We start from the raw sequence: 58,334 nt of genomic DNA on the forward strand, positions 1-58,334 counted from the left end.
GTAAAACACTGGTCGCACGAACATATTTTATTAACTACAAATTACAATTATAACTTTAACTAAAATAGTTATTTTATATTGAAATATATCTACTTTCGTTAAAATTTGTACTTGAAATGTCTTTAAAAATTATTGTAAATCTTCAGTAAACTTTAATTCCAGTATTAAAAACTTGCGAGGAAACTTATATTAAATTGTTAAGGTTACATAGAAATCAATAAAACAATGACATTTAAATAATATTTGGATTAGTTTTAAGCTAATTATAACACGAACCTTATTACACCATTTTACGACACGTCGGTATTGACCTATAAATAAATAACAGCCAGTAATATTATACAAAAAATAACTACCTAATAATTCTATAATATTACCTTATTATTATTACCTATATAAAAAATATATATACTTTTACAAAAAAAAATATATTGTTACAGAGCAGTATCTAACTATAAAACGTTATCAATGTCTGATGCAAAATACTATATGATGAATCCCTAGCACAAAACTCAATCCATGTAATACCTATAGTAGATTCGAGTATTTTGAATATAATTACAAATTAAAGAATTTTTTCATTTTATTATAATTTTATCCCGCATAAACTTAATGTATTATTTAATTATCGACTTAATCCTTAGTATTTTCATCAATTATCAAAGAATAAAAAACAGGTACTTAGTGGTTATGTTATATTATATTGATAAATATCATTTTTAAGTGTCCCTCTGTAAAGTTACATTTTTGTGGATTAGTAGGGTAAGTAATCAATTGGCTTTTTAATCATTGGTGTTTTAGATAACTAATATAGATATCTTTCTTACTGCCACAATTGATGAGCTATTTGCATAGTGATTAGTGAAGTATATTTATATTTATATATGTATATAGAGATAAGTGAATACCACATAGGTACTAATACACGATTACATTATAATATTTTTAAGTATTAATAGATTTATTAGTGAAATTGAAAAAATATTAATCTTTTTGGTGCATTCGAATTTTTGCAAAAATATGGGTATTTAAAAACTGTAATTTTAAATTTTACTATTACTTGGATTTACATTTAGTATAATAATAATACGACCAAAGCATGTTGTGAAAAATATAGTATGTACATTTTTGGGTGACATTGAAAATGTTTATTTTGATGATTTATTAGTGTTCGTTATTCGATGAGACAGTCACGAAGGTGGAACATATTATGATGAACGATGAGCATTATGTCAGGTTTTAGATTTAGAGCTTAAAAATAATATCAAATATACAGGGGAAAAGATTCAGTTTCAAGTGGAAACATAAAAATAACAACCAGGATGGTGACATATTTTATTTTTATCAATAAGAAATGTATATTAATAACATTTAAAGTACCTATTAAAAGTTGACATAACAAAAAAAAAATGATTATGTAACACCAATAAATTTATATATGTTTTTATAATCTACAAAATAAATCTATACAAAAAAACTTTAAAATTATTATATCCAAACAATTTATTCTTGAACGTTTTGGTTATAAAATAAAAGTTATCATTCAAACCGAGTTTGACCATTTGTGTGTGTTTCATTAGGTACAAGAAGGTCAACTTGCAGTCTATTTTAGTAAGTGAAATCAATAATATTGTCAAGTTAATGAAAAAATATCTTTCCAATACTCGTTATACTGCTATCATATAAAGTGTTTTATCGTTATATATTTGTCAGAACATGCAATTTATGAACGAACTAACCATTTAGGTACTTACTTATTTTAAATCTATTTAATGAAATATATAAATGACCTAAATAAATGATATTTTCATCGAAAAACTTTATTGGTATTAAAATAACACGGATAAAAAACTAGACAGTAAAATTTTGGATGCAAATTTTTTTGCTTGAATATTGTTATTTCTTGGTAATGCAAAATAATATATTTTAGAAACACTTAAAAAATTTTTAATGTTACTATATAGTATATACATAAAAAAAAATACATAATATACATCAATTACCTACGTTAACTGAAAATGTGCGATAAAATTATATTAATCAAAATCATACAAATTATTAGCTATTTACTCGCTCAAACTTTTTCTTTTTTCTGGGAAAAATGAAAATATGAATAATTTGGAGCACTGTAATTTTAGAGTTGCATAGTTGTAACGCATTACACTTTTTAATATAAGCAGTAACGTAAATTGGGAGGTGAAAATGTAGCAATTGCACCACCAGAAAATTATAAAAATTTGTATACCTACCTATAATTTCTAATTTCAAAAGTGTACATTTGTTTTACAAATTACGATTAGGTAAAAAAAATTAATTATCGTGCAACTGTCGATTTGTATCTATATCTTAAATCCTATTTCAAATAGTAATTGATGAATTTGAATAATTTGATGCTATATGTTTTAAAAGAAGACATCGACTATGGTTTCCATCTCAACCAAAAAATTATTTAAATTTAATCTGTAAAAGTTGATGAGTGTGACGAACTCCCTAATTATATGTAACTACAAATAAATCTATTTAATAATAACTCTATTCATTATTAATAACTGTATAATAATTGGACTAAAATTAAAATTATATAAATACTCTGATGATAATCAGTGAAAATACAAAGAAATAATTGGATTGTAGATAGTAAAATTGTAGAGCAAAATGAAAAACTATAAACGCTTATAACAAAAAATTGTGACTAACGATTCTTGATTTTTTTTTTAACTGCAATAAGAACAACTCAAAAGGAACCTTGAATTAAATTTTTAAGTTTTTTTGAACACCCAAAATTTTTTTAACAACACTTTAGAAAAATCGAAAATTTTAGTTGTCTATAAATAGTTCTAAAATGTCAAAATATTTTGAAAATTTAGCCATGTATTAATAATGTAATATAAACATGTGGTAAAAATGACATGTATTTACAGTTACAATTTTGAAGTACCAATTATGTAAAAAAAATCGATTTAGTCGAAAACTGGCTTTGCGTAAAAATTCTCGTTTTTTCGTCACTTTTTTTTTTTGTTTTCACGATTTTTTTTTTAAACTGTTAGAAAATGTTTACTTTTGACTTCTATAATGCACCAAGGTATTTACTTTGCCATCAGAAACCACCACCGAAGTTTGAAATTGAAGCACTATTTCGACAAGTTATAATGTACACAGACACAAAAAAATAACACACACATCATTGTAAAATCAATACATTCATTACTTTCAGAATCTAAAATAACAAATTTTTATGAAAAAACAATACTCACTATTATTTAGTACGTTATTATTAGTAACATAGTACTTATTTAGCAGTTATAGGTAGTACTTACTTACTTTACTTTACTTTACTTACTTCGTATACTAGCTATTTAGGTACATTATAATATAGGTACAGTTATTGGTTTGCATTGAAGAACAGGGAAACATCAATTTCGTGGTGTAGTTTTGGCTTTGTATATTTTGAATTATCCACTCATAAAAATTAATATTTTAAGTGTTTTTCACTCCTAAAAAAAATATTTGGATTTTATAGTTTAATTTAAGAATTTATACACTCAAAAATAAACAGTTAGGCAATATGATTACCTAAAACTGAAATGTACTAAGACATGAAATAATAATAAATGCTAATCTATTATTAAATATTGTATTCGTATTATAATTTATAATCAATAACTTCTTAAAAAAGCTTACAATTAAATAATCAATAGTGTTGGCACGTATTATGCATGACGTAATATAGAATGGATGACAATAAATATTCATTATACATTGTCACGAAAAATTGAGAAAAACGATATAGGATTAATTGGCAAGCATAAAACATAATATATAATATAATTATAGTTATTATTTCTTATTTTCTTAAATCATAATACAAGATTATTTTTATGGATCTCTTTTTATTATACAGTTATTTAAATCAACTCAAAGTATTATCATATATGTATCTACCTATAAATATTAAAATATCTTACGAAAAATAGAATATTTACACTTTTTTAATTAATCATTAATATTGGATATTTTTAAATATTTTAGGGGTTCAGAAAATACCTCTGCAAATTATTAATACAATTTATGTAAAATAAATCTTTATAATAATTGTTTTATTATTCAGCGAATTATTGAATTCACAGAATATTATGCTAAAATACTAAACGGATGTTCATAAATTTACATATATTACAAATAATATCAAAATAATAGCTATATGAATTATAAGTAGTATACGAGTACCTATATACCTATTTTACCTACTATAATATATTTTCTTGTTTCCTACTCATTAATGTTGTTATTATAATTAATAAACTATTATATTTCGAGATGCCACGTTACTGTAAATGTTGTGAAAAAAAATAAGTGTAATATGCAAGCAAACTGACTGACTAAATATTATTATGATTTTAAGAGGACAATATATATTAGAATTATCCAATATTTCTGAGTCAATTATATAGGAACAATGAAACGAAAATTTTTCATCGATGTGAGCTGAGTAATAATTAGTTAATATCAATAGATAAAATAGATTAAAATATAAGATTGAAAATGAAAACAACGGGTGGATACTGCTGACAATAATAGTGTCTAATAAATATTTTGATCACGAATACGGAATAACAATAACACCTATGGTATTAATATTTCTTTGAATGTAATCGCATGGTAAAAACGTTATTAGAATAAATAAATAACTGGTATGCAAATGCTTAGTAGATTTAGGTTTTTGTATATCAGGAGTGACCAAACTTTTTTTGGTCACGATCTACTAAAAATATACTTCACCTATGAGGATCGACTTCCATAGACATTTTTTTTTATTATTGAATAATTATAATTATTAAGAAACATATAGGGCGCGTGGCTCTAAAAATAAATTCTAACATGATCGACTTTGAAATTGTTCGAGATCGACTGTTTGGCCACTCCTGTTGTATAGTTTTCTATAAGTACCTGATATTTTTAACAATGCTTGTTTTTGACGTTCAAACGTTTACAATTAATTAAAATAATTAAATTATTTTTTAAAATTCGAACGATTAATGTAATCATTGTACAATATTTAATTTATTTTTATGATTAATGATTATTGTATACTTATTTACTTATTGTAACTTCGGGGGTGGTTTCCAATAGCAAAGTGAATATCCTTATTGCATTATAGAAATCAAAAGAAAAAATTTTACAGTAGTTTAAAAAAAAAAATCAGGAAAAACAAAAAAAAGTGACGGAAAAACGAGAATTTTTACGCAAAACCAGTTTTTGACAAAATCGACTTTTTTTATATAATTGTATTTCAAAAACTGTAACTATTAATACATGGAATTTTCACCAAGTGTTTAGATTAGTGTTATCTATATACAGTTGAATTTTCAAAAAATTTTAGTTTTTTTGAGTAATTTATAGACAACTGAAGTATTTTTTTTTTTTTTTTGAAGTGTCGATAAAAATATTTTGGGTGCCCTAAAAACCTTGAAAATGTAATACAACGTTTCTAAGTTATTGTTGTTAAAAGATCAAAAATCGTTTTTTAGTAAGAATTTTAAGTATAACATAGGGCAACAAGTGGGTACCGCTCTGCTGTACAATTGATCACTATTATTTATGTGTTAAATTTGAATCCAATGATAGGTATCATGATGTACGAAAAATGATTCTGAACGGAGATGATTTGTTAGCCTAGGATATATTTTTTTGTGGGTGATGAAAAAAAGTGATTTATGGTTTAATGAATTTTAGGTTTTTTTGCAATACAATACCGCTATTCTTATTTTGACATTTTATTTTGGCGACATTTACAGCTTTTTCAATTTTAAAACATGATTTTTCTGATAATAGTGACGATGTGTATAACATTTGACGAATTCGTAAATTTAGTTATTTAGTAGCATAAAGTAATGGGAAAAATGTACTCGAAGCAATATTTGAGTAAAAAAAGTTGTTAAAAAATGCACATTTATTATGTGAATTCAAACAAATAGCTTAAGTCTTGTTACTGTTATACACAAACAATTCTGAAACCAAAGTAAAAAACAAAAAATAATAATATAGATAATTTATTTATAAAACGTGGAATATTGGTAAGTAAGTACTGCGTAATAATCACTGATTTTCTGGTTTGATTTTGATTTGAGTGTACTATTATAACATACAGTTACAATAAGGCTGTAACTGAAAATTTAAAAAAAATTATATTTCTACTTTTAAAATTTTCGGGGGGCCTTGGACCCCCCAGTTACAGCCTTTTACAGTTAGTTAGATAATTACTAAATATAATATTATAATTATTGTAGTAAAGATAATAATAATTATGGTTTAATTAATATTATTTATCAAATTTAACCAAACTGAAGATTTTAAAATCATTTATAAATTTTTTTTTCCTGTTACAATGATCAAAAAAATTTAGACTTAACATTAGATCAATACAATAATAAAATAAATAATTTTCAGTTTGAACAATATTATAACATATTTGATCATCTACTATTACCTACATGAATATAAGTATCTTCGCATCTTCCTATAAAAATATGTTATCTATATACAGTGTGACCGTCAGGAATCTGAAGTTTTTGAAATGAACAGTACTCAATTATTTTTTACTAATACCTAATTGAAATTTAATACCTAGGTAACTGTTTGTAACATAGGCGCCCGCAAGGAGGGGCAAGCTGGGACATTTGACCCCCCCTGGCTTTTCAAAAATATGTTTTAAATTGAATGTTTACAGATAAATTACTATTTATTATATAATAAATGCTAACATTGCCCCCTCCTAAAAAAATTTCTGCGGGCGCCTATGGTTTGTAACTACAAGCAAATGAAACGTCGATAGTGAAAGATGACGTCGGGTGGATGAAGTCAAAACGTGTAAAAAGTCAGATTCCCGTCGGTCACATACATGGGATAAGACTATAAGAGCAATAAATTAGAATTTAGAATTTTCCATTTGATAAATACAACTTACCTACACAATTATATTCGATTATATTACCTATATTTGATGATAAAACTTATATTACCTACTAGCAACTAGCTACCACTTACTAACATAATTACTGATATTTAAATAAATATAAGTAAAATAATTTATTTTAACTTTTAAGTCGATATTTTAGATTAATTATTCCGAATATTATACATGTATATTTTATAAAAATGTATTAAATTTGATTATAATGTATTTATTCGAATAAATAACAAATACATAATACGGATTTTTAATTAAAATAAGTAATTATTACCATACATATTCAATTATTTTTTTTAATTAAATATCATCTATAAGCATAATTACATAAGCTTACAACTCTAAAAACTTAAAAATTTTAAAAACTTTTTAAAAATAAATAAAGATTTCTAGTATTTGGAAAAAAATGTCTATACTTATAACTATAGGTAAATAATTAGTAATAATAATAAATATAGTAAGTATTAGGTATAAGTATATTGAAATTATAATTGTAATTACAAAACCATGATATAAATAAACTAACCAAAGTATTAATTATTAATTTATTATAATATAATCTACAATGATTTATACTTATTAAATGATATATATATCACCATCTGACGATATCTGTCATTAGGGCGTTTTTTGACTCAATTCAATAAAGATGAATTCATATTTTTAATAGATTTTGAGGGAAAAAATGAAAGCATAATTATCGATCGACCAGCCACGTGATGTATACTGTTGTACAGTTTGATTTATTTTAATTTAATTCAATAATAGTTTATACCGTGTAGATAAAATACCTATATTGTATAAACTACAACTGTATATAAAATTAAGACTACGACTAGTAGATAAGTATTAGCTATTAAAAAAAGCACATTATAATATCATATTATAGCACTCTTCCTATAAAATTAAAGAAATGTATTTATGTTTAAATTTTAAATAATAATAATATATATAAGGCGATACAATATATTATAGAATTTAGTTATCCATTTGTATTTTTTTTTTTTTATTATTAAATTTGAAAAAGCTTACTATAAGTTATGTTTTCTTCTTGTTAATTCAATAATACCTCTCAGTTTTTTCATTTTTTTCAATAAATATTTACCATAATATATATTACCATAAATATTTAATTTTTTTTAAATTAAATTAAATATAATCTGTAAGCATAACTACATAGGTAAGCTTACAAGTTACAACTCTAATGACTTAAAAATTTTAAAATCTAGTAGGTAAGTTATCTTAAATATTTTTAAAGACTGATAAGCGCGATTAGACATTTTTCAAATGCATAAAATTTCCAAGTATTATTTTTAAAACACCAAACTTTCAACGAAGCGAAACGCTAAAATTGAATTTTCTGTGAACCAGAACGCTATATTTAAACGAGTGACGAACCGGAAATGCGTTTCGTTGTGTTCCGGTCCATTCCGAGCTCTGACAAAATTACAAACAATTAGTTAAATTAACTTGTAATAAATGTGGGTCACATTACTTATTAGCTCCCCTGACGACAATACTGTTTGTTATTACACCAACTAATTAATTGACTACTGCAGGAGTGTCAAATAATAGAATGATCGGCTAAATTAAACAATAATAATAATATCATGTACATTATTTAAATGTTTAAAGTTATTTTACGTTTTTCTTTTAACTTTAAAAAAAAAATAGTACATATTGATTTGATTTGATTTAAATTATTTAATGTATCAAATGATCAAATATAAATATAATTTTTTATTTATGAACATATTATTTTTCATGTTACAAATTGTTACCCTTTATTCAATAGGTCACTATTACGCTAACCGCTAAACATATAAAATATTATGTAGGTAAGTATTTACCTAATAGATATTACCTACTACAGTTTAATTTTTAGAGAATATCCTCAAGAAAATAAAGCGATCGGTTAAATTAAATACCTAGGTAATAACTAAAATAGGTATTACCTACCTATATGTATAAATAGATCGATATTTAAATAGGTTTACCTGCATGAAAATGTATTATAAAGGAAATACATTAGATGTGCATAGGTAATTGTTATGCAATATTAATGCAATATGCCAGTATAAGTTTAACCAAGAAATATTAAAAATTGTGATCACAAAGTTTGACCTTAATTTTTTTTATCTGGTGACTCAAACACATTGATTGATTGACTTCAGAAAATATCAAAGCAATACAATGATGTCCTTTAAATAAATCTGTTTCCTGTGACAGAGTTCTGTACCTACATTAATTAGTAATAAATGGTGTATACCTATCTATAAATGATTTTTGCCATTTCAATAACTCCCTAAAATAAGAAGGGTCCTAGTAAAAAGAATTATTAATTGTAACTACCAACTATGATTTATTTTTGTGTATTTAATACATTTATTTAGCATATTTTATCAATTATAAGTTATAACTTCTGAAACTTCCTATCCTTGTTTATAATTTGTGAAGGTATTAATTGCGATACCATCATAAAAAAAATCAATTAAAACTTTATTTGAATAATTTGGATGACAGATTTTAGGCAACAATACTCTCATACAATATGAAAAAAAAATTAAAACTTCCAACTGCTGTTTTTGTATATTAAGATACATAAGGTACTGTAAGGTATATCAATATACATTATACATATTGTATAAGTATTAAAGCTATCAATAATTATTAATTATCCCTCAATCATTTCACACGTTTTTCTTGTGGTAAAACAAATTTTAAAAAGTAAAATATAAGTTAAGATATAGTAAAATGAATTCACGATAATACATAATACTATATAGCTTTTTATAAATGAGATATATTTATATATAAAAATTAAACAAAATAGATACTTATCTGATAAACATTTGTGTAGTTTATTTGTTTTATTTATTAGACTTTACAGTGCATTATAATACGCAAAAGTCACAAGCATTCAAACTTTTTCATTCTACAGCAGCCTCTATGTCTCTTCATATTTTGAGGCTACCTAATTATTTAAAATACAAAAATCAAATGTTTAATTATTTATTGAAATATATATTATAAATAAATCAATCGCATAAAAACAACTAATTAAAATATTATTTTGCAATGAAAACAGAAATTAAATATTTTAAACAATACCAAAGCATATATAATAGTTTTAACAACTCAACATATATCACAACATATTATCCTAACAATAATAAAATCAGATAGAATCAACCCCTGAATAATCTTTAAAACACTTGTACCCCTTTTAAGGGACTTCTATATGTCTTTATTCATATCATTTTAAACCAATTTGAAACTGCTTTTAAAATGTAATACATAACACAAAAAATTAGATAGGTGAATAAAAATGTGAAAAAATATTATTTAAAATAAAGCATTTGCATTATTAACATCAAGTATTCAAATTAATTGAATATATATGTATACTGTTATTGATGTATGGATACTTAAAATTTCATATTTTCATAAGAAAAAATAAGAATTACAGTTTATATTCTCACCTTACATATAAAAAATGCATTAAACTACATTAACATTTTATTACATATATAAATATAGTAATATATGAAAAATATTTATACATAAATAAACTTATATTATTTGTTTTATTCTTTTTTTAAATTCAAAAACCTATTTTTTTTTTCAATTATTTTACAATTAAAAGAATAAAACAGAATTATCTTTTAATTATGATTCATTTGTTTATTTATATCCCATTATAGAATATTTACATAATAGTATAGATATTTTTAAAAATATATATAAATACATTATTTATGTTCTATTCTGTATGTATTTTAAATCTAATGATGATTATCAAACATAATTTTATTTCAAGATAAATGTGTCGGTGTATTGTGTATATACTATCAAACAATTAATAGATTATGCTTTTGTAAGTAAATTGCAAATACTAAATATTATTATTTCATCGAGATTTAAAAAAAAAGTTATACATTGATTGATAAATTGTATTTATATGAATAACAAATACACGGAAATTAAATTTAGGTAATATTTCAAAATATTTCCTAAAAAAAAAAGTATGGGAAGGCGATGATATAATAATATTTTTTTAAGAATACCAGAAGAAATAATACTAAGTAATTAACAGCCAATATATTCAACATAATATTATAGCTTATTATAATTGAACATCTACTCCTTTGAAATGGAAAGTATATCTTTAGAGTCAAACAACCCTCAATATTGCATATCTACCTGTTCTCATGATGCATTTTTCAAATTAAAAATATAATATCAATTAGTATGTTGTAATCATGTATTTTTAAAAACATTTTAAATTATTTCTTATAATCAATTTACAAGAATTATATAATACTAAAAATGTATTTGTATTTTTAAAATATGTAAAACATTAACATTAACTTATTGCATACCAAATTTTTTTATTATTATCAAAATAAGCTCATTAATTTTTATAAAATAACATTTTTCGTACTGTAAAAATATATGAATAGTATTTTTATAATTAAGATTTTAAGTGTAATTAAGTAACTATGAATAATATAATAATGATAAGCTCGCTGAATTTTTGAATGTACTTTTTTTTTTAATGTTTACATAAAACTGTCTGAATCGTAGCCAGAATAATCAGTATTAGCTGTCATGTTTTCTGTCTTCATAAGAGATGAGTAAGACCTGAAAATGATTATATAAAAAATAAATATATATTTATTCATATTTTAATCAAGTAAGGGTAATAGTAAATAAGGGCAATTAAAACAAAATAATCATATCAAATAATATTATCATTTTTAGTGTTATAGTTTAAAAGTAAAAACATATATTGGTATTGTGCATTTATTTTCAACAAAAAAATTTGGGAATATGTAACAAAAATTCATCTGATGATACCTCATCTTTTCAAAATTATAGATAAAAAGTAGAATGTTTTGTAATCATTCTTATTTTGTACAACATATAATTCAATAATAATTATTTTTTAAAGAATCATGAATTTAATTTAAGCGCAGATGCAAAACGTAAAAAAAAAACATGGATAATATTAAATTTTCTTCATAAATATTACATTATATATTTACAATTGCCCCATTTCATCCAACTATAATACTTTATAATTACTTCAATTCAGCAGCTTCACGATTTCTACGTTCTTCTTCCTTTTTCTTTTCTAAATTAATTTTTCTTTCTGCTTTCTTCTTCTCAGCTTCTCTTCGATCCCTATCAGCTCTCTCACTCTCATAATCAATTACTATAGTTTTTTCGGTCTTTTGTAATCTATTAACTATAGTCTTCTCTTTTTTCACCTTAACCTTTTTTACCTATAGAATATAAAATTTAATGAATGTATTATTCTATTAATGTAAAACTACAAACATATTGTGTATGTATATTGTAATATATATAAATATATGTTACAGTCAAAGTGTACATAAAACATTCTCTTTTAAAAATAATTTTTAAGTTTTTTACTTTTTTTAAATGACAACATACGTTTTTAATTTAATTTTAAAGCTGAATATTTGTTAGGTTATAAAATAGTAGGAGTATTTTGATGAAAATTCAGATGAGTGGTTTATGAGTTATAAATATTTAAAGCTTAAGTGATCAGAGTAGTAGACCAACATTTTGTGGGATATCTCCATTATGTTAGGTTTATTCTTTTCACCAAAATTTTAAATACTTATCTTATGAACTACTCGTTGGAAAATTATATTTATACCTAATCTAATTATATTATTTATCTTTACAAAATATTTATACACTATACGAACAAATGGTCAAACTATGAAGAATAATGAATTATTATTAATTTTCTTAGAAATACTCTAGAATTATATAAAATAATTAATTCCATCTATTCTATCATATAAAATGACTAGAAATTGTTTATAATGACTAAATTATACATTTTGACTGTAGCATATATAAAAATAAATCCAAACATACACTACTAGAATTAACAAATGACACTTCGCCAGGTTTCATGCCTGGTAATTTTTTAAGATTTGACCACATTGTGTAGACAACTTGAACTTCAGCTAATTTGCATCCTTGAATACTGTTTGCTTTAACCAATTGGCATGCATCTTCTAATAACGGTTTAGGTATATCATCAATTGTTTGACCCTGTAAACAAAATGTATATAAATAAAACAAACTATAAATTATGCCAACAGTGTAAATCAGACATGATTATACTAAAGATGACATCACACCCACATGTATTATTTTTGTGAACTCTGTATTACATTCATACAACAAAGAAAATTTGCATTCAGTAGAAGCCATTATGTGTTATTAACTTAATATTTTCAATTGTCGAGATTAATTGTAAATTACAAAATTTCAATAAAAAAAAAAACTTAATATTTAAGAGAATTTACCTATTATCAATGTTAAAGATTAAAATGTTAATAGTGATAAGGTGTAGCATTCAATGTGTATCAATATTTTAATTTTTAAGCTAAATAAGAGCATTGTTATGTTTTAAACACTTATATTTTGCTTAAAAATAAAATCACACCTAAAACACTTCATTGTAAAAAAAAGCCATGTTAAAATAAAAATAAATTTAGTAATGATTAAATCTTTAAAAGGCGTGATATACCTAATATGGAAACGAAGTAAAATGCTATTTTATATTAAAAATACCAATGACTACAAATAAGATCAATTGTAATATTAAATACTTAGTCAACGTATTGTTTTTACATTATTAATTATGAAAAAAACTATAGTGGTTACTTATTTATATTTATTTAAGTATACTTCTACATCTACCAAATAGTTAAACAATATGTTGACTAAATATTTAACATTACAATTGATCTTATTTGTCGTCATAGGCATTTGAAATATTATAAAATGGCATTTTACTTCGTTTCCATATTATATCACGTCTTTTAAAGATTTAATCATAACTAAATTTATTTTTTTTTTAACTTAGCTTTTTTTTTACACGAAGTTATAATGAAGTGTTTTTGGTGATATCAGCTATTTTTTTTTTATAAAATAAGTCGCGATTTTATTTGACTGTATAGTACTATGGACTATGGTGTATATATTAGTAATAATGATCCAGCTAGCATTGTTGGCATTATAATATTATTATACTATATATTATATTATTATTATATTCACCGGCATCCGAGAGACCGCGCCGTCGGGTCGCCGCCGCCGTTACCGTTGCGATAAGAGTAGTGGAGATTGATAAGCGGCGGATCGGGGGACATACATATTTCGTTGCGTACGAAAAATCGGTCTTAAAAATACTTGAACTTTTTTGGTTTTAACATACAAACTATCTAACCAATCCGTTTACGAGTTCCTCTGTTCCCATCTGCACAATATTTCTGATCGATTGATACCTTATACGACTTTATATGTTTATATGTTTGCCCTGTAGGGCTGGACAATGAACTAACATAAATTAACACGGTTTTTCAATGGTAAAACTCTGGCTCCTATTATTATACGCTCGTGGATACTACGCTTTTTTTTTTTTTACTTAGCTTCGCGCCACTACTGTCGCGCTGGATATTGAAAAAAAATCTAACACTACATCACTAATAATGTTCTAATATTTGATGTTGATAACAGGTAAATTTACTCCAATATCAAAACTAACTTTTTTTATAATTGTAGTTATTATGTTCTAGTTTTCTGATTCACTGAATATAATTTTGAATAATTTCTACTGTATTTAAATAAGCAAAAAAATAGATTTGAATTAACACATTCAACTTGATCCAATTCTAAGTTATTGATAAAAAACAAACCTAGCTTTATAATTTGAATAAAATGTGGATTGAAAATTGAACATAACAACATACACAGACAAAAGATTTTAAAAATAATTCAAATATTATTAATACCTCTTTTAACCTTAGATACACATGTGCTGATGAGAGGCTATCTACATGGAACCACACATCTTCAGGTAACATATTTTCAATAAGTTCATCATCTGAAAAAAAACAAATATTAAATTAAAAATATATTGTATTTATTAAATTGTATTATTAAATAATAATTTAATTCAAATATATTTATTTCATAGGTTATACTTATATTATAACATATTTTTAATTTTAACTTTTATAATGATAATCTAAATTTAGAGGATAAAAAATACAAATGTTGATGTTAATATTAATGACAGTTAATTATCACTACAGACAAAAATTCAATATTAAAAAGAATTAATAAAATATTATTTACATTAATATAAAATACTCTAAACCAGGATGATTACTGGATGATAAAAAGGTTGGGAACACCTGCTCTAAACTGTAGTTTAGTTTTACACATTTTTAAATGGATCTTTATTCATTGCATACAAAAATTCATTATGAATACAAATGATCTGTTAGCCTTTATAACCAAGTATATATTTAACTGTTAAATAGCTAAAAGCTTAAATAAATTTAAATACTTTGAAAATATCATAGTGCATGGTATAAAGTGAAATATACTAATACACAATAGAAGCCGCTTATAAGATTTGCTGACATAAGATTCAGTTGCTTATTTGACTCAAAATTATTTAGAATGATTTAGACGTACTCAAGTATATTTTTTTTTTAAATCAGTTATAAGACTCAAATTTTGTAAAGAAAAAAGAATAAATAAACTTTTTTGATAAAATTTAAAAATAAATTGGTTTTGATAAACCAAAAATTTGTACTAATTTAAATATACTATATGAGTAATATCAGACATATTCCCAAAATACTAAAAATCATTTTAAAATTACCTAATGCATTTATTATTCAATTCAAAATCTAAAATAAAAATAAACCTCTTTAACACCTGTTGATCACAAATAAATTACCTTATATAACTTAATATGAAAATAAAATAAAATATTTATTATTTTGGTATATATTTGCGTTAAATAAGTTGTATCAATTTGCTTTGAAAAATATAATATTAAATATTTAATAAAAATGATTTTGACTTATACTAATGCAATACAATTAATTGTAAATTATAAAAAAATTCTTATTAATTGGTAATTTAAAAAGGTTATGAATTATAATCTGTTCACAAATAATATAGGTACCTACTAACATAAATACATTAATTATTAACATTACTATGTAATTTGCTTATTCAACTTATTTAAAATTCAATATAATTATTAATATATATGAAAACATTTTTATTTCATACTTAACTATTTTTTACATACATAATACAATTATGATTATAGAGCTATAAGTTCTGAATCTTACAGTTAGTTATTAAGTTGTAATAACAATGTTCATGTGTAGTATACTAGTTAGATTTAACAAATAGGTTTTTTTTCTTTTAGCACCTACCAAAATACATAAAACCTCCTATATTTAATATTTATAATTATAAATAGTTGTGATGACTAATATTTTTATTTTGCATTTTAATAACTTTAAGCTGAGGAGAGGCCACTTTCAAAACTTTTCCAATACATAACAATATACATAAAGTATATCTTATTTTAAACTATTTGATTTCTAATAAATTTAAATAGCATACATATAATGTTAAATAAATGCATTAATGCAATAATTTATGTATGAATTCAATAACATGCAATTGTTTATATTTTCTAACGTACTCGACAGAGGCCATCATTTTAAGTATCTGAATACTACGTGAATTTACCTAATTGCCTATTTACTTATTATACTCGTTGATAAAACAAACAAATGTTAATTTTTAAATTTTTTTTTAAGATTCAAACAATTGAAGGTAATCAAACTACTAAGTAGCTTCAGACTTACTTTCATAGCTGTCTACACCTCTCAGCAGCATTACAGGTGGATCAACCGCTGAAAAAAATAAAAAAAATTCATTAAGACCTGTTGAATTTATTTTACAATTGACGTACCTGTACTCGTGTACTGTAACACCATCGTATTCGGTGCAAATAAGCTGGCGGTGAAGACCTAATATGAAACTAACGAGAAACAACAAACACAATTCTTTTTCGCTGCAGATATGCGAAAGGTTTTGATCACGATGATAGTAAACGAAACACTACCGATCGACAATTAAATGTCGTGATAGATAATAAACCACAACTGGTCGTATTGAAATTTGAAGTGGAATGCAGTCGGTAATAGTAGTCCGTAATGTGACAAAATAAATTCGACAACGAAAACGTGCGACTACCGACTTGCGTGCGCCTAGTCCGCGGTTATCTACTATCAATGTGTATCAGTTATCTAACGGTTATCACAACAACTGTGGTCAGAGATAACAACTACGAAACGTTTCTGCTGGGCGAAAATTGAATTGCCTAAGTGCCATTTAACACGGCACTTTTTCATAAAATCAAAAATGTCTTAATTCCGTAAATAAATTATTGCAAAAAAAGTTTTGTGTGCATATAATATATTAACCTAGTATCAAACTTATGCGTATAAACAATAATAATATAATAGAATATGATGTGTACATTCACTTGTATTATTTAGGTACTATAATTTAATTAACATAGGTAAATCATAACTTGTTAAAAATGAAAATATCAAAAAACCTCACAAGAAAGTACTTGAGAAAAGTCTTCATGTCTTTAAATTTGACGATAAGTCAATTATTCGCTTTTAAAATTAAAACTTGTTATACAAAATAGATTCGTTACTCCCGTACCGTTCGATATGAAACAGTTTTGTGAATCTAAACATCGAGAACCACAATAACAGTTCATCGCAAATTACCATAGTAGGTAGGTATATCGGTAGAGATAATGTTACCGGAGGCAACGTAGATGAGTGAAAAAAATAATATGTAAATCTCGAGCGAGAATGCAATCTCAGACTTAATCGAATTGCGAAGGAATAACTTAATTTCCATTCGTCGGGCAATAAAGGCTTTTAATCGTCTGCTACAACGGTCAAAAAAAAAATTAATGTATCCACCATCCGGTATAATTTTTGTCAAATACATGAAATATTTCCTACTAACTAGTAGATGGCTAAGTAGGTAAGTATTCAAAAATGGCAAAAACATCTGCGTCACGTACCTCGAACCATGGCTAAATAATAAAGGTAGGTATATTTTAAGATATAAAATAAAATATTATGATCCATTTACACATGGCTGAATAGATAACCATATGAGTACGTATTTATAAGCTATGCCGCAAACATCGCGTGCGACGGCAATAGCTTACATCCCACATCTGCCACGCAATATAATAATAGATAATAATTAATTTTTAATGTTGTTCAAAATCAATAAACAGATAACTTAATATCAAATTAAAATGTTAATTTGTTATAAAAACAAAAGACTATTCTGTTCCAAAATGCCGAAAATTGTGATAGGGTGTAAAAATACATAACAAAATAAAATAAATAATCACATAGTAGTTTAAAAAATAGAAAAATAAAATTAGATTGTATTAAATTAATTTTAGAACGAGGAAGTTAAATATTAAGAAGAATATTATTCAAATTAAATGTTATTTAATACCTATACATTAAAAATCTAAAATTTATTGCAATACAGACTTGGACTTATAATATTTAATTTAATAGGTATAGGTATACATAGGTTAAAACCTAATACATTTATAATACATTTTAAACCATATAAAGTTGTATAGTAGGTAGTATTTTGTACCTACATAATATAGAACTAATAGTTCTTAACCCATTGTCTCACAATTTATTTTACTAACATGTATAAGATAATTTTCTAATTCTATTAACAATATTTATTTGTACCTAACTCTTATCTTGGATTAGTATAAAAAAATAGCGCCTAAATATTTAAATAAATTGACTTTTTCACTTTATCACTAACAATTAATGTAACTTTTATAACTTTTTTTTTATTTAAAGCATAAAGCATTAAAATGAATTTATTCCTTGAAACTAAGCATAATATTACTATTACTTGAATTAATAACTAAAATTAAATTGGGTTTATACAACATTATTGGTATTATTATAAATTAAAAAAAATACCTATATACTTTGATTTACTAATGATTAATGCCATATAATTTTAATCAAACCATATTTTTAGTTGGCGAAGTGCGAGGATAGCTTTATCTAATATCAACTTATATATTATTATTATTTATCACTTTCAATTAAGACAAGTGTATCATTAGAAAAATAAATTAATAAAACATCTAAATCCAAACCAAAAACAATATTAGTATAATTTAAAAATAACAAAGGACATAGTATGGTACCTTGTGAATTGTGGTACACTGCATTTAGTTTCAATATAATCTATCTATATCATAATAAAAAACTACAATACATTGTCAATTATATTTGTGGATCATACTAGTTTTATTATTGAGTTATACATCAATACATCATTATAGATTAAATATAATTGAATTAATATAGTAATATAGTTGTATTAATGGAAAAAATTATAAAAAATAGTTACTTTTATATTTAGTTAGATATAATTCTAACTATAAATTCAATTATACGAGTAATTGTCTAAATTTAAAATTGTGTGTGTGTGTGTGTAAAAATGATTGACATCTTACATCTGCACGTACATGTAGGTGTTATTTTATACTATACCGTTTGTTTGAGGTACTATTAATATCTTAATAGTACCACAGTATTAATTATTAATTAATATTAAGATATCAATCAAAGATGTTAAAAAGAACAATCAAAAATTATAGAAAAACTAATAATTCAACAACACTTGAGGAACTTAAGTTCGCTTATAATTATTAACAAAATTAGTTAATTAACTAGTTACTTTATATTCTTTTCATTTAACTGTTTTGAATAACATTAATTTAATTTTTATATTTTCACCATTTTTTTAGAAATTCTGTGTTCGAGTTACAATATAAAAATATGAATATATACATTAAATATAATATACTCAATGACAATAAAAAAGACAAAATTGAATAAAAAGTTATATTTGCAACACATAAAGGAGCAAAGGGCTTGTTAATTAATAATTTGTCAAACAAAATAAAATAATATTTAGTTTTTTATTCAATATTATTTAGAAAATCTATTTGGATAAGAAAAAAAATCAATTTTTTTCACTACTGTTCGTGATTTGAAGTTCTAAAAATATTGTTTTCATTTTTGTAATTTTTTACTTTTTAAACATTAAAAATTAATATTATTTAATTAAAATATTAAGGTGAAATACACAAACAATTTAAGGTGGTGATAAAGTATTTTAAAAGGTTATTTCATATTTGTTCGATGTTACTCATTAATTTCAATTGAAAATAGTTTTTTAAAATAATTTGTACACAATATAAGAAATAAAATGTTTGGAAGTATCATGCAAAACTAAATTAATAATTATTTTTTTTTAGAGCTGTTAGATTTTTGGCCATTAAAATTATTTCCTTCCATTGTTCCCTATTGTATGCTCTTTCTCCTCACTATTTATATCATTGCTTTTTTCAAAATACTTCCATCAGATCATTAAACGTGGCCTGCCCATTCTATCCTTAACCTTTTGATCAAAGCTGGGTATTAACAAATTACAAGTTAAAACGTTAAGTAAATTAACTCGTTACTATTTTTGAAATTAACTTTTAACTCAATGAGTTACTTTTTTTAAGATTAATATGTTAACTCCAAGTTAATTTTAGTCCAAAGAATAATACAAATTTTTGAACGATATTTTTTGATAAGTAGAATGTTTGATAGTTAGTTGATACTTTGATGTACCTATCATTTTAAATTTCCCCAGTAATTTTCTTGAGCATAAAGAAAAACTATCAAATAAACATTATTATGTGTCTGGAATTTTTTTTATTTTGAAAATTAGACAATGTTAACTTTAAACTAAGTTAAGTTACTTTTTTTTCAAAGTTAATGTTTAACTTAATGAGTTAACAAAAAAATATGAGTAACTTTTAGCTTAACTTAACTTTATTATTTTAAAATAACTTAACTTAACGAGTTAAATAAATAATTAACTTGCCCAGCCTTACTTTTGATGAATTGGACCATGTCTTCTCTTTTGTAGAGAAATTCAGAATAATTAAAGTATTTATATTTCTAGGATTATAAGAAAAAAGGTTGTTTTTGTCCATTTTCATTGATTTTATTGGTATTAGTAAGACTTATACTAAGATTTCACAACTATAAGTCTTAAAAAATATAAACTGCCATTGAAATAGAATTATAGAAAACTAAAGAATATAAATTTAATAATATAAATAATACCTTATATCAGAAATGGGCAACTCAAAGTAACTAGCGGGCCACTTTTAAGTACTTTAAAATCTAGCGGGCCGCAGAGCATAGGAGAAAGCAAAAAAAAAGTCCTTCAAATTTACTAACATTTATTTTTTATCTTTATTATTTATATTTACAATTATTATTTAATGTGATACTTGAGGATGAGGTTTTTCAATAGACAATTTAGTAAAATCCACTTCTATGTCTGTAGTTGAGAATTATATGAAGTAATTTTGGGCCAGTTGCCCATCCCTGCCTTATATCATTGATTTAATTAATGTTTTCAAAAGGTGATTAAATTAAAATATTGGATTTACTATATTATACTATAATATATATTCTAACTTTTTTACATTGTAACAATGATTCTAAATGTACATTAATTATTGAAGATTAGAATTTTATTTTTAATAAATAGATTACTATACATAGCAACTTTGAAACTTTATAAAATGCAGATTATTTTATAACTAATTGTCTGTAAAATAAGAATAAATATGATCATTTTGAAAAACAGATTATAGTTAGAAAAGCCTTTTAATATGTTTATGGATGTACTTAACTTAGATTAAAGTCAAAACTTATTATTATTACATAAATAAGCAAAGATATACTTAATATAAAATAATTAAACATTAAAAATTTTTATATATATATTAATATATAATTATTATAATTGTACTAGGAGTACAAATGTACAATCTTAAATTCAATGAATTCTCAAAAAATACATGAATAGTAGTTAAAATCTTAATAATTTTTATGAATATTTGTATGTATACATAAAAAAAAATTTTCTAAGTAAAACTAAGTTTGCTAAATTATTTAACAAGTACTAATTTATAACTAATTAATCACTGAATAAGGTATATTTAATTACATTTATAAATACTTAAAAATGTCCTGAGAATTTTAATAGAACATAGCATTTTTAAAACTTTTTTTTGTAGATACACATCAAAAACTAGATATAAACTCAATTAATTCAACTTAAAGTGAATAGTAACAGTATCCATATATCTATGATTAAAGCATAATAATTAAATGAATATAATATAATTAATATTATATATTATATTGCTTCAAAATTAATTGAGCAAATTTAAAACAAGTCAATTAAATCTTAAAGTTAAGTACCATAATGAAAATATTATTTTTTAAATATAAAAATTGATTAAGTAAAAATGTCTTTAATTATAATAGTAATATTTAATCGGATTCGAGTAAATCATATTTTCGATGCATTTCTGCTACAGTTACTCCTTCTAAAATAGCTAATCTTCCCAAAACTTCTTGAGTAGCATCTTTAATGTCATTGTACTTGTGTAATGCTTTCATAATGTCATCTTTTTCTTTTTTTTTCTTTTTCAGCTTTTCCAATTCTATATCTAATGATTTGTTCAGTTCATGCAAGTCCTTCTATATTAATATTAAATTTATAATCAATCATTATGTATAAAATGTTTTAAAATATTATTTAACTACATTCAATTATTATTAATGAAAAATATAATTGTTAATACATACTATTTTTTTTAAAAATTAAACAATAGCATTTGTATGATAAAAAGATAAATATAAAAAAGGAATTAAAAGATATACTTTTCCTACAGTATCTATATACAGTAAATAGTAGCATGGCTATCATCTCATTATGTCTAGACTAGAGATGGGCAACTCAAAGCTACTAGAGAGCCAGTTTTTAGAAAATTAAAATTTTACGGGCCAAAGCATAAAAAGCAAAAAATTAGTCATTCAAAATATTCATTTTAATTAGCATTTATTTTGTTTGTAATGTTAATTAACGATAAAAAAAAAAAAAAAAAAAAAAAAAAATGGTTTTTAAAATTAAATATACTATTGTCCATTACGACTTGTTTAATATGTGAGTTTTGAGGATGTGTGAACGCAGCAAGATCAACTTCTATTTCATAACATCTTATTATATGTAATTTGAAAATGTAAAATGGACCAGTTGCCTTTCTCTGGTTTAGACTATGACCAGATTGTGAAAATTGCAGGAAAAAGTAAGTAGTAAAGTTAATTGATATAATAAAATGTAAAAAAAAAAAAATAAAAATCTAGAGAAGGAATTGAAAATGGAAAATATACTGAATAGAGCATAATAAGGAATACTATACCTGTTAATGGGGAGATAAGCTGTTGTAATTTTTTTAAAAAAGCTATTAAATGGTGATTTATAAATTTATCTACACTCTAGGTAAGAGTTTGTTGCACAAAATAGTAGTTTTAACAAAAAGTGCATGTGCACAATTCAAATAATATTATAACATAATAATATTTAGTTTTTTATACAGTCTACTTAGTTAATTATACAAACATAAAAATTCTTTGTGTATCATTAATTATAGAGGATTTATCAATTAATCTTTCTTTATTTTTTTGGGGGGTTATAAGATAGAATATTTTAAAAAGGACGTAAAATCTGCATGTGTCATCTCTATCTTACACAACGTAGCCAATTCAAATACAAAATTGCTAACATTTGAAAATGTTTAGTAATCTCTTCTTAATTATTTTTTTTTATAATAATCAGGTTGTATTTATTATATTATACACTTTTGTAGTTTAAAAACATATGCAGATAAAAAAAGGTTTTCTTGATTTATCATTCATTATAAATTATATAAATTTTTATAAATTATCTTATTCAAACAATAAGTCAATAAAAATAAATTAAAAATATCATACTTTTTCTGCCAGATTGTTCATTGCTATCTTTTTATCGTTATTCATTATTCTACTTTGAATTTTCTGTATCCGTGAGTGGAGTTTTTTCTTTGTTCGTTCCCAAGTGTGAAGCAGTTGTTTGTTCGTATTGCAATCCGTATTCTTTCATACCACGCTATTTAAAATAATGATAATTATTAATTTCTTGAAATAATAATTCATTAGTTTGTTTATTTAAACATACTTTCACACAGTCTGTATACAACTCAAACACTTTATTACATCCTTCATTATTATAATGTCCATTCATATAATGTTCAGTGAACCATACATTAAAACATTCATCATATTGTTGTTTTAATTCATCGCAGTCGGGATGGAAACTATTAAGCCGATCAACTTTTGTAGGAGCAGGGCTAGAATTATTATCATCCATCTCTATTACACAAATGATAACTACATATAAGTTTCATTATTAAAAATTAATAATTTAAGAAGTGATAAAGAAAAAATTAACTATCAATGCTTAATAATAAATTTTTAGTACACATTTTCATGAATTTACAGTTTGAGCAATCAACTATTATTAAATCATAAGGTATTGTGTTAATTCTATATTTTAAAACAGTGATATACCTACATCCTTTTCTCGGGTCACATTCAACAATATTTAACTACCGAAAATGAAAATGTTAACGATTCAAAAAAATGTTTACAGACCAAAAATGTGTTAATTAAGTAGTAAGTACCTATATCAATATGAGGCTATAAAAGTTGTACATTATACTTCAAAAGATTAACTACGCGACTAAATATTAGAAAGAAAGAATTTTTTTTTTTAGGAGTGTGCCGTGTGAAATAAATGGTTGAAAATCACTACTGTAGAATACATAATATTTAAAATTGAAAATTTGAACCTGTACTTCAAAAATCCCAAGAATAGAGATGGGTATTGAAACTTAACTTAAAATACGCAGCACTGGATAATATATTAAACTGTTACATACCTAATATTTTTCTGAATGTACGTAGTAAATGGAAAACAAACTAGTGAATAATTGTGTAATGGTACTACGCGTACGAAATCGATTTTAATAATCGAGAGCCGGTGGAAATAATAATTATTAGATTGTTTTAATTATCAAAGGTTATACACTTATACTTGAGTCAAATCTATAGCGTGACATTTACTATCAATTATCATGAAAATATAATAATATGAATTAAATTATTATCTCGGTTTGTTTATAATGTTCATACTGCCGTGAAACGTCGAGATAAAAGATTTTCTTCATTTCGATGGCGCGAAACTAAAAATGATAATACGGAAATTACTACTGATAGTGTAGTGGGACAATAAGTACTATTAATTAATGAACGTCTGTCGACTGGTTTCTAGTTTTTATCGAGACACGTCCTAGTCACTTGTCAGTTATCACTATTTGTCTATTTGTCTTGGTATTTATTAGTTTAAAACTTATACATACATTCTTACGCGGCACATATTAGTACTAAAATAATACATTTATTATTTTTAAATTGTTGTGATAAAAATGTTAGCTGATGAAATAAGAAATGGTTTGTAATAAATTAAAAAGCTTATTTTGTTAATGATATTTTACGTACCTAGGTATAATACAAATATTGTTTGTACTTTGTACGTGCACAACCAAGTTACCACCTTGGCACCAAAAAAACTTTTATAAAATTGATATTCATGATAAATTATGTATACAGTTTTAAACATAATTACATAAACACATTTGTAAATAATATATACTGTAATTTAGTTCGGTATCAAGCATTTAAAACTGAAATCCTTTCCATATCTCATTGGATGACAATCGTTCGTTAGAATTCATAGCAATACAAATTTACAAAGTTTATCTTGACGTACAACATTATGGACTATAGTATTTTAATATTTACAAAATGTATAATGTATAATATAATGAAAAATAAATTATTATAATAATACTACTTAGTTAATAATTATGATGCTTTGGTACAGTATAGGTCGTTGGTGTAGGTACCTACTCTTTATAGACAACAACTTTGTATAGTTCCTAAAAATATTTCTGGACAATCTATATAATTATACAACATTTTATTGCATAATTCGCAATTTTAGTATTCAAATATAAAATAAGGTAGACTACGAGGTATCGTTTTACTGTACATAAACATAAACTGTTAAGTTGATCATTTTTATGAGTAGAGCATTAGAGTCATAGCGAAATCGATCAATTATTCTCCTTGCCACTCAATATATTTTTGTCCTTGTAAATTCTTGAATAGCCTGAAATTGTCATAAATCTATGATTTATAAATACCTAGTATAACTACTGTGCACATATTCTAAATAAAATGTATATATTATGAATATTAATAATATTTATATTTTATTTTGGCGACCCTGACCTGGGCCTATTTTAGTGTCTTGACTGCAAGCTCTGGATATATTTTATAAAAAATATGAGAGTGTCAAATTTTAATTTTTAATTTTTAAATTTTTAGTTGTCTAGACTCTACTAGATCACTGATGGCGTTAATAATCATTAATTAACTATTAAAATAACTTACCAAATAATAGTTTAAACGGAAAATAATTAACGAAGATGGATTGCTATATAAATAAAGATAATTGTTTAGTAAAAATTTGGATAATTTTAGTTTTTACCATTTAATGGTGTGTATACGATTTTAAGACGCCATTTTTCTTATGTGTTTCACATGAAACATGATTCTTAATCGCTTAAAATGTCTATCTTAACTACCTTCTATAGCAGCGTTTCTTAAACTTTTTTATTCATGGAACCCTTTTTTATGTTCACTTTAATCGTGGAACCCCTACGTTTTTTTTAGATTTTTAGCTACTTATATTAAACTTTCATCAATAAGTTATTACCGCTCTATAGATAGACTCTATACTTTGTTTCAATAGTTGTAACGCGTAAAACATTTTTTCCTGCCAGTCGTTAATCTTTAGTAAGATTTTTGAACATTTTGAAAAAAAGCACTTTAGTTTTGCGGAACACAGTTTAAGAAACGCTGTTCTATAGATATATGTATTCAATTTTCAATAGTCATTTGTAGTCTAGACGCATTACAGACGATAAAGTATCAATTTGACACGGAGATTATAAAATATACATTGTATTATTAAATTTGTTAAGGTTTTTTTTTTTGCCGGAAAAATTTACTAGAGTATACCAACTGATATGTATATAATACATTGTCATTATATTATGTCCATTTATGTTAACAAAAACGCCGTTTTTGCGACGCCACTGTTCAGATCTAGCAAAAATTATAAGTCCCGTAGGTTTAATACCCTGCTGGCTGCTGCTGTAGTGTTCGATTTTCAAACACAGAAAATAATAAAGCTTACCGACCATCTGTACATGTTTGTATAATGTATATACAGCACCTACCTCCGGCCGTGAGCTTTACATTTTTTTTTTAAATATATATTTTTTTTTTCATAATAATTTAATTATAAACTATAACCAGCCTATACTTGTGTATTTCCTATACCTGTGTATTAAACATGGTATCGGTTTCTCGTTAAATTTAAAATCGTAAACTGTTAATCACAAAGACGGAATATAACCGTGTTAAAATATCTAAACAGTAAATAAAATACTGTGTAGTTTAAGTATATAACATATATTTATTTTATATATCCTTTTACAGTACAACTATTCAATATCGTGTGTGGAATGCAGAGGTAAACTCAATTCAAAACAAACGTCGGGGAGAAGAGATGGGTTTAACATCATAGGACAACAAATACCACCCACCCTCTTACAATAACACACAGTACAATACCTTTTTGTATAGAAATATTTTGAAGATACCGTAAACATGGGGGGATCCGTCCTTTTCACCAGCAATCAACACTGCAATATAATGGTATATACGCAGTATGTTATAGTTAAAACATCTATTTATGTTAACGATCATTGTGCTATATAATAGATAGTATTACAATGAGTTCGGAATCAATCGGTCTTATTTTCATTAGTCGTTTACACGCATTATGTACTTAGTTACACAGAATATAGATACATTCGAGGTGTAGTACCTTGTGTATTGGCGTGGATATCGAGGATAGGGATTAGGGGCTTGGTCACATAAGTTTCTTCAAAATTATATCAAATTTAGTAGCTATGCCCAGACTAGACCAGACACTGATTATTGCATTTTTAGAACTTTGAAACATTAGACATTAGTTATTAGTTTATTAGGTACCTAGCTATTGTTTTTGTAAATCGTGTATTTTATTTTATTATTTTTTTTTTAATTCATCATATTTTATTGCTTGTTATTGGGATATAATAAAAGTCTATTTTACTAAAGTACTTATAAAAAGTATAAGACTATATTAAAAGTTAAATAGATTCAAAACTATTGAGTTTACATTGTAATAATAATTTAAAGGAATTTTTGTATTACTACTATAATAAAAGCAAAATATTATTATAATATCAGATAATAAACAACAAATGTATGTGACTGTTTCTAAATTTAAATTTTCTTTCTACCAAGAAGAATTGTATTGCGTTCCCATTATACATATGTTTACATCGGACATTTTCAACTCAAAATAATATAATATAATATTGGCCCTAATATAATCAGGCTTCTTTAAAAATATTTCTTGATACTGGAATCAAGGATATAAAAAATGGTTTTTACAATATTTTATTATTATTGTAATTAGTATTACCTATATATTTTACTCTTATCACTTTAAGATAATTCTGTCTATTAAATTGCAGCACTAAAATATTTAACTAGGTAGGTATTAAATTATTTAATATCATAATGCCATCATTAATACCATAGGATTTTTTTTAAATTATTTATTAATATAATTTAATTGATTTCATACAAATTATGTATTTTCTAGAGCAAACAAGTAGGTATTGAAATATCTAGATCAGTATCTGTACCTATTATTTAAATCGTAAAATTTACCAGGCATTGTTAAAGCATAAAGTAAATAACAATGCAAAGACCCACCACGAATCAATAATGCATGTAATTGCCTTTCAGGTAAATTATTAGTAAATGTTTCCTGGTTTAACTTTTAGATATTGTAATTTTATAAGTGTCTATAAAATTTTTTTGGCCCTATAAAAATACTTGAAAATTTAATACAAAGTTTCTCATAAGTTACTTTTATAGTGATTTAAAAATTATTATAATACATAGGCACAATTTTTTTTATTAGCATTTGAAGTTCAAATATTGACAAAAATTCGTCAAAATCATAAATACTTGCAAATTATTTTTTTAGGTATAATTCATAAAAGTTTTGCATAAGTAGCTAAGAGTTAAAAATTTAATACAAGATTTTTCATAAATTTAACTTACAATAATTATAAAAGAACTTAAATTTTGGTGTATTCAGGCCATTAAAACATATACCACCTTTTTTACCAACCATTGGAAATTATATCCTAGGCTGACAAATCATCTTAGTTCAGAATCGTTTTCGTATACCTACAATGATAACTATCATTGGATTCAAATTTAACACTCCTATAATATAATATATAGTGATCCACACGGTACTAATGTACAGTAGAGCAGTACCCACTTACCTGCTTTTTTTATTTTAGATTGAACGCATTGTGTGACAACAGTAACGACGAGTGAAAATAATAATAGATTCGTTGCTTAAGCTTATACAATATACATAATTCCGATTTTCTGATAAACTTAAATATATAAATTTAAAATTATAATAATTATTTTCTCATGTACTTTATTTATTATTATTTACTTACTTTTAATTTAGGTATATATTATAGTACCTTTATAATTTTTTATAAATAGTTGATTAATTTTAATTTTAATGCATACCTACTTGAATTATATTTGTGTTTTTTACATTTTAACTAGTTAAAACAATGTGTTCCAGTTTAAATATATGTTTAATTTATAGTTGAAATAATGTTTTTTTTTTGTAAAAAACATTTTAATAATTGTGAATATTACCGATAATATCCTGTTTAACTTATTAGAACAATAATTAACTGTGTAGGTATGTATAATACACACATATTTAATATCTTATAAATTGTTGGTTGGTTTGATTTAAGTTTATACATTTTAAGTGATATTATATGTTTCCAAGTTTCTTATATTATATTTTAATTTTATTGGTAGGTATCTTCTATACTTCGGTTAGATATGTATAATTATTTATTAGATTATTTATATTTTATTTAAATATTTTAAATAATCTAATATCATTTAAATATTAATTTATAGTTTTATAATCTTATGGTAATAAACGAATTTAAATCAAATGTCATTTAGTAGAAAAATTAACGATAATTTTTTCGTAACTATTGCAATTATTATAATATTATGTTAAAATAGTCATAATAGTTTCACGTTAATAACAAATAAAAGAAATATTAATTTTCTAAGTCGCCTAAAAGTTACCTAACTCTTTAGATCTGTATAATGAATCAAGTCTCTAGTAATGTATTAAAATCAATCATATTCATATAATATTAAATAGTAGGTACTAGATAATAATACCTCTAACTCCCAACAGATATTTTCTTAAACTACTTTCAAAATAGTCTCTATTTTTATAAATGATTTTTGAGCAGTCATTGCTATTACAATATGACACATGGTTTTTTCAAACAAATATAAAGTTTGTACATTACCTATACATTTTATTTTATAATTAATACCATCAGATCACATAAAATGTTTTACCAAAAATTATATTTTTTTAGTAAATCTTAATAAGATACACTATGGTCAAAGTATAAAATTCTGAAACTTAAATTTTACGGCCCCAATTACAATATCAGGAAATGCTACATCTCTATGTATGCCATAATCTATTAATAATAATATAAAACATTAAAATATATATAATTTACAAATATTAGTCAGATCCCTACAAAATATGGCTGTCATACTATGGCATTATAAAACAAAATTTATGTTAATATTAAATTTTCCAAATTCCATTTTAAAAATAATCAAATTGGTGGCTATTCTTATGTCGAAAGCATTATTTATATCTAAGTGGTTTATCGACACTAAATAATAGTCCAGAAGAATTGTTTGAATAACAAAATGAGAATTTTGTATCATTCTTCGTATTGGTATGAAGGTTTTTACAATATACCTATTATTGTAATTTGTATTTTATATCTTTCTTTTATTACTTTAAGCCATTTCCGTCTATCAAATTGCAGCATTAAAGTGTATAACTAGGTATTAAATTACCTATTTAATATCATAATGTCATCATTAATACTATACGATTATTTTTAAATTATTATTAGCATAATCTAAATCATATAAATTCCTATTACGTTTTTTCTAGTACTAATAGGAATTAAAATATCTCGAACCACATTTGTTTTATTCTGTATTATTTGAGCTGTAACATTTACCAGACATATAAAGTAAATAAGAATTCAAAGACCTTCCACGACTCTTTGATGTATATAATTGCCTTTCAGGTGAATTATTTGTAAACGACTCCTGGTTTAACACTTAGATATTGCAATTTTTTTATTATAATTTCTTTCTTTAGACATTAATTTTCATTGATCAAGGTACCTAATTTCTTAGGCAGATGCGAAAAATGGTGTACTGTGGAGTGTAGACTATGTTTTTAATGTTTTTACAGCATGAAAACGTATTTACAACATGCCGACAAAAAATAGTACCTTTATTGCATTATCATTTATCAAACAAGCAGTCGATATTTTTGTTAACTGATAAGACTATGTTTGATAGCACTTAATAAACTGAAAAAAAACGTTTAGCTAAGAGAAACGTGAACAATCGTTAAGTCGTTTAAGAGAGTGAGTTTAATGTTTTACGTCACAGTTTTTAAGTTTATCAACGAATTGAAGGTGGATAATTAATATTACACATCAGTTGAATAATTTCATTTCAGGTAAATATTTAAACAAAAACCTTTTTTTTTTTTTGTGTGTGAAATTTGCTGATATAACCTTATAAATCAGAGGTATTCAAACTTTTTCATCCCAAGGCTCCATTGAGTCTTCACAAAATATTGACGGCTCCCAAATTAAAAATTACAAAAAAATCAATGTTTGTATGAATGTAATTTATATTTTATAATTTATACTTATTATTTATTACTCGCGACTAGTACTGCCAAACACGACATACGCACTGATAATTTAACAATGACAGTCGATGGTTACAAACTTACATATGGGATATTATTGTTATAACAATTTAACTGCTATATTGCTATAATAATAGTTACTGGTTGTAATAATAAAGTACTATAAATATAAAATTTCAATTTATCACTATCGCTATAACATTATGGAAACAAATTAAAGCTATATTTAACAAATGATTATTGTAGACAATTAAACGTTTCCTAACCGGTGTACCTCGATAATAATAATAATAAACGTTTTTCGTAAAAATATTTATTGATTTTCAATTATACAACGTGGTTCCCTTCGACAACTCACGCGACGCACAGTTTGAATACCTCTGTTATAAATTGTATCTACCTTGCTGCTGTTAAGTGTTATAATCAACAAGCAATAAGTATATACTTTTAATGTATACTTACTGTTTATTCACTACATTGTTATAAACGTTGTATTTTTTATCAGTAATTTGGACACATTATTATTTTTAATATTACATATTACCCCATCTCTACATATTTTCTTAAAAAATATTTAAAAATAGCTGTATAATTGATTTTTAAGATCAATTATAATAGCCCATCTAGTCTGATTATTATAATTTAACTTAATGTATAAAATTAGTTTTAGCTTTATTATATTGTTTAGTAATAATATTGTATGTGTATGTATAAAACTATCCAAGTAATTTATATTTATATATGTTTTAAATTTTGACCAATTATTTTTCATAATTTCCATGTATCTATTTTAGCAGCTCATTCACTTTCAAGAATTATATTCTCATCCCTGTTTATTTTTCAATTTTTCTTTCTATTTTATCACTTATACACTTCTATACGTTGAGAATAGACTTCATCCGTACGATGCCGGCTTGCTTCCTAAATGATTAATTCATTGTAAATGTTTTACCTAACACATTTGTTAGGTATCTTTATCCAATGATGTGGTTAGTCTTAACTTTTAAATTAAATTACCAGCATACCTTACATATAGATTAATAAGTGGATGCAATGAATTCCTCTTAGTTAGTGCATTAAATAAATAATTTGTGACACTTCAACATATTCATTGTAATTATAATTCACAAAATTCATCTTTAATATTATGATATAGATAATAAGTAATAATAATTGTATTATATTGTTGTATAAAAGTAGGTATTACTTTATAATGTATTGATTAAGCCGATTAAGGTGGGGGTATAGTCTAGTTTATTATCTTTAGTATAATGCCAGCCTTAATCTAGCATTAACCCCGATCAGAAATAAATTAAAGGAGATAGGAGGTCCTAATCTAATCAACTTGAGCCATCTAATTATATACTTCCATTTTCTAACTACACATCCTAATTGAGGTGAATGATAATGTAAATTGTATTATACATAAATATGGCTATGATTAATACAAAATATTCTAGATCTTTGTTAAGACTACCAGCCACTGGAAAAGACCCAAACAAAATATGCGTCCTACTGCCCTTTGGGGCCAGTAGACACTAGGCTAGCCCGACTAAACATATAGTTACTCTTGGCATGTAGTTAACGTCTGTGAATTATTAAGACCATTATCAAGCAAATGCTGTGTTGAATCGATTTCCTCCATCTGGAGAATTTGATGCATTTTCACTTCTATGCCATTATAATCTTTAATAATTAGATTTTGTGTTGATTCTCCATCGGATGTCATTGGATCTTCAGTTTGTCCAGTTATACAGCTGTTTTCAATGCAGTTTATTTTATATAGAAGTTCATATGATTTATTTTCTATTTCTGTCATATATTCCAAAATATTTTTTTCATTTAATGGCTCATTTATTTTAATTTTTAAAGGTCGACATATATACGTGTAGATCTTATCACATAACTCTTCGTACATTATTTTCATGTTATCCGTTAAATCTTGTGTTGATTTTAAAACTCGACCATTTGTTTGGACTGTCTCAAAATATTGTTTTAATATACATTCGTTATGGCTTATCCTATTATCATTTAATATTTTCTTATCAATAGCAATATTTTGATCGTGGTTTATAGAATTTTCCAAATCCAAACACTATTTATTAAAAACAATTATTAAAATTAATCAATATAATAATTAAAATTAATAATCTAAATAAAACACATTCACAAATTGTTCTAACTCAAACCTTTCTTTTATTTATCTTGTAGGTGTAATACAATTGATAATAACTTAATTGTTATACTAAAATAATAGAAAAATATCAACATGTGTATTTCAGAGGTATTAAGTTTTATCAAATTTATGAAATCACAAATCACAATTATGTAACAACTTAGCTTACTTGTTGTTCTAGGAACATTAAATGACGAAATAAACTCTTTTTATTATAATTGATTTTTAATACATTCTCTACAATCATTTTTAAATCAGTATCTCCACTTATGTGAACCAAGTGTTTCATTAATGTTATAAGTTCTTCGTTATCATTTTGTATTTTGTTTTCCTTAATATCCTCTTTACCATTGTAAATAACTTGACTATTATAACGTTCGCCATCTACATTATTTAATTAAAAATGATTTAATAATAACAATTAATAACAATTTTTATATTTTATTGTAGCTAACAATAATAGTAGGTATAAAATTGTTTACCCTTGACAGTAATATTTAAATTTGAATAACTAACAATAATTTTAAAGAGCTTACGTTTTCTTTGAAGAAATTCGCAACTTTCAAGGTCGTTTTTAAATTTATATTCTGCCATATACATTCTCAATCCTCGTTGTTTTTTTTCCATCCTACTAGTTTCTTGAAAAGCTAATAAATTAATATGCGCTTGCTCCCTAAATGAAGTTGTAATAACATTTATCTTCACAGTAAAGTATATTTGGTTAGTACAAACCTATCTTTGTTAGATTTTAATGCATTTTCACCAACACGTTTTAAAAGTTTAGCTGCTTTATTTAGTTGATACATTATCGAATCATATTTTTCTTTTTTTTTCCCTAATTGTTGAATTAATCCGTCTAATGTATGCCTTAACTCTTTTTGTTCTTTGACTTTACTGTTGTAAATACGGGTATGCTAAATCAATATTAGACGTTGATTTATTTGTTTTAATTAGTTTTGTTTTCACTTACTCTAAATAACACATTGTTCAGGTTACAATTTATTTTTGGTTCTTTGAAAGTTTTCGATTTTTGGTTTTTTAAATATTCATTTTTTTCTGAATTTTTAATTTGGCTAAGACGAATTTCTTCATTTAAAACACCTAAGTACCTATTGAAAAGTTGAAGATTTTCGTATGCTTGTGTTTTTTTATTGCATAGTTTATTGATAGCTTTTCTGTTTTTTTTATCATGTTTCATTTTTGATTTAGATAATGCAATATTAAGGTTTGTCAAAAGGTTGGTCTGTTCATTTTCTAGTCGTACAATTGCTAGTCTATTGATAAAAAATAGTTTAGATTATACCAGAGTATAGCTATTATAACTTATAACTAGGTAGGGTCCGGATTTATATGCATTTTCATATTTTTTTAACAATCTAAAAAGTAGCTAGATAAGCTACAAATTTGAATCTTAAACTAATGTGTTGGTATGCAAAATTAAATTTTTGAATATTTGAATCATTTTAAATTTTTATGCATATTTTAGCATTTTTCTAAAATAAAATGCATATTTACGAAAAAGAATAGTACATATTAAGTTATTAATACTAATACCTGTACTTAACACTATGTCTTACGCAAATCCTGTGAATGTGAAAAGAAAAAAATCATGTAATACAACTATTACAATTTATAATTAGGTACCTACACGTATTTCCGCTATAATTCACTCTAACTAAATAAAGTTTTCTTTAGGACTTAATTATTTATTAAATTATATACATTTTTAAACTAAATACATTTAATTAACATGTATTTTTATTTACATATTTTGCATATTTCGTACATTTTTAGTGCATATAATTACGGGCCCTACTTATAAGTGTAGTCATATGTTCTGTAATTCATACATTTTAACAATAATAATAAGATTAGGTTAGGTATAAAATATAGGTAAATAATTAGGTAAATATAGGTATTATTACTTATTGTTGTTACGGTACTTCATGGGCACTACATTTTTATGTAATTCTTGTCGTTTGGCAAGAAATGTATACTTCAATAAATTAGCTTGAATTATTTCACTGGTGTTTTCTTTTTTGATGAAATTTGAAGACATTATTATTTCGAAATGTAATGGTTTATATTATATTAAATAGGGTAAATATTTACTTAAAAAAAAAAAAATATTTATTAATATGACAGTTATTTTGAAATATTAATTACATAAAAAATATATATATATATACATCTTAGTTGATATGCACTATTCATAGCTATATCATATTTTGTTTAATTATTAGTATTATTTTAAGCCAGTTAATTAAATTATACTTGATTAACTTACTAACTTTAGTGCATCTTTATTATTTAGTCAATAATATCGCTGATCAGGAATACTCATATAGTTCTATAATTCTATAGGTACATAATTTATAATATTTAGTTTTTAAATAGTAAGATATTCCTCGGTTTGGATGCAACTTATTTTATACAGTTTACTTTGCTTCAAAAATAGGTACATTTCTCCTCAGCCACTAGGTAATCGATCGTGCTACGAATTTTATCAACTTACTACAGCATTAAAGCCGTATAGTTGGTTCACCGAAATACCAAATTATATTCAAATAGTCAATGTAATTATGAAGCATAAATAATATTGTTTTAAATATGCATATTTCTACGTAACTACTTATGTTGTGTGTAGACTAGTCTATAAATAGCTACGTAATGAATAATGATTATTCAAAGACGAATTTATGTCCAAAAATAATTTTAAGAAAAGCATATATATTTATAAAAACAAATAAAATAAAAAAAAGTCGGCAAGTGGGTACCGCTTTGCTGTACATTAGGGGGTGGGGTGGACCTCGGACTAGGGTAGATTAAATTTGAATGCAATGATAGGTATCATTGTATACGAAAAACGATTCTGAACGGAGATGATTTGTCAGTCTAGAATATATTATAATTAAATATTGTCATATATTCTATTTTGAAACAAATATTCCGATTTCATAAAAATTTAAAACTCAAACGCTCAAAACATTTTTCCTATAATGACGCTTAAAATTTTCTCTATAGCTTTTTGAAGCAAAACTTATGGAAAACTTAGTGTTGAATTTTTTAATGTTAGATATAAATACAAACAATTTTATGAATTTTGAACTACAAAATAATTTGCAAATATTCATGATTTTGACGAATTTTTGTCAAAATTTGAACTTCAAATGCTAATAAAAAAAAATTGTGATTATGTATTCTTATAATTTTTTAATCACTATAAGAATAACATATGAGGAACTTTGTATAAAATTTTCAAGTATTTTGATCGACACTTCAAAAGAAATTTTTCAGAAAAATTGAAAATTTCAGTTGTCTATAAATAGCTCAAAAAAACTCAAAATATTTTGAAAATTAAATCATGTAAAGAAAATGCCAATCTAAATAACTGGTAAAATTTTCAAGTATCTACGACTTATACTTTTTGAATAATAACAAATATTTAAAATCGTTTGGGATAAATCGTTGTCGTTACGCTATTTCGTAAAAATTTATAAATTCAAACGCACTTAAATATTTTCCTATAATGATGCTTCGAGTTTTCTCTATAGATACTTGAAGGAAAACTTACGGAAAACTTAATGTTGTATTTTTAATCCTTAGTTATTAACACAAACAATTTTATGATTTTTCAACTTTAAAATTACTTGCAAATTTTCGCTTTTACGACAGATTTCGTAAAAATTTGAACTATAAACGCTTATAAAAAAAAATTGTGACTAACGATTTTTAATTTTTTTTAGCTACAATAAAAACAACTCATAAGGAACCTTGTATTAAATTTTCAAAACTTTTTGGTCATCCAAAAATTTTTTATCGACACTAAGATTCTCCATAAATTTTTCTTCAAATATCTGTAAAAAAAACTCTACCGGATTCAGACAAAAAATTTTTATGAGTGTTTGAAATTTAAATTTTATTACAAAACCGCGTTAAATAACGGTTTAGCCTCAAACGATTTTTGAGATTTGTTGTTATTCAAATAGTATAAGTCGTAAATACTTAAAAATTTTACCAGTTATTTAAATTGTCATTTTCTTTACGTGATTTGATTTTCAAAATATTTTGACTTTTTTTGAGCTATTGATAGACAAATGAAATTTTCAATTTTCCTAAGAATTTTTTTTTGAAGTGTCGATAAATTTTTTTTGGCGGAATCAAAATATTTGAAAAATTAATACAAAGTTCCTCATAAGTTATTCTCATAGTGATAAAAAAATTATAAGAATACATAGGCACAATTTTTTTTTATTAGCATTTGAAGTTCAAATTTTGACAAAAACTCTTCAAAATCATGAATATTTGCAAATTATTTTGTGTAGTTCAAAATTCATAAAATTGTTTTTATTTATATCTAACGTTAAATATTTAGAAAATTTGTCAGTCTAGACTGACAAATCATCTCCGTTTAGAATCGTTTTTCGTATACAATGATACCTATTATTGCATTCAAATTTAACCTACCCTAGTCCGAGGTCCACCCCACCCCCTAATGTACAGCCGAGCGGTACTCACTTGCTGACTTTTTTTTTGGTAGAAATTTAATAAAAAGGGGATATTAAAGGCATTAACACATGTCTCTGTTGCGTCCCGACCGTTCGATATATACATCAACGCGTGGAATAAATATGTCGTGGTAACTAAGTGTGTATTAAAATAATAACTTGAAATAATAACTTACACGATTAAATATAGATAAGCTTAATATTAAATAGAATTTGAGAGGTGTTACGATTTGTCTCCAAATACTGATATCAAAACCGTGAGTGATGTTACGACCTGCCTCTGAGTGTCTGTGATATCTCTAACCGCTTGCCGAGCTCTTGCCTCGGTTTCCCTTTTATATGATTTGTCTTAAAAGAGTGGGTGGTGATTCTGTTATACTCAGGGTCTCGAAATGTGTATTCTTATACGTTATTCTTATCGAAGAGACATCGAGTTTTGACTTTTTAACAAAGAGACGTGTGTTTTTACTTTAATCGTTAAATTATTTCATTAATAAGATATTCCACACTCGTGTCCTGTACTGGCTGCCTGCAGTATTAATTATTTTTTGTAAAATGTGTTATCGCACCACCTTATATGCAATATCAGTACGAATAATACCGTAACATCTCAAATGATTATGATTTTTTTTTTTTAATGATTGATTATTATGAAAAATTAAATTTAACTGACCTATGATTAAAAGCATTTAAATACAATATAGCAGGGGTGGCCAAACAGTCGATCATGTTAGAATTTATTTTTAGGGTCACGCACCATATATTTCTTAATAATTAAATAATATTATAATATATAATATAATAATATTATAATATAATATTATAATATTATTAATTATTTAATAATAAAAAAAGAAATTCTCCGAAAGTCGATCCTCTAAGGTGAAGTATATTTTTAGTAGATCATGTCCAAAAAAAGGTTGGCCATCCCTGCAATATAGGTATTATTTAATTGTTGTTCCGCTGTGTTGTGTCAATCGAGTTTTCTTTCTTAACTGACATCAGCGCGCACACGACGCCTGCAACCGGCTGGGGTTGCCATAATTCTTGTTGCAGAATAATGAAATAATTTTTTATAGTTTGCGAATGAGTCTAAAGACGTCCTTATTTTATTCTGCGGCCGTAAAATAAAACAGCTCGTCACGAAAAACAAAGCGAATAAGTATAGTCTCAGTTACAGCTAATCAATTTTTTCCAAACTGATCGTCAAAAAAAAAAAAATTATGGTTATTATGTTTTAGACATAATAAATATTTATATTTTAAATTTGGGCATGCTTCAGCAGAAGATTACTTTTAAATTTTAATAAATACAATACATTAACAATAATGTATTACGAGGAGAAAGATCAAATATTAATTTAAACATTTTGAAAATTGTTTTAAAGATTTTTATTTTAGTTTTCTTCTTGAATTATACCATTAAAAAAATATAAGTATCTACATATTATTAAATATCAAACAAGAGTACGGTGTATTTGATGTTACCACTTTTGGTTAACAGTAAAATTGAGTTCTGTAGAACTAAGTTTGTGTTGTTCAATTTAATATTAGAGTAAAATATAAGAGTGACTGCATGTAAAGCATAACATGAAAATATAAGTTGCCAAGTTGGTATAAACGTAACATACGTATCTAATTTTGTGTTGTAGAACTTGTTGCTAAAAAAATTAAAATATTATAAAAATACAATGAGAGAATAAGTTTAAGTGTTATTTTCATTTTCGACATCATATTAATTATACAAGGTAGCTTTTTTTGCAATTAAATGAAATTAAAAATAGAAAAGGGGAAATATTAATTTACGTCAATGGGAAGTTAAGAGTTGTCTTATTTAAAAATTTCGCCACACTTTGATATATTATGTAAGAAATATCAGTTTCAAATTTCTCCTTTAAGAATTAAATTTTGTTTTATGTTACATTTTTCTTTGTTATTTTTAAGTTTATAATGAAACCTTTACATTATCAATTAAATATAAATATTTAATATTATCCATTATTCTCATTTTTTTTTTTTATTGTGTGTTACAAAGTATAAAAGTGTCTCCATAATACAAAAGTTGAGAAACACTGAATTATACACATTATATGTTTATACGGTTTGCAATACCTATTGATTTTATTGTCATCCCCGCGTTGTTTGCTTTTAGCTAGAAATTGGTATAGGGACGCCACGGTTCATTGTGTTGTCGGACCAATGGCCAATGGATTAAATATTATTTTGGGGTAAGGTTTTAAATTTTAGAATATAATTTTGAGGAGATCGCTTAACGTGACGTTATTTAGGTATGAAAATAAAATATAAATACTTAAAAATACAGTTTTGTTAAGAACATATACACATTAAACATAATTTAAATAAAGTTGCAACAACAACAAAAATAGGTTGATATTTAATTTAAAAATATTATATTAAAACAAATGTGAATGTTTAAATATATGTATAGTGTATACTATAATTAATAATTAAAGTATACACTATACATATTATTCATTGTGGTAATAATGTTCATAAATGATTAACAAGTTTTTATTTTTTTTTTTATTCTATAACTGAAAAGTAATCGGCAGATAGCAGTTAAACTTGTAGTTGATTTGTCTTGTTTACTTATTTGATATAGTCGAAATAGTTACTAATACTAAAATATATATTTTAAATTTTTTATTTATATTAACTATCAACCTATTTAAGTAATTTTATTGAACTAATTTGTATATTTTATCAAAATAAGTGTAGACGTATAATATAAACGCTATAGATATACGCTATAAGTATTTAAATGTTAAAAGATTAATAATAATATATTCCTACAATTACATTATTATAATATGTAGCTTAAAATATTAAATAATCCTATATAGCCATAATAATTTATTTGTGAATTATTAACAATTTGTTCCACGATAATTTAATATGATTATAATAATAAGGCCCTTCGTTGAATATTCTATTATTATACTTAACATGATAGTTGACGAGCACTTTGAAGTTGACAAACACCTAACACTCGAGGTCCCGGGCATTTTATCATCTCATTCGGTCATTCACCCTTTGCTGATTCAGCCCCTAACAGTCGCACGTGTCGGTGCTGGGAAGGAATGCGTCGAGGAATCCACAAATATTTAGACGGTGCGTGACATCGAGCTACAACGTTTCCGAGCCCGCGCAGGCGCTAAATCAGTGACGACGACAGCGATGGTCCTGCAAGCTGCAACACCCTTAACACTAGTATTCTGTTGGGCGTGGTGAATTGCGATCGTCGTTTCTGTCGTTGTAGAACTGCTTAAGTCTGTCTCGAACGTTTACATATATATATATAGTTTCGTGATTATTTGTGGTAAGTCACGTTGTAAAACACATACAACGTTTGTCGGATCCATTATTGGTTAAACAATAACAACATAATTAATAAATTAGAAAAAAAAATGCTACTTTCATTATTTAAATTAATTTATTTACGTAATTGTCTACAATATTATCGTTATTACTTTTTTTTTGGTAATGATTCTATGTACATTACCACATTTTATTAATAATACATTTTTGTATTATTTTTAAAAAATTATAAAATCATTTAAAATAAGTTCTTATTGGTTACTTTTTAAATATTTATACGTTTTTTTTTTTTTTTTAAGTGTCATAAACAAAACTAATATAATATGGGTATAAAATTATAACACTTCTAAAAAAAATACGTATAAATATTCAAAAAGTAACCAATAAGAACTAATTTTAAATGATTTTTTAAATTTTTTTAAATGACAAAAAAATATTATTATTTATTAAAATTGAAATGGCTCTTATTCAGTCAATTTCAAATTTAGAACCTTAATACATCAAAATTGCTTAAAAAAATTGATCTATCCAAATATGGTGTTCAAAATAGGTGTTGCTATTAGAAAAAAGTTTTTACTGAGTATGCGCAGACCAAAATTTCAAAAAAATTTGAAATGTATCGAAAAATGTGTATTTATAACACAAGTCTATAAAAAAAAAAAAAAAATCGATTTATTTCAAAAAATCCGACCGAGAAATTCAGTGTTCCCTAAATTGGTGAACACACTGTTTATATTATATATTATCAAAATTATGAAAATGTGATCGTTTTATAATGAAAAATGCATATAACTTATAACTTACCTCTAAGGGCTTAAAATTGTAAAATTACTAACTTTTTTATTTACTATACTATTATTGACTAAAGACTTAATATATTAATACAGTAATAATTATATAATTTGTATTTGTATTTTTTTATTTTATTTTTTTGATTTAATGATGATCAAATTTAATACAGTCAAAATTATGATATAAAATATTTTAAAAATTAATCTTCTTCTTTGGATTTTTACAGGCCTTTAAGGCCCATTGCCGCAACAACATATTGTCTCCAATCTTCTCTATCTTGTGCCGTTTCTTCAGCATTCCTTACTCCCAGCATTTTCAGGTCTTATTTTATTCTATCTGTCCATCTTTGTCTAGGTCGTCCTCTGGGTCTCTTTGCGGTTGGTTTCCATGCAGTTATATGTCCGATTAGTCCTTTTGATCTCCATACATGTCCGGCCCAGCATATTCGGGCGCTTTTCAAGATCCCAACAATATTGGGTTCGTTATATAGTTCTATATTGCTTCGTGTTTCATATTCTCCTTCATTGTTTTTCTTTGGGCCAAATATCTTCCTCAAGATCTTTCTCTCAAACACTTCTAACTTTTTTTCATCTGACTTTGTCGTCGCCAAAGTACTGCTTGCATACAGAGCTACTGGCCTGACTAGAACTTTATATAATGTTACTTTGGATTTTCTTGATAATAGTTTTGACTTGAACAATGGTAAAGTCCATAGTAACACCTGTTCGCTGCGATGAGCCGTTAGGTTAGGAAGCTTTCACTTCTTCTTGGCTATTAGCATCTTCATTAATATCTGCACCTAAGTATTTAAAATTTCCTACCCTTTCAAACGTGTACTCATTTACTTTCAAGGAGTCTGATCTGTGATTGTGTCTAGATACTATCATGTATTTTGTCTTTGTCTCATTTATTTTTAAGCCAATTTTTTTCCCTCCTTTAGCAATATATCTGTTGTGTTTTTTAGGTCGTTAACTGTTTCGACTAATAAGACTATATCATCAGCGTAAGCAACGGCTGTTAGATGTTGACTGTCTTTTATTTCTATGCCCTTTGCTTGGGATATTACTGTCCTCATAACTGATTCTAAAGCGATGTTGAACAGTGCAGGCGATAGAGCGTCACCTTGTCTGAGTCCAGTCGTCACCGGAAACTCCTCAGATAATTCTCCTCCAAAATAAATTTTACTCTTGGAATTGTTTTGGAATCTTGTTTTACGATGTGTATTTGATCTAATGTTGATTTTCCTAACATAAAACCAGCTTGGTATTTTCCAATTATTTCTTTGATGTATGGGTTTATTCTAGTCAGTAGTATGTTGGACAATAGTTTATATGAAGTATTGAGTAGTGAAATCCCTCTATAATTTTCACACTCCATGATGTCTCCCTTTTGGTGTATAGGGTAAATGATGGATATACGCCATGCTTCGGGTATCTCCTCATGTTCCCAGATTTTGTTCATAAGTTTGTGTAGCTGGTTCAGCAGACCTTGACCTTTTTAAAAATTAATAAAGTTTAAATTATCAACAAGGTTAGGTTTAAATTAAAGTTATCTGACCAAGTATAGGCTAAATTTTCATTAAGCTATCCTATTTAATAATTTTAGTTCCTATTCTATAAATGTAATAATAAATAAATTAATACTAATCCATTGTTTTCAGATATTTTTTAAAATTATGTCGGATCAAAAAGAATCTATTAATCTACAAGAAAAGAGTAACACTAATCTTAAAATATATAAAGAAGATTCTAGGAAAAGTAAGAACACCTATCATAGTTAGTTTTTATTGGTATTTACTTTAAAGGGTAAAATGTTTGATAAAGTTGCTGTTGAACTGAATCTGGAAGACAAAACAAGAATTGACAGTAAATCTAAGCCAGACAAAGGAACATTAAGAAATGATAAAGAGTCTGATAAAAGTAAAAATACTTCATTAAAGTATGTTTTTTATTGATATTAATGATGATACATAAAATTTTTGTTGTAGTTGAAATTGAACAAAAACTCAAAGAGCAAGCTTTTTCTGACAAAACTTTGAAGCAAGATGATGAAACAGGCAATAAAGAGTCTGTAAAAAGTAAGAATATATAATTTTAATATGTTTTAATTAAGTTACAAAAGTTAACAGGTAAAATGTTAAATATAGTTGGTGATACTGAACAAAAACGTGAAGAGCAAGATTTTTCTGACAAGACATCTATGCAAGATGATGAAACAGGCAATAAAGAATCTGTAGAAAGTAAGAACATATAATTTTAATATGTTTTAATTAAGTTACAAAAGTTAACAGGTAAAATGTTAAATATAGTTGGTGATACTGAACAAAAACGTGAAGAGCAAGATTTTTCTGACAAGACATCTATGCAAGATGATGAAACAGGCAATAAAGAATCTGTAGAAAGTAAGAACATATAATTTAGTTTAGTTTTAATTTATGTTACTAAAAGTAACAAGTAAAATGTTAAATATAGTTGGTGATACTGAACAAAAACGTGAAGAGCAAGATTTTTCTGACAAGACATCTATGCAAGATAATGAAACAGACAATAAAGGGTCTGCAATAAGTAAGAACATATAATTTAGTTAAGTTTTAATTTATGTTACAAAAAGTAACAAATAAAATGTTAAATATAGTTGGTGAAACTGAACAAAAACTCAATGAGCAAGCTTTTTCTGACAAAACTTTGAAGCAAGATGATGAAACAGGCAATAAAGAGTCTGTAAAAAGTAAGAATATATAATTTTAATATGTTTTAATTAAGTTACAAAAGTTAACAGGTAAAATGTTAAATATAGTTGGTGAAACTGAACAAAAACTCAATGAGCAAGCTTTTTCTGACAAAACTTTGAAGCAAGATGATGAAACAGGCAATAAAGAGTCTGTAAAAAGTAAGAATATATAATTTTAATATGTTTTAATTAAGTTACAAAAGTTAACAGGTAAAATGTTAAATATAGTTGGTGAAACTGAACAAAAACTCAATGAGCAAGCTTTTTCTGACAAAACTTTGAAGCAAGATGATGAAACAGGCAATAAAGAGTCTGTAAAAAGTAAGAATATATAATTTTAATATGTTTTAATTAAGTTACAAAAGTTAACAGGTAAAATGTTAAATATAGTTGGTGTGAAATGAAACTGAACAAAAACTCAAAGAGCAAGCTTTTTCTGACAAAACTTTGAAGCAAGATGATGAAACAGGCAATAAAGAGTCTGTAAAAAGTAAGAATATATAATTTTAATATGTTTTAATTAAGTTACAAAAGTTAACAGGTAAAATGTTAAATATAGTTGGTGAAACTGAACAAAAACTCAATGAGCAAGCTTTTTCTGACAAAACTTTGAAGCAAGATGATGAAACAGGCAATAAAAAGTCTGTAAAAAGTAAGAATACATAGCTTTGTTTTTAGCAATATAAAAAATAATAGTCAAAACAATGAGCTTTTCTAAATCTAATCATATCTATTTATATTTCTTTAAATTAAATGAAATTAATATTATATATTTCCATAAGTACATTTATTTTAGATTTAAGTAACAAGAGTTATAATTTACATATAAATACAATCTGCATTAACACACTAAAATGTTAGTTTTTATCAAAAGGTTAGCAGCTGAATTTTATTTATTTTCTGCTTTCAAATAGTTTATATTGATCACTAATACATATTCTATTCTAGAATATATTATGATTATTTAAGATAGATGCATGATGGAATCAGGAGTGTCAGAAGTTTTTAGATTGAAATTTACATTTAACTCTAGTATCTTAGTTTTACAGTTACCTTGGTATTGAATCACTGGTTGATTGTATGAAATAAAGCAATATGTGCTCCCTAAGTAATTTAGTCATTGGTACTATTAACTTCCTGATAATATCTATTAACTCTCTGAAATAAATATTTAAGTATCTTCATGCTCCACTCGTTATATTGCTTTTTTCAAATGGTGACCAGATTATTAAAAACAAAAACCGGGACAAATAAAACATGTTTCATAAAGAAAATAATATTTTGAATAAAACAAATGTATAATTCAGATAGGTATTTTAATTTATAATCTGAATTATGTAATTTTAGGACGTATAATATTTTTAAATTTATTGTTAATCATGTTTGGAATTTGTTTCATAAGTTTCAACAGTTCATTTTGGTTTAAAACGAAATTATAAAATTCTGAACTACAAATTTTAAATTTAATGTGAATTTGTAAAGTTACTTCAATTGTTTCTATTTTCATTCAATTTATTTAATCTGCCTACTGAATATGCATATGGGAAAATATTCTTTCTATGTTTGCATTATGAGCTAGAATAGCAAATATTTATTGATACAGTTTCAGTAATTCGGAATACTGCTCTCAACTGTCATAATTTTTTTAAGAATTTATCCACTTATCATAACAGAATACCATACCATTCCATTTATTTAATTGTTTTTCCTATATTGTCTTTAATCCAACTGTTTGATCAAATAATTTAGAATCATCAATGTTATTGCTGGTTTTTTTTCATATAAAGACATGTACTTTCAACTTTTTCCCATTGTGGTAGTGTGTTTAAGTTCATCCAAGAAATTATAGACATTATTGATAATGGCTGAATCAATTTTTTTTTAATAATCATATTAAGCTGTTTTAATAAAATTCAATTACTTCAGAATTAAAATTTTTAAAATTATTTTTTGAAATTTCATCTGCTTGAAGTAGTGATTTCTAACTTAGAGGTATAAATTTTCTTTTATGTTGTTTATCTATTATTTTTGCAGTTTCTTTTAATGTACCAGTTACTTCAATCATACTTTTTTCAATTTCTTAATATCATTTTGAAAAATGCTTAGTCGACTATGTATAAATATTAAGCAAATTTCACCCATAGAATCAGTAGAAAATTTTGTAATTGTTTTTCTATTGCCGGAAAAGGAGATAACTAACGAGTTTTTGAATGACTTAGTATTTAAAAGTAATTTTGCACATAAAAATCACAAAATTCTTTAAAATCTCTCTGTTTAGTGTATATAGAAAAATAATTGAAAAATGTTATGACTTTTGTTTCTGTATCAAATGATAAAATATCTTTACAATTATGCATTATATATGATTGGCATCGTATTCTCATTAATGGTTGGTTTTAACTTAACATTAATAAAAACATTATTTTTCCCTTGCCTTTTAAACCTCAAAAATTAGTGTTTGTATTGTCACCCCAAAATGCTATGCACTTTTTATTATCAAGTAAGAGTGTTTTGAGAGTATTTTTACAAAAAAAAGAAATTGTATCTGAAGTTTCATTCGGTAAGGAATCTGCTTTCAAAAGTTTATATTGAATATCATTATATTTATCAAAATATTGAAGAATAAAGGAATAATTTGATTGCTTCATGATTATGAGAGTCAGTAGCTATACTATAAAAAGATATTTCACTTATTTCTTTTACAATTTGTTTGACACTAAATGGTGCAAGAACATAAGTATTCAAAGAGGCTGTTTTTGTTCTGGCTGATGAACCTTCAGTGCCATTTTTGAAGCTGCATATAAAATGTGCATTAATTTGGCGAAACATACGCTGATATAAAACTTTGGTTATGAAGTACAGTATGGTAAGCTTGAGTAAATTGGCTGTATAAACCTAAGTTTCTTCATTTGAATTAGGTTTTACAGAAAAATTACTTGATTTTTTTTTTTCAAAGACCGACTACACTTATTTTTAATTTATATTTTTTTGATTTTAAATGATTTATAATATCTCAGATCAACTACCATGTTCAATAATTAAAAATGAATGGTACAGTATGCATTCGACTTTTGTTTCATAACGACCTTTTTTTATTTTTTTATGAAATCCCATTCTTTAGAATAATCACTTTTATAAGTACATTGACGTTTAGGCATATATTAAATTATTATAGTAAAAAATTAAATAGATTAGGATAAATGAGTACAAACACCAAGAAATAATAAAGAATAAACTGTTGTGATCACACACATCTTACAACTCAACTTTACTGATGGTTTAATACGTAATTATTTTATAACTAATTATTATTATTCATCATATCAATGTTTATTGACTGTTGCTTATCATCTGTATGAAATTTTCAAATACGAACAAATAAATTCTATAAACAGATTGGATGAATTGAAAGTGACTTACATCCAATATTATCCTCGCATGTTTACACAAACTAATAAATAATATGATAAAAACTAGAAAACATAAGATACCATAACATTTTTATAAATTTTAACATAATTTAATATGAATTCATATTAATACATTGAACCGGGATATATTGAAGTCCTGTTAAAGATTTTTAGGATGACTGGAGAAATTTTTAAAAACCAGGACACCTTACTTTTTCTACAGAATTAATTAAGCGGATTAGATAACGGCCTCCTTATAAGAATTATTAGTACTTGCCAATATATTTTCCTTGTATTTTTTATAATTATTTTTCAAAGTTATGTTTATATTAATGGCATACTAATTATTATTATAATATATGTAATGTTACTAGCCCTCTGGTCTAGTAAATGAAACAAAACTCAACTGTGTTTGGTGTTTCTATAAAAACAATTAAAGTTTATTGATTATATAATATATTATATTAATTATTGTACATTAAATTTCATAATTTACTTACCTATAAAAACAATAAAGAAACAACATTTAAAGCCCTTATTTCTGATTGTTTCTTTACTTGTTAAACAGGTGCTTATAATAATATAATAATAACATGGTTTTTAAAATAAATAAATATTATAATAAAAAATGTTCATACTGTTAACATGATAATATAAATAATATGATAGAACATTACATTAATAATAATTAATATATGATATGAGCATTACAATAATAATACTTAATATGGTTGTGGCGACCTCTAGCAGTTTGGTCGGTAGAGCAAACCATACATATTAAAGGAAAACAATCATGTGTGACATAGTTTTCTTTACACACATATATATATATATAATATATATATATATATTTTTATCCTATACATTTTATACACTTTTACTTTTGGGTAATTCTGTAATTTTTTAAAATGTTTGATTTAGTTGATGGTGAACTGATACCCGAAGACAAAATATTTATAGACAATAAACCTAGAGCAGAGGATGGAGAATCGATTGCTCTTAAAATTAACATCCAAGAATCTGGTGAAAGTAAATTTTTATTTGACTTTATTGAATTAATTTTATTGATAATAATCATAAATATGATATTTAATTTAGGTACACCCAACCTATCACTTGAAAATAAAGAGTTGGTTGATAATAAAGAATCTGTTGAAAGTAAGAACATCTTGTCAAATAAGTTTTTAATTGTATAATTAAAAAAAATACAACTTTTGATTTAGGAATTAATAAAAATTTGCTAGAAGACAAAACGTGCATTTACAATAAACCTGATTCAGAAAATGGACTACCGCCAACTACTACTGTTGAGAAACATGTCAATGAAATGTTGCCATATATCCTTATACCATTGGAAGAGACTGTAAGCAATAGAAAGCGTTACCAAAATCAGAACGAAACGTCAAACGAATATGAAAATTCTTTTTTTAAGAAAATAAAATTTGAAGTTACAAATGATAATCAGTTTCAAGAGATGTGGAAGAGTCTTCAACAAAACTCTTCAAATTTTGATGGATGGGTTAATATATTACATGTGGTTAATTGCCAAAATATTGTAGTTAACGCTAGAATGGCTTACTCTAAATTTTTAGAACTATATCCACTTTGTTACGGTTATTGGAAAAAATATGCTAATTTTGAAAAAAGAAATAATAATTTACCAGAGTTTAAAAAAGTATTAGAAAATGGTTTAAATGCCATTCCTAGAAGTGTTGACTTATGGATTTATTACATGTCATATCTTAGATTGGAACGTAGTAATGAAAAGGAGCATATTCGTTATCAGTTCGAAAGAAGTTTGAAAATGTGTGGATTTGATTATCGTTCTGATCAGCTATGGCATGATTACATATCATGGGAAGTAGAGAAAAATGAATTATCTAATGCAGTTAATTTATACTATCGTCTTCTTCGTGTACCAACTTCGAACTATTTAAAAAATTTCTTCAAATTTCAAGAGTTTATATTCAAAAAATTACCAGAAAAATATTTAGGTCTACCAGATTTTCTCGAAAGACGAAGTTTAATAATTACAGAACTTGAACAAAGCAATAGTAGAGAGTCGTTGGGTGAAGATTCTATACCACCCGGTGAAGATTCGACACAGATAGCTGAAATTACCGAAATTAGTATAGTGTCTGCATTAAGGATTCAGATTATTGAATTATGGTACAGTATTCACAAGGAAACTGCTAAAGAATTTGAAAGTAGACAAATATTTGAGGAAAATATACGAAGAAATCACTTTCATGTAAAGGAGTTGGAGTCTGATCAGGTAAAAAATTGGGAAAACTATATTAAGTTCGAGAGAAAAGAGGGAAACCATGAACGCATTATTTTTCTCTATGAAAGATGTTTGATAACTTGTGCTTCAAAGGAAGGACTTTGGTTAAATTATTTGGAATATTTATCTTCTGAAAATTTTAGTGATACTAATTTGTTAGTTGACGTATTCAAAAGATCATTATTCCATCATCCAAAGTCACTCTCACTAAATTTAAAATATTTTGATTTTTCCGAGAAGAAAGGTTGGATTGAAAAAGCTATTGAAACAATAACACAAATTGGGTTCATTTATCCAAATGCAAAGGATGTTGTTATTAGAATGATAAATTTAGCTAGAAGAAAGCAAGATGGGACCTTAAAAACTTTATTTGAGCATCATTTAAAATGTCCTCATTCAAAGTCTTTTTCCAGTTATATTGCTGTAAAATATGCACGTTTCGTTTGGAAACACGATTGTCAGTTAAATCTTGCGTTTGATATTATAAATGATACCATACAAAATAATAGCATCAGTGTCAATGATAATCTTGAGATTTATTTAATGTATGTTGAATTGCAAATGGAATTAAATCCAAAAGATCATGTATTGGTTATAAAAACAATTGATGATATAATATTGGAATGTCAAATAAATAAGCAAAAACTTATATTTTCAAAAAAAAAAGTGGAATACATCGAAGATTATATTCAAGACTATGAAATATTACGTTTAGCTAAGATTGAATACAAGAATTTAAAAAGTTTAAATTCTAAAAAGAAAAGGTCAATACATTTAAGTATTTCAATGGAATAATAACATGGAAAACCAGCTAATTCACACCTATATATCTCATAATTTATTAAGCACTTATCTAAATTTCTAGAAAATTAATTGATTTACAAAAAATCATTTACCATGTACCTGGTTAAAAAATATTAGGTAAAAAATATTATTAATGAAACATTTTATTGTTTACTAATTATATATAATTATTATGTTACTGTCAAAGTGAATAACTCGAGCATTTTAACACAAATGCATTTAAAAAAAAAATACATAATAAATACATTATATTTGGGAAAAGCTGATATTGCATACTGTCCCCAGTTGGACGCAATGCAATTTTTTTTTTTATTATCTATATTAGTAGAATTCTTTTAAACACATGTCTCTATAATAATAAGATTATCAATTATGTTTTTTAACTTTGGTTTCAAAGTAATGTCTGTATTATAATACTGTGTTTGACGTTGATATCTTATAATATAGTGAAAATGATAATTTACATGCATATTGCATTTTTATTGGGATATGACAAATGTATTACGAATAACAATGATCAACTTTAGACCAGTTAAAAGTGTTTAAACTACATAATTCAACTGATTGGTCTTGATTCTTCTGTTTTGTCTCATAATTTTTTAAAATTGTATGAAAAATTAAATATTCTTTTGAATAGAATAATTCAAATATTGTGTCTGGGTCAAGTTGAAACACAATGAAATATTATTTTTTATTATTGTTTTATACTAACTGATCATGCAGTGTTGGTAGCGAAAAATTAAATAACTGTTAAATGTATCCTTTCTTAAGTTCCGTTAAATTTACAATGCCTGTGCAAAGTGAATGATTATTCACATTATATCCATTAAAATTTAACACTGTACTACAATGCCCAAAAATACACTTTGACTATTTTTACACTTTGATTATAACATTTATTTACAAGCATATTACCTTTATTTAAAAGTTATTTAGAGATTTTATTATTATTTATATGATTATATATATAAGTATGTACATTATATTAAGTGTGCTAATTAACATATACCTACAATTTAATTAATAATTTAATAAAATCAAACTTTTTTGTCTTTATATAAAAATAATGTACAATATTTCAATTGATGTATAAATGAATCTTACATAATTTGAAGAATATATTTCCTATACTCTAAAATTTAATACCTAGGAAATACTATAAAACTTGATTATTATAAAGACATTATTTATCAATAAATTTTTTTTTTAAGTTCCAGAGAACGCAATTGTTTTTTTTTTTTATTATTATTTTATTATTTACAGACTGGCTTCTATAATGATCATGTGGAAATGTTGGCTTATAAATGTGTAGATGAAAATTATTTTATTATGATTAGTTATGCAATTATACTTCTTTAAATTATTTAAACACTACATTAATCTTGTAAATTATAATTAATGATTTGATTAATTTAAATATAAATAGTATAAGATAATATTAGATTCTGAATTTTATCATGATGTATTTTTTTTCTTTTGTACACAATAAGTTGTCAATAAATTGCATTAAATTTAAAAAATGAGGATGGTGTTGGATATAAAATACTTAAAATTGACCAGTATTTATTTTTATAATTGAAAAATTCAACGATAAATTAAGGAAAACAGGAGTTGCTATGAAAATCTATTATTTCACAAAAAAGATTTTGTTATTTTTTTATGCAACTAAAACAAATAACTGTAAATACTTGAAATTATCATCTTGTATTAAATTATTAAAATATTTCATTTATTTCTGAGCTCTATAAGTTATTTAATTTTCAATTAAAAAATATAAAAACTCAATAATCACAATGTTTTTTTATAAGCGTTTAAAGTTAGAATTTTGACAGTATCACTAAAAATAGTAAATTAATTTGTAGTAAGAAATTCATAAAAAAATTTATTTTTATAGCTATATGTAGAAAAAAAATTACCAGAAAGCCAAAGCTAAATTAATTTTTTATGAGTATTTCAGGTTTAAATATTTATAACATTCAACATTTACCCGTAAAATAATTATTTATCCTCAATCAATTATTGATAATCTATTATATTTTTAAAAAAAAAAATTAATAAATAATAATAATAACAGTAGATATATGAAATTTTCATTTAATGTTTATAGTTTAATTTTCATAGTACAATAAAATGATAAAGTAATTTTAACTCTTTTTGAGGCATGGAATTTTTTTTTTTTTATGCCGATAAAAAAAAATTATTTGTTAGATCACAATTCTTGAAAATTTAATACGAAATCCCACATAGGTTGTTTTTTATCTGTTAAAATATTAAAAATACATAGTCATACATTTTTTTCATTTGAAGATTACAATAAATTCCAAATTATTTTGTAGTCAAAATTCATAAGAACTTTTAATCTTATATCAAAGTCATTTTAGTACCCAATTTGAACAAAATTACGACAAATAACGAAATCTTAATTATTTTTTTATAAATTAAAAGCATTATTCATGGGAATTCAAACTTGTATGAATTTTACAGTACGTCATAACATTTTTGATGTATTTAATAATAGTATCTATTTCTAGGTACTTAGGTACTATAAATCTATTTTCACTGTTTTACGGAATTTACAGAAAAATATAATTTAATTTAGAGTTATATGAATTGATATAGTAATATGTTATTATATTAATAAATTACTAATAATATAATATTATAAAAGTAATATTGTCGGAAAAAATCATAACAACCAGCTACTATAATAATACAAATAAAATTAAATTACTTTAATAGCTATATAAAAAAAAAAAACATCACTGGTTATATAGACTGACGTGATAGACCGTTTCCGCCAAGGCTAGATACTATATCTATAGCCACGGTTTTCGCTCCGAATTGTTTTTCGTATACAATGATAGGTATATCATTTAAATCATACTTAACAGACCTATAATTATGACACATTCGACACCTAATGTAATTCGTGATGTAAGAAATTTAAGAACTATAAAATGTTACTAAAATTATTATTTTCAATCATCAATCAAATTTTCAAAATACCCATGTAAAATAGGCGGTTAAGCTATTCATACTATGAACGACTAGGTTCTATTGATAGGATATTTTACGATAATGATTTTAAGCAAAAATTAATTCAGCCTAGCGAATTGAGGAATTCTAATTAAGTATAAATTATATGTACCTATGTAATACATTATATACAACATTCATTAGTTATTCATCTTTTCTTAGAAGTCAATGTTAATCCTCCGGTTCTTAATGGCTTGATTATTTGCTTAGCACTTCATAGACAATCGGACAGCTTGCTGTTGTTATCTTGCATGAAATCGACTTGTGATAATAATATAATATATTTCATAAAATAATCCATGAATATTATCATTTTTCTCAAGATTGGGTAAAATCATGGCATAAAATCTTGTTTATCACTTTTATGCTGCAGGGTAGTACCTATCATTTAAATTCCATTATATAAAGTCATAGTGCAGTATTACAGTCTGCAGGCTTTTGATACCGAAGCGTTTAATATTTTTTGTTTAATACGAATTTATATTACCTAAATTTATTGTGTCTTGTATACTTGTTTCGTTGAAATAAATTTAAAATTAATATTTTTGATATCATTATCGTAAAAATTATATTCTTATTGAGATTATTAATCCACCTTTATAACTATGGAAGTGTTAAAAAATAATCAACCTTTTGATTTACTACCAGATGAAATGTTAATACACACACTCATCTTGATCGATGCAAAAACACTTTTAGATTGCAGGCTTGTGTGTAAAAGATGGCAAGAACTTATTGACGCATTTGTATTTCAAGAAAAAGCTGCTCTAGAAAACAAGTTTGTGAATAATGGTCAAGGGTATAGCAGTTTTTCACAAATCGGTTCAAATGATATTAGAAAAATAGAATTACCTTGGTACGTGTTTTATGTAATAAGCAAATACGATCCATTCAATAGAAATTTGATTAAAAACCACTGTGGCCAAGGTAAGTAGTAAATAAATTACAAATGAAATTTGTACCTTTTTCTGATAAGAATTCAAAATAATTTATACTGTATTATAATGAATTTTATATTTAATACAGATCATTGGCTCCATTGGGAAAGTATTAATGCTGCTGGTGTTATGGCACCGTTTTTGAGTGATCTTGATCTTGATTATGATTTCTCGCAAGTTTCCCGTATACCACAGTCGGAACAATTATTATTGTCTGATCCAGATTTTGATGGACAGTCAAGTTTTTTCAATGTAGATTTTCGACATCTACGATCAATATATCAAGAAATTATATTTAAAGATTATGGCTTGAACGTTGCTCTAATGAAAACTCTTCAACCTAAAATTGTATTTAGTTCATGGTAATGTTACTTGTATTTAAGATATTTTCTTTAAATAAATTAACAAAATAAAATGCTTTGCAGGTCTAAAACAAGATATCAGTATATATTGTATAGGTTACAGGCCACTATTTATAGTGAAACAAATAGTTCTAAAGTTGTAACTGCAGATTCCTTTAATGAAGAATCACCAACCGAATGGAAAAGAGTATGTATTTTTATATGTATTTTTACTACAAATTATTTTAGCAAAACTACCATTAAATATTATATTTAGGCTTCAGATTCAATTGAAACAATGGGCCATGAAACATCCTTAAGACTAAATCATTCCGTGATTGAAATTTTGGAGCAGCCAGCCTTATACAACTTTCAAGTGACCTGTTCTGTTGTGAAAATATTGCTACCAATAAAATATAAAAATGCTTATTTGCTTTAATCTAGCTTAAAAATGTTTACCCACCTATCTGTTAAAATATTAAAACTAAAAATATTGAAAAACTAAAAAATAAAATCTTTTTGTGATAATTATCTTATTTTCTGTACTAAATATATTGATAAGTGTTATTAATTTAAAATTATATTAAAATACTTAATTATATGAATAATTAAAATCAAAGAAATCAATATTTTATATAATACAATTTAAAAACGTTATACCTATCTAATTTTTTATTGTTATTACAATTACATTTTCAGTTATTTAAAGAATATATTGAATTAAACTATTGTTCATTGATATTTGTTTACAATTATATCATACTTATATGCAATAATATGATAATTGTTGTATAATGTATGCAATCAAAATTAATTCAACCTACTGTTTTACTAATAGAAAAATAAATTACTAATATATTATCATTAGAAATATATACTGTTAGTCTCCAAAATGTTATTCATATGCATATACACATATATTTTTTATATAGATATAAATAACTTTATATCAATTTTTAGAAACTGGAAAGAGTTCACACTTAATTAATTTCAAATAAATTAAAAATATTTTAGAACATAAAAAAATATACATATTTGAAATTTAATTTATTCTTTTATTTAAATTTACTTTTAGTTACAATTGCATTCATTAAATATATATTTAAACTTTCCCAAACTTAAATCTTCTTTTTTACAACTATTGTTAATTATTTTAGATTGCAACTTTAATAACCATTCATCAAATGTTTTTCTTAACACTAATTAAAACTATTGCTAATAAAAAATTGACTGTTTAATACTCGGATTTGAAGCTTATGCCATTAGATTAAATTATAATTTTATGAAAAATATATTATTACATAATGAATTCTATGTTAATAATTGATTTTTTAAGAATTGTTAAAAATTTAATTTGAAAAAAGTATAGGTTACTATACTGTTTTCAATTTCATTTTGCTAATAAATAATTGACTATTTATATCTCAAATTTGAAGCTTATGCTATTAGAATAAATTATAAGTTGGTGAAAAATATAATATTACATAATAAATAATATGTTAATATTTGATTTTCAATAATTTATAAATCATAATTTAAATCCTAATCATTTATTAATCATATGATATTTTTGTTTATCCATTACTTTAGATCACAGTATTCATCTGAAATAATTGATGCAATTGGCGTATGAATCAGAATAAAATGAAAATAAGAGATGATAGTATTACCTCGTTCTTAACATGCTCATATGATTATTTTAAAAATAAAAAACCTAAAAATAAATCAAAGTTTTGTGTAAGTATACTGTTTACATTTTTATTTGGCTAATAAATAATTGGTTATTTATATCTCAAATTTGAAGCCTATGCTATTAGATTGAATTACAAATTTATGAAGAATATAATATTACATAATGAATTCTATGTAAATAATTGATTTTTTAAGAATTGTTAAAAATTTAATTTGAAAAAGGTATTGGTTACTATTCTGTTTTCAATTTCATTTTGCTAATAAATAATTGACTACTTTTATCTTAAATTTGAAGCTTATGCCATTAGAATCAATGATAAAT

General features: G+C 24.7%; 5 protein-coding genes across 42 annotated transcripts; 2 read left to right on the forward strand and 3 right to left on the reverse strand.

Moving 5' to 3' along the window:
* Positions 1–9,963: 9,963 nt before the first annotated feature.
* LOC114126488 (coiled-coil domain-containing protein 25) lies at positions 9,964–17,124 on the reverse strand. The gene is made up of 6 exons (XM_027990441.2): positions 16,809–17,124; positions 16,702–16,749; positions 14,812–14,903; positions 12,884–13,063; positions 12,056–12,255; positions 9,964–11,611 (listed from the first exon to the last, which is right to left on the reverse strand). The coding sequence occupies exons 1-6, from the start codon at positions 16,831–16,833 to the stop codon at positions 11,530–11,532; spliced, it is 627 nt and encodes a 208-aa protein (XP_027846242.1). The 5' UTR covers positions 16,834–17,124; the 3' UTR covers positions 9,964–11,529.
* A 4,086-nt stretch (positions 17,125–21,210) lies between these two features.
* Positions 21,211–23,988, reverse strand: LOC114126483 (DNA repair protein SWI5 homolog). The gene is made up of 2 exons (XM_027990438.2): positions 23,836–23,988; positions 21,211–22,542 (listed from the first exon to the last, which is right to left on the reverse strand). The coding sequence occupies exons 1-2, from the start codon at positions 23,878–23,880 to the stop codon at positions 22,333–22,335; spliced, it is 255 nt and encodes an 84-aa protein (XP_027846239.1). The 5' UTR covers positions 23,881–23,988; the 3' UTR covers positions 21,211–22,332.
* Positions 23,989–31,613: 7,625 nt separating this feature from the next.
* Positions 31,614–53,115, forward strand: LOC114126489 (pre-mRNA-processing factor 39-like). 38 transcript variants are annotated; one of them, XM_050208460.1, is made up of 14 exons: positions 31,614–31,765; positions 44,438–44,534; positions 44,601–44,696; positions 44,765–44,854; positions 44,924–45,016; positions 45,086–45,178; positions 45,249–45,341; positions 45,412–45,504; positions 45,574–45,666; positions 45,736–45,828; positions 46,067–46,159; positions 49,839–49,946; positions 50,016–50,075; positions 50,141–53,038. In XM_050208460.1, the coding sequence occupies exons 2-14, from the start codon at positions 44,453–44,455 to the stop codon at positions 51,994–51,996; spliced, it is 2,943 nt and encodes a 980-aa protein (XP_050064417.1). In that variant the 5' UTR covers positions 31,614–31,765; positions 44,438–44,452; the 3' UTR covers positions 51,997–53,038. The 38 variants fall into 38 exon arrangements, with proteins under 38 accessions (XP_050064417.1, XP_050064420.1, XP_050064426.1 ...); XM_050208463.1 differs by having other exon boundaries at positions 49,839–49,940; XM_050208462.1 differs by lacking the exon at positions 31,614–31,765 and adding an exon at positions 41,879–41,986.
* LOC114126490 (uncharacterized) lies at positions 32,617–36,321 on the reverse strand. The gene is made up of 7 exons (XM_027990443.2): positions 36,065–36,321; positions 35,110–35,413; positions 34,872–35,053; positions 34,676–34,812; positions 34,309–34,523; positions 33,532–34,058; positions 32,617–32,884 (listed from the first exon to the last, which is right to left on the reverse strand). The coding sequence occupies exons 1-7, from the start codon at positions 36,196–36,198 to the stop codon at positions 32,839–32,841; spliced, it is 1,545 nt and encodes a 514-aa protein (XP_027846244.2). The 5' UTR covers positions 36,199–36,321; the 3' UTR covers positions 32,617–32,838.
* A 2,366-nt stretch (positions 53,116–55,481) lies between the features above and the next one.
* LOC114126487 (F-box only protein 2-like) lies at positions 55,482–56,831 on the forward strand. Its single transcript, XM_027990440.2, has 4 exons — positions 55,482–55,968; positions 56,068–56,341; positions 56,405–56,528; positions 56,598–56,831. The coding sequence occupies exons 1-4, from the start codon at positions 55,647–55,649 to the stop codon at positions 56,757–56,759; spliced, it is 882 nt and encodes a 293-aa protein (XP_027846241.1). The 5' UTR covers positions 55,482–55,646; the 3' UTR covers positions 56,760–56,831.
* The last annotated feature ends 1,503 nt before the right edge of the window (positions 56,832–58,334 follow it).

The sequence above is a fragment of the Aphis gossypii genome, unplaced genomic scaffold (assembly GCF_020184175.1).
Source record: "Aphis gossypii isolate Hap1 unplaced genomic scaffold, ASM2018417v2 Contig00201, whole genome shotgun sequence".
NCBI lineage: Eukaryota > Metazoa > Arthropoda > Insecta > Hemiptera > Aphididae > Aphis > Aphis gossypii.

Excerpts from the sequence above, each read along its gene's own strand:
- LOC114126483 (XM_027990438.2), bottom strand. The coding sequence starts at position 23,880 with ATGAATAACGATAAAAAGATAGCAATGAACAATCTGGCAGAAAAA. Across the intron at positions 22,543-23,835 it reads TGAACAATCTGGCAGAAAAA|AAGGACTTGCATGAACTGAA; the intron begins GTATGATATTTT and ends ATATTAATATAG.
- LOC114126488 (XM_027990441.2), bottom strand. The coding sequence starts at position 16,833 with ATGGTGTTACAGTACACGAGTACAG. Across the intron at positions 16,750-16,808 it reads GTTACAGTACACGAGTACAG|CGGTTGATCCACCTGTAATG; the intron begins GTACGTCAATTG and ends TATTTTTTTCAG. Across the intron at positions 13,064-14,811 it reads TGTATCTAAGGTTAAAAGAG|GGTCAAACAATTGATGATAT; the intron begins GTATTAATAATA and ends TTTTGTTTACAG.
- LOC114126490 (XM_027990443.2), bottom strand. The coding sequence starts at position 36,198 with ATGTCTTCAAATTTCATCAAAAAAGAAAACACCAGTGAAATAATTCAA. Across the intron at positions 34,813-34,871 it reads TTAAAATCTAACAAAGATAG|GGAGCAAGCGCATATTAATT; the intron begins GTTTGTACTAAC and ends AACTTCATTTAG. Across the intron at positions 32,885-33,531 it reads ACGTTAACTACATGCCAAGA|GAAGCAAGCCGGCATCGTAC; the intron begins GTAACTATATGT and ends TTAATCATTTAG.
- LOC114126489 (XM_050208460.1), top strand. The coding sequence starts at position 44,453 with ATGTCGGATCAAAAAGAATCTATTAATCTACAAGAAAAGAGTAACACT. Across the intron at positions 44,855-44,923 it reads CAATAAAGAGTCTGTAAAAA|TTGGTGATACTGAACAAAAA; the intron begins GTAAGAATATAT and ends TGTTAAATATAG. Across the intron at positions 45,829-46,066 it reads CAATAAAGAGTCTGTAAAAA|TTGGTGAAACTGAACAAAAA; the intron begins GTAAGAATATAT and ends TGTTAAATATAG.
- LOC114126487 (XM_027990440.2), top strand. The coding sequence starts at position 55,647 with ATGGAAGTGTTAAAAAATAATCAACCTTTTGATTTACTACCAGATGAA. Across the intron at positions 55,969-56,067 it reads TAAAAACCACTGTGGCCAAG|ATCATTGGCTCCATTGGGAA; the intron begins GTAAGTAGTAAA and ends TATTTAATACAG. Across the intron at positions 56,342-56,404 it reads AAAATTGTATTTAGTTCATG|GTCTAAAACAAGATATCAGT; the intron begins GTAATGTTACTT and ends AATGCTTTGCAG.